This window comes from Schistocerca nitens, chromosome 4 (genome assembly GCF_023898315.1).
Source record: "Schistocerca nitens isolate TAMUIC-IGC-003100 chromosome 4, iqSchNite1.1, whole genome shotgun sequence".
Lineage (NCBI taxonomy): Eukaryota > Metazoa > Arthropoda > Insecta > Orthoptera > Acrididae > Schistocerca > Schistocerca nitens.
Window position 1 is genome coordinate 378,298,166 of NC_064617.1, and position 72,089 is coordinate 378,370,254.

Here is a 72,089-nt window from a genome sequence, read left to right on the forward strand (position 1 = left end):
CAACACAATATATACATCTAAATCTACATCAGTACTCCGCAAGCCACCTGGCGGTGTGTGGCGGAGGGCACTTCTGGTACCATTAACTCATCCTCCCTTTCCTGTTCCCACTCGCGAATGGCACGTGGGAAGAATGATTGTTGGTAAACCTCAGTATTGACTCTAATTTCTCGAATTTTCTCGCCATGGTCATTTCGCGAGATGTCGGTGGGAAAAGGTATTATGTTGACCGACTCTTCCCGGAAAGTACGTTCTCGAAATTGCAATAGCAGATCTCTCTGTGATCCACAACGCCTGCCTCATAGCGTCCTCCACTTGAATTTGTTGAGAATCTCTGTAACACTGCCGCGCTAGCTAAACCACCTCCTGACGAAACGCGTCGCTCTGCATGGGATCTTCTCTTTGTCTTCTATTAATGCTAGCTGGTAAGAGTGCCAGACTAACGAACATTACTAAATAACTGACCGAGCAGGCGCGTTGTAAGGCACTTCTTTGGTGCATAAGTTACATTTCCTTAAGGTTTTTCCTATGAGCTCAAGCTGGCAGCCACATTCCCTAATATTTCTTTTATGTGGTCAGTTAATTTGAGGTCGCTGTCGCCAGCTACTCAAATGTTCAAATGTGTATGAATTCTTAAGGGACCAAACTGCTTAGATCATCGGTCCCTAGACTTACACACTTCTTACACTAACTTATGCTAAGAACAACACACACACACCCATGCCCGAGGGAGGATTCGACCCTCCGGCGGGAGGGCCGCTCTGTCCGTGACATGACCCCTCAAACCGCGTGGCCACTCCGCGCGGCTCGCCATCTACTCCTAGATGTTTTATTGTATTTGTCATCAGCAGTTGAATTTGTCATCAATAGTGTAGTTGTACAGTAATGTATTGCTTTTCCTATGTACGCGCAGTATGTTACATTTATTTACGTTCATGATCAACTGCAAGAACCTGCACCATTCATCAGTCCTCTGCAGGTCATTCTGGAAATCAATATTGTATTCTGGCGTTGCTCCTTTCTTATAGACAATTGCAACATGTGCGAACATCCTTAAAGAATATTCAACGCTTTATAATAGTTCATTTATATTCATTGTAAACAGCAAAGATCCTGCCACACTTCATTAAGGTACTCCGGAAGTTCTATCTTCAGGAACGTCTTGAATCCAGAGGCAAATCTGGTCTGATATTCAGTAAATTCATATTTTTTTCGCTAAATGGCAGCGCGGGAAGGTGTCAAGTACCTACGTGAAATTGAGGAACACGGCATCAACCTGAGCGCCGTTCTCTACAGCGCTATGGGTCTCGTGGAGGAACAGAACGGGTTGAGTTCCGCAAGATCTCTGTTTGCGGTATCCATGTCGATTTTTATACAGGAGATTTTCGTTCTCCAAAATCATCATAACAATAAGACTGTTCGCTGATGATGCTACAGTTTACAAGAAAGGACCGCCGTTGGACGACTGTAAGCAAATACGGAGAGACACGGACGTACTTTCTACTTGGTGCAGAGTATTAGCCCTATAAAATCTGATTACGAGGTTGTAGGTGGGCGTTATGTTAGTAAAAGGGTGAATGGCCTTTCAGACAATGATGCACAGATTTTAACACTAAAAGGCTTTTGTACGCAAACAAATGTCACATATAATTACAAACTACGTATGGAAGTTAATCCAACAGCAATAGAGAATTTTTTAAACCTCGTCAAGGAACAAGAGTGGCAGGATGTTTATAGTGCCGATAACACGTGACAAATATAACGGGTTCCTTACCACATTTCTCATGCTCTTTGAGAGTTGCTTTCCATTAGAACGTTCTAAACAGGGTACTAGTAGTAAAAGGCAGCCCGGGTGGCTGACTAGTGGGATGAGCATACCATGCAGAACAAAGCGAGAGCTATATCAAAATGTTAGAAGTAGTCATAATCAAGCTGCAGTAGCCCATTACAGGCAGTAGTATAAGGTGCTTAAAAATGTTATTATGAAGGGAAAGCCGGCCGCGGTGGCCGAGCGGTTCTAGGCGCTTCAGTCCGGAACCGTGCGATGGCTACGGTCGCAGGTTCGAATCCTGCCTCGGGCATGGATGTGTGTGATGTCCTTAGGTTAGTTAGGTTTAAGTAGTTCTAAGTTCTAGGTGACTAATGACCTCAGATGTTAAGTCCCATAGTGCTCGGAGCCATTTGAGCCATTTGAACACATTCAGGAAAATATCATCCACTCAAATCCGATGATAGCAAGGAAAGATAAGTGCAGAACTATTGGACAACCAGTTTCACAGGTCGTGCATCGAAGCTGCTGACAAGAATGTAAAATAATGGGAAAGAAAATTGAGGCTTTGTTAGATAGCGATCAGTTTCGCTTTAATATAGGTAAAGGCACCAGAGAGGAAGACCTGAAATTGCTCTTGATAGTGGAACCAAGGCTAAAGAATAATCAAGATATACTAATAAATTTGTCTACCTAGAAAAAGCTTTCGACAATGTAAAATTATACAAGATGTTTCGAAATTCTGAGTAATAGGGCAGTAAGCTATAATAAGAAGGACATAAAAAGCAGAGAATCACAGACAAAAAAGGCATTCCTGGCCAAGAGAAGTTTACTGAAATCAAACATAGGCTTCAATTTGAGTAAGAAATTTCTGAAAATGCACGTTTGGAACACAGAATTGTTTCGTAGTGAATCATGGAGAGTGGGAAAACCGATATAAAAGACAATCAAGGGTTTGAGTTGCACTTCTACAGGAGAATATTGAAAATTAGGTGGATTGTTAAGGTAGAGAACGAGGAGGTTCTCACCAGAATCGATGAGGAAATAAATATTTTGGAAACATTGGCAAGGAGAAGGAAAAGGATGATAGGACCTGTGTCAATACGTCAGAGAATATTTTCCATGGTACTGTAGGGAGATATGGAAGATAAAAGCTGTAGAGGTAGACAGACATTGGAATAAATTCTCTGACTTAGTGAGCATATAGGGTGCAAGTGCTACTCCGGGACAAAGAGGTTAGCGAAGAAGAGGAATTCGTGGTGGGCCGCATTATATCAATCAGAAGACGAGGGGGACGCTGAGCTAATTATTTTGCATCAGGCTTTCATCTGATTTTCACAGCCATGTGCCCTTTGGTGAAAAGTATTGGTGTTTGTTCCTTCTTTTCCGGGGATCTTTCTTCAAACGACTGACCTCTTTGGTAGACATTAGCCGTATCTGTAATATGGTTCCATATTGTGCTTTAATGTGTCCACCCACGTGTGCCAAGCCTATAGTTCGTACTTGCAATCTCTTGGCGCTAATTAAATGTTATATACTTGATTCAGTGGGTAAACCATTTTGTTTGATGTCGTATGTCAATGAACCAAATTGTCATTGTGATCTCTAGTTTATCTTTGTAGGTTGATGAGTCCCTTCATTAATATATCCGTGTGAGATATAACACCCCTACTTTTTATGTTTAATTTGGGCGTCCCTAGTAATTCTCATTTAATAACATTTTATCCATTGAGCAACACTGTTTCTCTTAAATTTGCATGATCTTATAGGAGGCATCCCTGTCTGTATGTCACCAGGGATAGGATTCTTAGCATCCTAGGTGTCTGCTAAACAGCTGAACTGACGCCTCACACTTGGCAGAGGGCTCACAGAACGACTTTGAGACTATTTCTCTACAGTTCAACTCACTAATAGCTCGTGGGAAGAGTTAGCACCTAAATCTTCCTCTGTGACCTCCGATTTCTCTTACTGCAACATGTTGGTCGTTTCTCACTACATAGGTGAGATTCAGCAAAATAATTTCGCATTCGAAGGAGAAAGCTAATGACAGAAATTCCTTGAAAAGATCTTGCCGCAACCTTTGTTTTAATGAATGCGAGCTTAATTTGCTTTTGGCATCTCTGACACTCCCCTATGCCTCGAAGATCCAAAACGAGCTGCCACCCTTTGTCTTCCGTCATTCCTGTCTGATGGAATCCCACATCATGGAGCAATATTCCAGAAGAGGGTGCACAAGCTTTGTGCAGACAGTGTTTTTTGTGGGTTTGTTGCATCTTTGAAATCTTCTATAAGCAGAACACTGTCTTTCATTTGCCTTCCCCACAACATTTTCTGCCTGATGATTCCTATTTAAGTTGTTCGTAACAGTAACCGATACGTATATAGTTGACGTGATAACCTTTAAATTTGTATATTTTAAAGAGTAATCAAGTTTAACGAGTAACAGAATATTTTTTTTATTGTTCACGGTCAATTGCCACTTTTTTTACCATGCAGATACATTCTGTAAATCATTTTGTAATTCGTATCGATCTTTTGAGAAGTTTACTAGAAGGTAAAGGACAGTACCATCTAAGAGAGCTGCTCAGATCGTCTCCTAAATCGTTTATAGCGATTAGGAACAGCAGAGGGTCTATAACACTTCCTTAGAGAATCCTAGATATTACTTTTTTCACTCCGTTACTCCCCGTGAATTATTACGACCTTAACCTTTCCGACAGGAAACCACTAAGCCAGTCGCCCAACTGAAATGATACTCTATAGGTAGGCAATTTGATTGGAAGACACTTGTGAGGAACGGACTCAAAAGCCTTCTGGAAATCTAGAAATATGGGATCAACTTGAGATCCGCTGTCGATAGCACTCATTACTTCGTGTGAAAAAAGAGTCAGTTGTATTTCACTAGAACGATATTTTCTGAATTTCTGCCGCATATATGTCAATAGTCTGTTTCCTTCCAAGTATTTCGTAATGTTCGAATACGGTATACGAGGTTAAAAAATGTTAGTGCAGACTGATGTCAGTCATATGGGTCTATAAGCCAGCGGATTGCGTCCACACAGTACACATTTTCGTTGATATGACTTGTGCAGCTTTCAAGTCCTTAGGTGCAGATGTTTCGTCGAGTGAGCGCCGTGAAGGGTTGCCAAAAATGGAACTGTTTCATAAGCATCCTGCGAAAGAGCAAAGCAAAAACAACAATGAATATAAGACATATCATTGGTGAGGTGGTGCTGTCAAGCTGTGGAACAGAAATGAAAGTGCTTAATCGATTTGCCCGTTTGCCCGAGCGTAATTTTCAAGACCCCCCCTGCCGTGACCTGCCCCATCCTTGCATTTTGAGACACAGTCAACCATTTTCACCATTTCAGTCATCTATGACGTCTAATTTTCACATGCCCCACTTACTGACACATCTTTTTGAGGTCAATACGTCTTTAAAAAGATGCCAGATATGGTTCATCAGTCAGTGAAATAGAAGTAAAACGTTAGTCTAATACATTTTGAGTCATAACTCCAATATTAATTACGCAGTAAGAATTGATTTATCTCACTGGCAGAGTACATAACTAAAATTTGTTCACTATTTCTCGTTTCCTGAGCAGAGGGAAACATGCCCTGCGACACTTATAGCAAACAGCAAAGCTCAGTACTCCATTGTCGGCACTATCAATGTCACTTCTGCTGTACAAAGTGGAAGGTAAGAGGACAGCAAGTGACTTACATTTAAATGTTCAATCTGTTGCAAAAAAGTGTAGGAATCGCCAGTGCCTATTAAGTGGAACAACGGTTGTGGTCGAACATCGAGAACGCGTGCTTTCCGACATGCCACGACCATGATTTGTGATTCAAAACGAGCAGTTTTGAAAGCACTTTCATTCATTGTAGCGAAAAGCAACAGTTACATGCAAAGTAAAGTTGTTGAAATGCAAACAGTATGAAACACGATGAAACTGGATAAACACATCATGCGTTTTAGTTGCTTCAACTCCAAAATAAGATCGGACAGGTTTTTTTCCGGTTTATGTCAAATATTAATATCTATTTATTATGGGATGAACACCGAGAAAAAAAGGGAATGAGGGAAACTTAAAAGAAATTACAGATAATACAGAAAAAATTAATTTAGCAGACTGCGAGAAGAAGAAGAAGAAGATGAAGAAGAAGAAGAAGAACAATGTAAATGGTATTAATGGCAGATCCAAAGGCCACGGAGTTGCGAGAGGGGGGGAGAGGGTCGGGAGGAGAATTCCGTACATCTTTCCATCGCTAAACGCCCCTTAATCACAACGTCTGCATTCAAAAGACGCATGTGACGGGCAGTGCTTAGTTATTCCCTGTTTATTACACAGTCTTTTCTCGGCAATATAGGACCTGTAGGTATTTAAGGAGTTGTTAGGCCAGCATATGCTGACATTTATCTTTCTTTTTTTTTATTATGAAGTTTTTCGCTTTCGTTGGAGGGATGGCAGTTATCGCTGAAGTAACTGGTTTTCCGTTGCATAGATTTTTTCCCACGCCAGTTTAACCTGACTGTTAAAACCTCACAAAATTACTGGTTCCTGAAATAATCGATTTTCGGTTTTTGATTCCTATTATTTCTTCTAATACACGTAGAAATCGAACAAAGATTGAAAAATTTTAACAAATTCAACGGCTGGCCCCGGCGGAGGTTCGAGTCCTCCCTCGGGCATGGCTGTGTGTGTTTGTCCTTTGGATAATTTAGGTTAAGTAGTGTGTAAGCTTAGGGACTGATGACCTTAGCAGTTAAGTCCCATAAGATTTCACACACACACAACAACCTCAGGCTCAAGATTCACAGAATCGAAATATTAAATAGGCAAATAAAAGAAAACTTAGTCCGTACATCGTTCGCTGCTTTTCTCGAAAACTGGTAAGTGGTTCAATACTACAAAAAATCACCACTATTCTCCTACTGATTCTAATTATTTGAAACTCTGCTAAAAATCATGTTCTAATCGGGGATGATACGACTATTTAAGCATAACTAATAGTCAGCGCTAAAGGGTGAAAACGGAGACTGGAGGACTGTATTTTTCACCTTAATTTGTCTGGTTTCAAGGTCTCCAGGCAGATAAATGTATATTATGTAGACGCAGGCAGTAGATCAGCTACTTCCTATTTTTATCGTAAACTGTGAATTATTTGTTAAGTTTTTAAATTATTACTGTTACCACAATTTCCTTCCTATTTTATTATTTTATAGGAATGGCAGACAAATCTTTAATCTTTCAAAGCAACTGAAGTACTGTACTTCATCACTAGATCACTTAAAAAAATATTTCCAGACTATGGATGGTGCCAATCAGCAATGCAACGGACGTCCGGCGACGACTGCGAGAAACTACCGTATAGACCATGCTGGGAGCGAGTCTTGCATACTGGACGCCAACGCGTACCTTAAGTCACGGCAAACGGTAAGAGAATTATTGTCTCAGCAATGCTGTATGAGTTCTCATGCCATGTGCTTGCTGCTCGTTTCTGTCAGCATTGCTATTAAAATAGCACTGATAGCTATTTTCATTTTCTATATTACCGTAATATTTCAAACAAATGTAAATTTTACGAATAAAAATTACTCATTTTTTAAAAGAGATTTATTTAAGAACGAATAATTTTGCCACTGCTGATATGGCTAATTGATATTTCGATTTTTTTAAAGAAAAAAGATGTTACCGCGAGCAAAAAAAAAAAAAAAAACGGTTATTCAGAACTAAAATACCGAAGTCAGTTTCAGCCGGTCTGTTTTCCCCATCCCTATTCTGTAGAGGCTTTCAAGTTGATGTAGGTGCATTTCAAGCTCTGTGTAAGTACATCGTGGAAACAGAGTTGCCAAAACTGTCGGTTGCAGTTCTTTGCTATTTCGAGAGACGCAACCAAGCTGATCAACTCCAGCTTTTACTTTGTCCTGCGTTTCGCAATACCTTAGACCAGGGGTTTCCAACAAAATTTTCTCGAGGCCCCTCTCATCGAGCATGATTGGTACCTTGTCATATCAAGTACCTAAAAAAGCCGAATTAAGAGTCTTTTTATGTTTTCTATTTTTGGTACTTAGAAAAAACATTAACACATTCATTATTGAAAAAATATTGAGCGGCCAATTTGTTATCATACGAAATATATTTAATATATTTTTTTATTTTAGTAGCACCTTGCGGACCACCTGTTGGGAACCACTGCCCTAGACAATTTCCAGTAAGACACTAGATTTTATGAATGATTTGTATTTGCAACTTATTCTCGCACTTCTTAATTTATAAAAAGCTTTCATTGTCTCGTTTGATTCGTCCTATTGGAAAAAAAATGGTTCAAATGGCTCTCAGCACTATGGGACTTAACATCTATGGTCATCAGTCCCCTAGAACTTAGAACTACTTAAACCTAACTAACCTAAGGACATCACACAACACCCAGTCACCACGAGGCAGAGAAAATCCCTGACCCCGCCGGGAATCGAAAACGGGAACCCGGGCGCGGGAAGCGAGAACGCTACCGCAGGACCACGAGCTGCGGACGTCCTATTGGAACCATATTAAGACTTGAGATTTTACTGCACCCAAAAACCTGCCACCCCGAGTGGTGGGACGGTTGCAGCCCACCGGAGCCAGCCCCGATACTGCAGCTATGCAGCTAGTTGCCAGGAATCGCACGGTGCGCTACACGGAGGCCTCAGGGTGTTTCTCGGAGCGGCAGCAGCAGCTGGGGGCAGATTGCCGAGCCCGGTACGGAGTGCGGCAGTGTCGGTGCGGCGGCGGCGGTGTCCCGCGCTGCGTGGGAGGGGCCGCCGCGGTTATTTGTCCATTTGTTTGTTTTTTGGGAGTTTCCGTTTGGCCGCTTTGTTCGGCGTCCGCGGGGCGGAGTGCGATGCGGCCGCGTCGTGACCAATGGCGATCCCCGTGAATAATGGCGGCTGCTGCTGCGGCTGCGGCGCGGGCCCGCAAGAAGCGTGTGAACGCAGCGGCTGCATTCCGGAGCGCGGCCAGGAATGCCCGCCGTGGCCCGCCGGCTCGCGTCTCCGCGGTCACGACGCGGAGCTGGCCTTCGGCGGCCGGCCGCCTCATTCAGCCGTCTGTACCACGACTCTGTTGTGACCTGGGCACATCGTATAGGGGAAGCAGCCGAGATAGTACAAATGTGAGGAACAATTTTATAAGCATTGCAAATGTGCAATTTCGGCTTCCCTTGAAAGCGATCAGGGTAACCGCAAATCTACAGGGTGATTATACCGGGTGATCAAAAAGTCAGTATAAATTTGAAAACTGAATAAATCACGGAATAATGTAGATAGAGAGGTACAAACTGACACACATGCTTGGATTGACATGGGGTTTTATTAGAAACAAAAAAATACAAAAGTTCAAAAACTGTCCCACAGATGGCGCTTCATCTGATCAGAATAGCAATAATTAGCATAACAAAGTAAGACAAAGAAAAGATGATGTTCTTTACAGGAAATGCTCAATATGTCCACCATCATTCCTCAACAATAGCCGTAGTCGAGGAATAATGTTGTGAACAGCACTGTAAAGCATGTCCGGAGTTATGGTGAGGCACTGGCGTCGGATGTTGTCTTTCAGCATCCCTAGAGATGTCGGTCGATCACGATACACTTGCGACTTCAGGTAACCCCAAAGCCAATAATCGCACGGACTGAAGTCTGGGGACCTGGGAGGCCAAGCATGACTTAAGTGGCGGCTGAGCACGCGATCATCACCAAACGACGCGTGCAAGAGATCTTTCACGCGTCTAACAATATGGCGTGGAGCGCCATCGTGCATAAAATTCAAATGGTTCAAATGGTTCTGAGCACTATGAAACTTAAGATCTGAGGTCATCAGTCCCCTAGACTTAGAACTACTTAAACCTAACTAACCTAAGGACATCACACACATCCATGCCCGAGGCAGGATTCGAACCTGCGACCGTAGCAGCAGAGCGGTACCGGACTGAAGTGCCTAGAACCGCTCGGCCACAACGGCCGGCTTCCTGCATAAATATCGTACGTTCCAACAGGTATTTATCAGCCAGGCTGGGGATGATGCGATTCTGTAACATATCGGCGTACCTCTCACCCGTCACGGTAGTAGTTATTTGCTGTCCAGTGCCATCTGTCGGACATTTTGTAAACTTAGTTTTTTTTGTTCTAATAAAATCCCATGTCATTCCAAGCATGTGTGTCAATTTTTACCTCTCTATCTACATTATTCAGTGGTTTATTAAGTTTTCAAATTTATACTGACTTTTTGATCACCCGGTATTTAAACTTTCAAAGCGCTGTAGAAATAACACCACTCGTCTGAATGACGTGAAATTGCAACGGAATATTATCGGAGAAGGGGGGAAATGTATGGCATAAGGAAAAAAAAATAGTGTGAAAATTGATCAATAGATAGTGCTGTATGTGTCAAAATACGTAAACGAAAACACCTGTAATGCGCACTACCCACTGAAGTTGGTATAAACACGCCGGGTACACGGCTTTTCCCCCTTTCGCGTCTGCGACAGTCGCCATGACTGTCTAAATGCAGGACCGCGCTCTGCTGTATTACAAGAATGATGACTGGTGTAATGTAACGGACCACTGAAACTACCGATACCACCGGTTGGCGAGGTGTGCGGTGCCATCAATCAACTCGAAGGAGCAAGTGAACTTTAACTACGTAAAAAATAAACTGAAATATTATTATTTTGTTACAAAACTATTAATATGAGGACAATCATGAGGTATATTGCCACAGAACAATATTATAAACTTTTTCATTTTTCATACTATGTTTTTCATATATGTATACGTGCAACGTGTAAAATACCGATATACAACCAAGGTTGGCAGTACTGCACAGTTTGTAAGCTCTGTGAACAGGAGCCGGTTGTTGGCGGGTGTACAGACAATGGGCAGTTGGTGTTGAGACGTCTTGTAATACGCTTGCTTTGAGAAGGTCAAGGATAGAGGGAACGAAATGATGTATTGGAAAAGCTGTTACATTGAAAATGATTGAATATCGTCACGTTCAGCATTTATAAAATAAAAGTTGGAAGTTTAAATATGTGTCAGTTCTTACGCAGCAGAATACACACCCTGGACCTCAAATTGATTTAACAAACAGCGGATGGGGAGATTCATCACTGGACCACGAGCGTGCAACAACGACCAATAAAGGTAAGAAAGTTGTATTACTCTAAATTCAAATTGTGATGATACCTTTCTTTCTCCATGTCTTCAACCCTGTATGTACTCTGTTGTTGGAGTGAACAGCGAGACGGGGACTTGTGGTCGACTAGACACACCAGGGAGACCACACAGGTTTAAAATGATAATTTGTAGCTTAATATACTACTACTGATAATTAATATTTTTCCCCCGGAGAAAGAGGTGTATTACACTGGGCACACGTCGCTGTGCAGATGTTCCGGACACTGAAGTGTTTGAAGAAAGGCGTTGGTCACATGACTGCCGTGGGTCTAGAGAAAATGGTTCGGAAATTCGAAAAGACGGGTTCTTCTGGTGTGAAACCTGGAAGAGGCAGGAAAGGAATTGATTCGGCGTCAGTGGAAGTAGTGGCCACAGAAATGCAGGAGGAAAGTAGTAGCGGTGTGCAAACATGTAGTGCACGGAGAATTGCCAGAACATTGCACATACCCGTGAGCACGGTGCGTAAAATCCTACGAAACATCCTTCTTTGCTACCGAGTCAAAATTACCCATGTGCACGAGTTGCTTCCTGTTGACCTGCCAGCAATACAGGCCTTTGCTTTAGAATTTATTGTTCGCATGGAAGTGTACAATGATTGGCCGTGGAAGATTTGTGGACAGACGAAGCCCACTTCTATCTGACAGCATATGTCAAAACGCAGAATTGTCGAATATGGGCAACGGAAAATCCGCAGGCAAATCAACCACTACAACTTCATCGTGAAAAGGTCACTGTGTGGTGCGGACTAACGGAATCATTTATCATAGGGCCATCTTTCTCGAAGAGACGGGTGCTTCCGGTCATGTTGCCTGTACCGTCACTGGTAATCGCTACGAGTGTCTTTTGCGCAACCACTTCCTTCCAGCTCTCCAACAGCCTGGACATGTGGATGGGTTCATTTTTGTGCAAGATGGCGCACCTCTGCACGTTGCAAATCTAGTTAAGCAGCTGCTAAAGCGCCATTTCAGAAATGGTAGAATTACCAGCCGTCATTTCCCTACAGCCTGGCTGTCCCGATCACCTGGTCTTAGTCCGTGTGACTCCTGGCTGTGGTGCTATCTGAAAGATGCTGTTTTCAGTGTTTCAATTGAAAACTTAGATGCATTGAAAGCACTCATTGCGCAACACATCCTGAAGGTGACCCCGGAAACAATTCGATCATTTGTGGAACATGCTGTTTCTCGATTTCAGTTTGTTGCAGAAAACGATGGATAGCATATTGAACATGTTTTGCGCCAGTCACATGGAAATTAACAATCCGGTTTGGTATTGATTGATGCTTTTTATGTGCTTTTGGCCTCAGGACAGTTAAAATCAGATGTGAGTGATGCTTTTTATGCGGATTTTGGCCTCAGGACAATTAAAAACCAATTTTTTCCATCCCATGTGTTACGACCTTGCCGTGGTGAATGGGCTTACGTAACTAACAGTATCACACCTGTACATCCATGCACACTGAGTGTTGTGTGATTCATTTGTCATTTGTAGTCGACCACTATTAAATTATGTTCCTCGAAAGTGTGGTGTTTCAAAAGTCTAATCAGGAAACGTCGCGTTTCTTTACCGCTTGAGCGACGCCAGGTAAGAAATGTTAATATATATATTTATCTATTTGTAGTATGTTAAGTGGAAACTTGTTATTTAAAAAGATTTTGTTTCTTTTCTTTCATGTCGAGCGTGGCATCAAGATGATCCAGTGGGGACTCCAGACGCGGCGGACGACGAGATCTAACCACTATTGCATCGAAGTCGACGGCCGGCGGCTGGAAGAACCGTTGAAACATCATGCTGACCGTTATTAAAATATGTTTTATGTTTTTTATAAAATGAAAAGGGAGTTCAATGTTGAATGTGGAATGATAAAGTTTGTAATTGGATGTCAATTGGTTATCAACTGTTAAATACACTTCGAATTGGAAGTTAAAACAGTCAGTTGACTCTGTTGTTACGACATACATCGTAAATATTACTTACGTGTGAAATTTGAAATTTTATTAAAATTCAGACTTCTTGAAGAGATTCTGGCAGAATTTTATCAGGAGTGTGGACGATCTTCAATAATTAACTAGTTTAAAGTTTTATTAATGAGAAGTCGACACGTATTGACATTTTGAAAATAATTGATACCGTGAAGTGTATTAAAATTCTGTTTTAAAACTGTATCGGCGATTGTGGTCAAGAAGATCGGTTTTAAAGTGGAATATTTCGTTAAATGATAACAAGATTGATTCTTTAGTGACATTAATTAATTACTTAAGGAAAAATTAGGAGAATTTCAATTTATTCTGGCAAAGATATCAAGGAGTGGCTCTGAGCACTATGGGACTTAACATCTGTGGTCATGAGTCCCCTAGAACTTAGAACTACGTAAACCTAACTAACCTAAGGACATCACACACATCCATGCCCGAGACAGGATTCGAACCTGCGACCGTAGCAGTCGCGCGGTTCCGGACTGCGCGCCTAGATATCAAGGAGTGTCAGAACGCACAACGAACATACAAAACTCTGGGAATAATATTGCTGCGTCTATCCTTATTTTCTAGGTTGAATCTGCTACAGCTTAATGTTTTGAAGTAACTGGGAAAAGAACTTATAATTTGATCTGCGGCGGACCGTCGATATTGGGTACACGGTTAGGCTGTTGTGAAGCCTGTTGGTTTGCAGAATGCCTTTCTTTCCCCTGCTGCAGACATCGTTGCTGAGTTTCTGCGACAGGATCGGCGGTTCAGCGAAAAAGCCATCTATTGCTACATTTTGCAACTATTTATTTTTCTACTGCCATACGTTTTTTCCCTTCTCCGACAATATTCCGTTGCAGTTTGACGTCATTCTGACCAGTGGTGTTATTTGTACAGCGTTTTCAAAGTTTAATTATAATCACCTTGTACATTAGCATTAGTCTAGGGCGTTTGGGCTCATAGATTGCAGCTTATGGGTGAGAGGAGTTCACCGAGGAGTGCTACTAAGAGTAAAGGGCGCCTACTTCACTGCTCCTAAAGATACTTTGTTAGTGATTCTAGGAATATACCCATTGAACTTAAGGGGAACCTTTTACTGAGTCATGAAAAGCAGTCAAATGGAAATGGAAATACGATGGTTTTCTTGGAACTGAGGCCAATTATAAAAAGGTAATAAAAAGCTCCACATTACAGCTGTGGCAAAATGAATGGGCACAGGTACCAGAAAATACGAATTTCTCCCTAACATCAGGGAGATATTAAAAGTGATATTTCTTACCCTGTCGAGTGGACTGATACATTACCTGACTGACCATGACCCGTATGCTACGTATCTATACAAAACTAAGAGACAGATGAATGACAGCTGCGTCCACGGCAGTGTGGGCACACCAGAACACACAACGTGTGACTGCGCGCCCTATGAAGACGCGGCGGCTAATGGACGTCAGGTATTAAGGGTGGTGGATCTCAAAGCGGCACTAAGGGGCGAGTCGACCAAGCGCATCTTGGAGGGTACTGCGGCTGCCGAGGAAAACTTAACGAGGCATTCAGCCATAAGTGAACATGCTGCCATCCAGGCTAAACAACATACTCTGCAGATCGAGAGAAGATAGCTGAGTTCGACGACCATCGAATGAAATAGTTTTTCCAGAATCTACATTACTTTTGTGCAAGTGATCATGATGGAAGCGTGTACATTAGGACGTAACTCTGATAGATGAAATTGCTTGCTGCAGTGGAAACGCTGCTGCTGACGTGCTGCCCGACGCCCAAAGAATCCAGCAGGCAATGGCTAATGAGAGCGGTAGAATTAGGGCGGATCAAATAGCGGAAACAACCATCCACAAGTTAAATGCAACAAAATAAATGAACAAATAGGGAATAAATTCTGTAGAACTTATAGTAGTGTTAATATTTGGGTAAATGGTTAAGGTTTTTGTTGTAGTTTTGTAATAGTAGAGGTAATTGAAGTATTTAAAAAAGTATCAGAAATAAATAGTTGCTAAATAAATTTATTACCATCCAAGGAAATGTCACTTGCATGACCTAGTTTAGCTTTCAGATAATAGGCTGCAGCTATGAAGAAGAACCAAATAAAAATAAATGACCTGGGCAGGTCCAGCGACTTTCAAGCGGTGTCCAACTATGAGGCGCTCACTGTTGTCGGCTTCACCTTCACACTACTGTACATCATCTGTAAGTAGGCTGTTTATGTTTTCTTATTGGCAACGTTACGTAGCGCTCTGTATGAAAATCACTGGCTGTGCTGTGTGCAGTCTGTGGCTAGTTTGCATTGTTGTCTGCCATTGTAGTGTTGGGCAGCGGCAGCTGGATGTTAACAGCGCGTAGCGTTGCGCAGCTGGAGGTGAGCCGCCGCAGTGGTGGATGTGGGGAGAGACATGGCGGAGTTTTGAAATTTGTAAGACTGGATGTCAATTATGACTATCATGGTAAATACATTGTTTGTTCTCTATCAAAATCTTTCATTTGCTAACTATGCATATCAGTAGTTTGAATCTTTTATTTAGCTGGCAGTAGTGGCGCTCGCTGTATTGCAGTAGTTCGAGTAACGAAGATTTTTGTGAGGTAAGTGATTTGTGAAAGGTATAGGTTAATGTTAGTCAGGGCCATTCTTTTGTAGGGATTATTGAAAGTCAGATTGCGTTGCGCTAAAAAATATTGTGTGTCAGTAATTTTTCAAAGGGGACGTTTCCATCTTATCGGTATGCATGCGACAGCATGCCTACTTAATATTTTCCAAAACGGAGCACATAAAACGGGATGCTGTTGGTAATAAAAAGATAGTGCTTTAGATAGTCCTTGGTCTAGGGATCATTTGTGTACCAAAGAGAAGGATCGCCTTACTGTCACTGTCCTACAGTACAGGGCCAAAGTATGAATATTTCACACTTGCTCCTGCTTAGGCAAATGGAACAAATGGGTTGTTTCTTATCGCATTTGATGAGATCTATGGTGGACTTGTTGGGAATTGTTGGGCACCATTAGTTCCTCGGGAAAACGCGAGAAAAGGGCTTTTTACTTTATTTTTGTCGTCACCAGCGGAACAAAACACAGCCGAGGATTACAAAACGGCTATGCACAGCAAATGGTTAACAAGTTTTACAGTGTATTCCTAAGATGTCGATCTCGAATAACCTTGAAAATTTCCTTCATATCCATTTCCAAGATACAGAGCTTCAAAGTTGCCCTACTTCTACACGTAAAATCCGATGTGAGGCGAAATGTAGCAATAAATAACCGCAGCAAATTGCTCAAATTTCAATGGTATATTCACTGGGCATTTATCTAGAAGAGACATCTTCCCGTTTTCAAAAATATTTATACGTTATCGAAAAACAGCCCAAAAACTTGTTTTTTGGGTTCCAAAACACAGCTGCGGATTCCGAGACTTATATGCACAGCAAACAGCTGAAATTTTTACTATATATTTCTAAGGTTTCGATCTCGAATAGCATTGAAAATGTTGGTTGTATTTCTATCCGCTTCCGAGATAGGGACGGCCGAAGTTGTCCTACTTGTACACGTAAAATCCGGTATGAGGCAAAATTTAAACAATAAAAACCACAGAAAATTGTTTAAATTTTTACAGTATATACTCTATCCATTTATCTAGAACTATGCGCGTTTTCAAAAATCTATTAACGAGAACACTCAAAAATTGTTTTTTTTGGGTACCAATACCCAGCCGTGAATTCCAAAACGGCTGTGTACAGCTAATAGCTGAAAATTTTACGATATATTCCTATGATCCCGATTAATAAAAAATTATTTATATCTTTATTCGCTTCCGACATACAGTTGGTCGAAGTTATACTACTTGTACATGTAAAATCAGGTGTGAGGCAAAAACATAATTTATGAAGTGACATACCACGGAGAAATATGCTGTAAAGTATCTCCGTTATCATCTGGGAACCCCATGCTGTAGTACTGAAGCACATGTAATTTTTTTTTGTTGCACGTAAAATCCGGTCTAACGTGTAAAATTACTTTTGCGTTATTTCAGTAGCACATAAGTAAACAGTCTAAATTTTACTGCCCAATACATTTCTTTTCAAGTGGGTTACATGCCCTGTTGCAACAGAAAAAAGAAGGGAATCAGCGGAAAAATGCTCCTGTCGCAGCACAAAACGTTCGAGTGTAATCCTCTTTATTCAAAAAAGCACTAAAAAGTGGGGTGCCAACTGTCTCATTCTACCTTCCTCAGCATCTTAAAAAAATTTCTCAAAAATTTTGGCTTGCGAACGTATTCGCGCTTTTTATGCTGAGAGAGCAGAAGACAGTGGCAGTGGCAAAGAGACGGAGAAGTAATAAAAACTGGAAGATAGTAGATAGTGGTTGTGTAATAGAAAGAGCGAAGGAGACAACGGCAGTGTGAGAGAAAGGGAAGGACACAGTAGCACTGGAACTTGGGGGACAGTGACAGAACAGTGCTACGAAAAGAGTGAAAGAGACAGTGCCATTGTGGGATGAATAATGAAAAAGAAAAAGTGGAAGTGGGTGGGATCCACTGATAATGGGAGACAGTGTTTATGACAACGACAACGAGGAAGAGAGAGATAGTGACAATGAGAAGAGACAGCAGCACTAAGAACGAAAGTACGAGATATTAGCTGTAAGAGAGAGCAAGAGGGAGAGGTGACTGTTCCACACCTGCCGATGGCCGTACTGGTCGCACACATTCCATTGCGTTGGCTTCCACTGACGTGGAACCAACAAAGCTTCAGACTGCCATGGGCACGTGAACGCCATCACTGGCGTATTATACGACAAAATGTAGTATTTTCGGACGAGTCCCTCTTCAAACTGTCGTACAATGGTGGCCGCGTACTTGTTTGACGCTACCATGGTGAACGCAACTGAGCAGACTGCATTGTTGAGCGGTATAGCTGACAAATGCCAAGTGCGACGGTTTAGGGCGCCATGGTTCGTAAGATGCGATCACGCTTCCTACGTATTGGGGGAAATTTGAACAACAGCCGCTACATCAGGTAAGTTTTACAGCCCAAGACACTGCCCCTCCTGAGGCAGCTCCACGTGCCATATTTCAGCAGTACAGTTTCCGTGCCACATGTGGCGAAGAATGTGTTAGAATTCTTCGAAGAACGAAATGTGCCACAGCACTCCTGGGCTGCACGTTAGCCGCACATGTCGCCCATCGAACGTATTTGGGATGCGGTCGATCTGCTACTTATTTATTCTGGCCCTTCTGATGCCTTGTGGACGCTCCTACAAACCCCATAGCAGTGCTGTCCTTAGCAAATTATATAACCCCTCTTTGTTCCATGCCGCTACGTCTGGAGGCTTTGGTTGGAGCACGTTTCAGTTTCAAATCAGACTGATTTCTCACGGTAAGACTGCACGTAACTTTCTGTAATTCTAATCATTTGCGTATTGTGACGTCCCTAATCTGTGGAACAATTTTCATTATAATATCATATCTGCTTCTAGGGGCTGCAATTTCCAGAAACAGTAGTATGTCGTAAGAGGGATTAAAATGACAAAAAATGAAGAATAGCAACACAAAAGGGGTGAGAGGGGGGCGGAGCAGGATAAGTAAAAAGAAGAAATAGAAGAAGACAAAGAAGGAAAAGGGGAATGGTTTGCAGGGCACTAAAGTGGGTCGGTGCAGAGATGTACGATAGGAAACCATAAGCAGATTCTGGTTGTTCTGTGCTGAGCAGTAGTTCCATAAAACCTACGTTTAGATGGTATGGGAACACTTGTTTCTGGATTCCAGCTGTTAGGTGAAACCACTCTCGTTATGCCAAGTCAGTCGAAGTAACGAAAGTGTAAAGAATACATTTTTCGCTAGTGTTCTTTTGAATATCGGATACAAGATATATACAAAAATAATAAGAAAGACTAAGATACTTAGGGAAACCGTTCTTACGTAAGAACAAAAAGGGTTTTGGATGGGAAGATCTTTATTAGACAGCATTTTTCCAGTCTGCCAAATTATTGAAAAACAGAGAACACAGTTATCCCACATACACAGCCATCATCCACTAGGAGAAAGCTGTTGATAAATTTAACAGAGTTAAATTACGGGAAATTTTAGATAAGAGTGGTATACCTCAGCATATAATAAGTGTAACTCAGAGTATGTGTATACATAAAAGAAATCAAAGTACAAAAAGGACGTCAGTTTGCGAGAACCATCTCTCAAGGAGTGAGACAATGATGTTCTTTATCATGGACATGGCAGAATAAAGTATTGCACCATTATAAGCTTAGCAGAAAATCGTAAATACATTCCTGTTTGCAAGTCACCAAATAATATTAGCGGACTCGGAAGATAAATTACAGAGAGCAATTTGGTCCTTGCACAAGGTAGCAAATGCTTATAGTATGACAATAGCTAAAGATAAAACTTAAGATAATGGCACTCCTTGGTAAGAAGCATTTTAGAGGCAAAATAATGACTGATGATAAACCGCTAGAGGAAATAAATTCTTTTAAGTACTTTGAATATGAGATATCATATATTGCGTCCAATGATCAAGGATACAAATTGCAGAAATTTCAACAGTACTATAGGTCGTATTTTCCTTTAAAAAAACACAGAACTAAAATTTTATAATGTAATGGCAGTACCAGCCGTAATGGATAGGTCAGAAAATTTGAATCTAACATTCAGTGAACGGAGGAGGACTGAATCATCAGAGATGAGATCGTAAAACCACTAGCTGCTTACAAGCTTGTTTAACGGATAAAGAGTGGTGAAATATGAAATGACCTGGGCGTCAAAAGCACATTTTAGAAAATAGAGCAATATAGAAAGAAATGGAATGAACACATTCCAAGGATGTCAGTTGAAAGAAAACCTAAATTAATATACAAATCCATACTTCAAGAGAAAAGAACAAATGGAAAAATCAATTGCAGTCTCCTTGAAATGGATATGATGATGATGATGATGATGATGAGATGATGATGGTCTTTTTGTTGGAACTTTGTAATAATCAGCTATGAGATAATGAAAAGCAAATCGCGATATTGGTGCAGGCTATGCGACTTTGGACTGTGGTTTATTCCACGTTTAGAATGTATCACACAGAGAAGAATTGTTGTTACTGAAAGTACGCTATTAATAACGAATAACATTCTGGTAGGATGAGCTAAATGGAAGTATATTAATAACGAATAATATCTTGGTATGGTGAGCTTAATGAAACCTATCTTTTGCTTTGTGGGGAGGAACTAAGTATGTGTAGCTGTTTGTTACTACTATGATTCAACACAAGGGTCGCAGTATACCTCAGTATCAATGATTAATACAAAATAAAGAAATACATCCTGTGCCCTTTAGGCTGATCGGGTAGTATCTGTTATTTAAAAGAAGATTTGCACCACGTAACTGCAATGAGAAACAATATTCCACGCGCATAACTACGGCTGATGGCCTTGGTTAATTTGTAATCAAGTGACGTGGGGTTAACTAAGAACCGAAATGATATTAAGAAGACTTCGAGTACTACACAATTATTTTACAGATACCTCACGCATGGGAGAAACTATACACGGTAAACGCCTTCGATCCCAGTTACAAGTAATACGCTTATGGTGAGTCTGCAAGATACCGGGAAACACAGAACAAAAAAGACGTTACTTTCAAACATAGCGACTGAATCGACTTTGAATGATGTGGCAAGAAATAATGGAACACAGAAGAGGTTAGACATGCATCAGAATTAATACGTTCACAAGCCAAGTTAACGAGCAAGTCATGGTAACTCAGGACTGACTGTAAAAACGATGAGTCCCGAATCGCGAATGAACTGAAATCAAAAAATTAAGAATTATGACTATGGCTGCGAAACGACTCCAATTTGGTCGCCAGGTTCCTAAGCTTCATAAACTGTTAATCCCAGTTAAATCCTAACACCACAGCGAGAACTCACCATTCTGGCTGCCGCCGTGGATTTTGAACGAATGCCAACTGCTCTCCATCAATCTTCGAATACGAATGTTCCCTCCAGTTGCTCTCCGAAACCGAACGTCCTCCATTCGTTTCGTCTCTCTAACTCTGGCGTCTCACTGAAAATAATTCCGCCAAAAACCACGGTCAGCCAACCAGGACTTGTGCTTATTTGTTGACCTATCGGAAGAGAGAAAATTTTCCATATCACTCCCCTTCTCTCGTTTTATGAACCACAGAAATATTCGCGGCCCCGTATTATTGGCCAATGAGAACCCTTGCCTCTGTGTTAAGCCATGAGACATGTGCAAATGCTCTCATTTTCCCCTACCACTCGCATTATTTTCGAAAGCATCTTAACCAAACCACGAAAGTTCTCACGGTTCTTGTAAACACCCTCGGCGCTGCTGAGACTGGTGAGGGCGTAATTTCCCACTTAAACAGCGAACCGTCAACCTTCGAAAGGCGCCGGCATGTCCCATGTAGTCGCAAACAATAGTCAGTTTCTCAGCTGTCTGCTTGTCGGCGAAGCCATCGTGTCTGCAGTTGGCATAATTTCACTGTTAATCAGAAGGCTGTCTGCTACAGTAAATTCCACTAGAGTCTTGGTGTTACGGATCCTTGAAGGGTTTGAAAAGTGACCGCCCAAGTACGATCGGATGAACAAATTAAGTGAACACAACCAATAATTCGACCAATATACACATTCAGAGTCAGTAGCTTCTCACTAGAGTACCGTAAAAGAAACAGTCACTTGAACAGAAGAAAAGCAACTCAGTCCTATGAATACATTACGTGAAGGTTCTGTATTGTCTGAGGGGCACAAAGAGGACACGTGACTGGAGTAAGAATGCGTTTAGGCCAAGTTACACCAGATCAAAAATACTGTTATTTGAATAAAATTTGACTTGCTTATTCCTTGCTATGTTAAGAGGTGAATCGAAATATCTATCAATATTCTAATAAAAGAAACTAATTAGGAAGATGGCTGCAATTACTTCTGCTCTGCTTAAGTTCATACTGAAATTAATGGTGGAAATAATATTATCCAACTTTTAATCACAGTAGGCAAATGTCTCGGTCAAAGTGCAAGTAGTGAGACCCGACAGCATCTTCCTATGTTCGTTTTATTAATCCACCTCTTCGTCGTCCATTGTCAGATTAGGAAAGGAGTAAGGACTGCAGTCCCAGATTATTACTTATCAAACATGAAAACCTAAAGAGTACAATGGCACACTTCTTTCCGAGAGGTTGGTTCTATTGGGAAACATTTAGTAAGTGGCAAAAGCCAATGAGCAGTTTAGAAAAGTAAAAAGGTATGAGAGGGATCTGACGGATTTCTCTCAATATGTGTACATTTGACATTATTGTAAAGTCGTATTGATCTCAATAACGAAATAAACATGTTAAAGTTTCAGCGATGAGGATTAATAAAAAAGAGGGCATTATGATGACTGGGGAGGAGATGGGGCGGTTGTCCTGGTTACCTCACCGATTCAGAGTCAACCAAAGAAAGACGAAAGCATTACGGACCAGCAGCAGTAGGATTGGTGACAAAGTTATCATGAAAGTTGAGGAACATATAATTATCCGAAGTGCGAGAATTCTGCTACCTTGGAAGCAAAATAACGTGTAATGGGCGAAACAAGAAGCACACAGGAAGCAGAAAAGCAAAGGCAAAGAGAATAATTTCTAACCAAAAGAAGTCTACTAGTATCAAACGTAGCCCTTTGTCAGAGAAATAAGTTTCTGAAAATGTAAATCTGTAGGACAGCACTGTATGGAAGTGAATGACGGTCTATGGAAAAAGAGATAGATAGATACAGAGAACTGACCTTTAAGCATGCTAAAAATTGAGTGAAGAAGTAAAATAAGAAATGAAATCTTACACTGAACGACGGAAGAAAGGAATATATGGAAAAGGGGTAGGATGTTGGGACATGGTAAGACATCAGGCAATGACTTCCATAATGCTGGTGGCAACTGTAGAAGGGAAAAATGATAAAAGAAGAGATTAAAACATGTAGAACAAATAAAAAAGGACGTTGTTCGTATCTCTTACTCTGAGATGAGCACTTTGTCAAAAGAAAGGAAATCGAGAAGACCCCACAAAAAAAAAGAAAAAAAAACATGAGAAGTATGTGCTAATGACTGTGACTGTGATAAGGTGCATACAAAATAACTTGTCCGGAGCTTTGCTGACGTCGCAGCGGGGAAGGGGGGCTCAGTTATGGACGACCACTGATTTGTAGGGAGAGCCTATTCGACAGCTGAAGCCTGTGTACAAATGTATATCTCGCATAACTGAATACTATATCTAGTGAGTCTGCGAACGAGCGCATTAACACGTTAAGTCAACACAACCAATAATTCGACAAATATACACGTCCAGAGTCAATAGTTTCTCACTAGAGTACCGCAAAGGAAACAGTCACATAAACAGAAAATCGACTAAAACAAATCAAGTCTGACCATGCGCTGCCAGAAGGAAACCTCATAATACAAAAATGGGTAAAAAATTTAGTGTACCAGACAATGTCTCTTACGATATTGACAAAATAATGTGTCAGTCCTTTGACAACCTGTTCGGCCATATTACCTAGAAATAAAATTTTCTTCTCTTTCTTTCTTGTCTTTTCAAAGAAGTGAAGCTTTGGGAAGTGCTTGTAGCTCTAACAAGTTTGTTTGCATGGATTTAACCGCAGTTTGTTTATTAACAATCGTTCTATAAATTTAATTTTTTTTCTTACTCCAGTCCAGATTGCAGCAAGAAAAAGGCTTTAGAATTTACAAAACGAATACTTGTAGCCAGGGTGCGATTTGTGCTTTTACCAGTGGGGGGGGATGTCTTAGGGGGTTAGTAGAATTATATATGTTACTAGCTTGGACCGTGGCGTTACGCATGGTTAAACAGCTATTTATAAATAGATGTTAATGCCGAAACTCACTATTGATGCGTATGCACTATCAGAAAAGCCATCCCTTGTTATATCTTTAAAAGTACATTATAGGTAAAGCTTATTTAGAAAATCATCTACATACGGGTACAGATATACGAGGGGAATTCAAAAAGAAGAGGCACATTTGTGGAAAGTTGTACTTATTCTGATGATAGAAAACTGAATCATATTAATAGTAAGACTTATTAAAAACTTTCAGTGTTCGACTCCACAAATTTAAATTATATGTTAAGTTTTAGTCCAGTGCGTGGGAAGTAAACATCCCAGGTTGGGATGCATAAACTAAAACCAGAGGAGGGGATGGTCTGATGCAGATGGGGGGAAATCCCCCCCATCCCCCCCCCCCCCCCCCTGCAAATCGCACACTGCTTGTAGCTACATTTTGCCTTTCCTTCTTTACTACCTGTAATGAGCCGCTCGAATTTCTTGCGTTTCCTGCATTCCTCTCACACACAGATTTTAATAAGAATTTTGCTTCTTCCATTGCCTGTTCTAACAAAGCTTTAATGGAACTGCACTAACAACATGTGCCTGATCATGAAGAACTCTCTCTCTATCTATGATGTGCGAATATCGCAGTGTCATGCCACGAAGTGAAGAGATAGCAAGGTGAATGTGTGGAATGTGCCGGTCGGTAGGCGACAGCCAACGAGGTGGCCACCCCTTCAGATCAAACGGGTGGACTCGCCCAGCGCTCAGGACAGGAATGTGTTCCTGGACAGGTGCCATGTTATTTTGCGTGAGCTCTAATTCAGATGAATTTGTGTATAAATACCGCCTCCAGTCTCAAAACTGCATTATTTAATAACGCTCGATGCCATTTCAGATTGTGTCGATCCATCTTCAGATGCTTCTTTTCTTACTGCGTCTACACCTGTCAGAAAATATTGTAATGTGACATAATAACAACACAACAGTTAACTAACGTTGTCTATACTACGTAAACACTATGTGTCTAAAACTCAAAGATGAACAATAAAACTGCTCGCTGTATTTAGAGATACAGCTTATGATACAGTTACATATTAATGTGTATACGTTTCTGTTAATTACACATCTCAAGTGTATGGATATATCAATTTACTAACTTTGCTTTTTATCCAAAATGTCAAAGTTTCTGGAAACACAGTCTTTTCATTCTGTTAGTTACTAGTTGCTTAAATGTAGCTAAATTTCTAGGTCTTCTAATAAATCTTCGCTCATAGCTGTGCTATGGAGGGATACTCAAGTTTTTGACATTGCGTGCATTCCGTGATGTGTGTTCTATCCACAATACCGATCTTTATTAGTATGTGATTTTCTATTCATTTTAAAAATAAACACGTAAACTCTGTAAGAAAACACATGCCTTGATGTGGATACCCGCTATCTAAAATGGCACAGTTCATGATTTACATGAAGTTATTTTGTACTAAAAACTCCTACTGATTCTCAGAAATGCGATGAAAGGAGGAAAAATTATATTTTAGGTAATGTTCACGAATAGCACTCAAAAGTACAGTATTTTTACCTAATGAAAGGACTCTTATTATCCTGTTAATCCAAAAAGTTTCGAAACGGATTAATAGAAACAGAGAAAAGTTAAGAAGGTGATCTGGAAGTTTTAAGTGTTCTATATGGTCTTCCTTCACTTGAGTACAATGCACAGAATGCACATCTTTCAGATGTTGCTCAACTTGTGCATCACACTGACTTCAATGGCGGATCTGTCGTCAAAGCTTTAACCCTTCATGTGAATTTCTGCAATTTTTCATTTTGTGGTGGATTGCTATTGAGAATTTCAGTCAAGTCGCGTCAGGCGTCCGTGCGTCATTTTTTTCGTTTGGGAGCCAAGATGTGCGTGAAAAACGTTTCTCACACTTCTCTCTTACTGAAAACATGCTGGAGACTGTCTCGTATACTTGATTTAGAGATGTTGCTGCAGTACAGTTTGTGACAACAACGTTGCCACACTACGGCCGCACGTCCACTGCTCTCATCAGTGCCTGCTTACAAATGACTGGTCGAATTCACGTCTGTTGTTTACAGTTGTTAGTTCAGGCTGCCACCGTAGTTGATGCGTTGTTGTTTTTTATACGCCAGGAATAAAACCAGTCTCGGCACTTTTTGGACGGACGGTTTATTTCGCTTGGACATCCTGAGAATTCAACGTATCTGTTCTTCAGCGATCGACACTTGTAAATTAATTCGTGTTTCTTTGCTGAAGTGTTGGGAACATCCAGAACAACAACGTTTATCGGAGCGATCAATACATGCACAATGTATTGCGTTTCCTATGGTACCTAGAAATAATAAAAGTGTCCACATGCCCATATATTTACGATATATCTAAATTTCTATATATACAAATATGGACATATCTGTATGTAACTCTCCGGAAAAATTAAACTGTATAGATAGAATTAGTGCTTCCTAGCATTATCTAGAAGTCTCTCTCTTACCTATGGGGTCATTATAATTGAAAAAGAAAAAAAAGGTTCAAATGGCTCTGAGCACTATGGGACTTAACATCTGTGGTCATCAGTCCCCTAGAACTTAGAACTACTTAAACCTAACTAACCTAAGGACTTCACACACATCCATGCCCGAGGCAGGATTCGAACCTGCGACCATAGCGGTAACGCGGTTCCAGACTGAAGCGCCTAGAACCGCACGGCCACACCGGCCGGCTCATTATAATTGAAGTTCCCGTTTCAAACGCTATAGGAAAAAAAACCACTGTCCAAAATGACGTCACATTCGAACGGAATGTTATCAAAGGTAAAAAAAAAAACAGAAAACAAACTAACAAAAATTTTCCTGCTAGATGGTGCTGCAAGCCTCATAACGTAAATTGGTTGGTTGGTTGATTTGGGGGACGTTACCATACAGCGAGGTCAGCGGTCCCATCGGTTTAGGGAAGGATGGGGAAGGAAATAGGCCGTGCCCTTTCAAAGGAACCATCCCGGCATTTGCCTAAAGCGATTTAGTGAAATCACGGAAAACTTAAATCAGGATGTCTGGACACGGGTTTGAACTGTCGTCCTCCCGAATGCGAGTCAAGCGTGCACCACCTCGCTAGGTATAACGTAAATGGTTCGGCTGCAAATGACAGATCAATCGCAATCCGATGACAGTGTTGTAAGCTGCACATTAAACCGTCCATAATGTCAATTTGCGCGACTGCACGAGTCTGGCATTCAAAACTGTGGTACTGTTAGGTAAGTTCGTGCACTATGGCACGGTCTTACCGCATCATATGGTCAAAATCAGTTTTTAATTGTCGTGAGACAAAAAGCCACATAAAAAGCAATATCAGCTTTTAAATGTGGTGAGACTGGTGCACGACTTGTTCAGTATTCTCTACACCGTTTTCTACCATAAGTTGAATCGACCATGATAAACAACAGATCGAAGTGCCTCAGGGGTCACGTTCAGAATGCATTGCACAATGTATGGCTTCAGCTCAGCTATACTTGTAATCTGAGCGTTGAACACAGCGTATTTCACGGAGCCCCACAGCCAGAAGTCACAGGAGAATGTTAGGTGATCTGGACAGCCAGACTGTAGGGAAACGACGGCATTTCCGAAATGCCTCTGCAGCAGCTGCTTCATAGGCTGTGCAATGTGTGGAGGCGATCCATCATGCGTAAAAATGGTCCTACCCACACATACACGGTGATGAAGGGTTCGAACGACGTTTATGCCCAAAAGATTCGAATAAACCTCCTTGAGAAGATATCACCCTGCGATAAACGATTCCATCACCCCGCACCATACATTTAGTTTTGCAGAGCGAAGCAGTACCGGTTGATATGCGAGAGGTTTTTCCGTTGACCCTTTTCTGCCATTCTGTGTTTTCACATGTCCTTCGAGCTAGAAATGGACTTCATCTATTCACAGAATGTTTCATGGCTACTCATTGCCCAGTTCCACGCGAGCAAGAAATTCGGAACAAACGTTTGTCTTACGGGCAGGTCAGCATGAAGCAACTCCTGAACACACGTAGCACGATCTCCATAGTTTAGGCAATTCAGACCACGGCTCGATCCCTCCTGCAATGCTCGTTCTTGCAAAAGAGCTTTACTAGCGCTGAGGGATCCTGCTGCGAAACAGTTATGCCAAGCGTCTCAGGGGCAAACTCAACAGTCGTATAACCCGTTTCTTTTATTTTGCATACTCTACCGCTTACAGCACCATCTAGCGACAAAATTTTCGACTCCTTTTTGCCTCCGTAACGTTTCCTTCTTTTTCGACAATATTCAGTTCAAATTTGACGTCATTACGAGCAATGGTTCTTTTTTTATAGCGTTTTGGAACTGTAACATTAATTAAGTCACCCTGTACGTAGGAAATCAAGTGGTCTCGTTTACAGAGGTCCAGGCATTAAACAGCACTCTCATTTGTAGGAGTCTCTCCCTTATCACCTGCAGCGGTTTACGGGGGTAGAAATGAGGGGATCTGACAATTATATTCATGTAGATAACTCTTACTTTTTGAGAATTTTTGTTTCTTTGGTTTTCTTTTGTAGTTGCTGTTTGGTGCACGTACGCACTTATAATGTGAGAGACACACATAGTGATCAAAGAGAAGTGTATAAAGTCAGAATTTGTTACATTTAAAATTTTGTTTGTTTTGATCTCACATTTATAAAATGATGACCAGTTTCGATTGCTCAAGCAGTCATTGTCAGATCATTAAAATTTAGTTACGGTAGCTCGTCACATGTAGCACTAACACATACTGTGTCATTAAATATTGTAATGACACGGTATATATATGTGCTAGGGTTACGTCAATAAATCACAGGTTGTGTAATTGCTGTTTACAGGATGAGGACACTAGAAGGTCACTAAGAGACCGCACAGAGCGGCGCCAGTGTCACCTGATGACAAACACACGATGAGTACATAACAGATTCACTTCACTATACGCAGAACTGAAGCACTGAAAAAAAAAAAAAAATCATGATCCTATGTGGAGACCAGCTGAGGAAACATGAGTAAGATCGACAGTTCCACTTCCCATCGATACTGAAGTGGTGAAAGACGTAGCCCTTGGTCTACTGAACGAGAATGGGGCAGCGAATAAGTCACTCATTTTTGAGGGATAATTCTGATAATCGGAAATAACTTGGATATCGCTATTCTCGAATATTAGTACAAGGTCGTCAATACTGCGCAGAGTCGCTAAGTAGAAAAAATGTATTAGAACTTGTAACGGCCATTTTAGAATGTAGCGGAAGTAGCGTAGTTAACCTGCGGTATTCCACACTGACCCTTGTTACAATTCCCATTCAATAATGGAACACGTTAACATCAAGGGCATTTTTATCTAATTATGTTTTAGTAAGATAATCAGCGCATATGATAATTCCTTGATGGTACTGACTCTGTGGACCATACACGGGAGGTACTGAACTAGACTAGCGCAGAGGTCGTGCCATCTGTTGATTATCAGACGAATTAACAGAGACAACACTCCTGAGGATTGACGAAGCATAAGGGCCTCATACACGAGCGACGGATCGCTGGCGACATAACCAACGATGTCGCCTGCGGTTGGTTGCTTACTTCGATCCCGTCACACACGAGCTATTTGCCAAGCGATTTCAACAAGTACTACGGACGACACTGTGCAGATAAGCTGTGCTATGCAAAATGAATTGCTGTATAATCAGCCGTCGCAGATAATCTCCATACGTCCACTGATACTTGCGAACAAATAAACAAAAAGTGGGAATTGAAATTTGTTGAAGTTCTGTTGAAACGATGTTCTTGAGTTATTTTTCACAATGCATTAACAAAAAGTGCATTGTGCACATGTTTCCAGTGCGCTGATACAATTCATTTGGAATTCATAAGTCCTCTATGCTTTTCTCATTCTCTAGTCTTGCAGTTTAACTGCAAGTATTTACACAAAAGTTCTGCGGTCTCGACTTGTCTGTAGAAATTTTGTTAATAGCAGCACTGCAGACTTTTATAAATCTTGCTATAAAATGTATGAGGAAGAGTTAGATTATTTGAAATAGCTACGGGATGTGGGTATAGCTGTAGAATAGGTTTGCCCTAAACATTTCAATTAAAATGTCACTTAATAAAAGTCATTCTATTTAATAGAAAAAGCTTTAATAATGAGTATGGCTATTTCATAAATAACTCAAATTCTTCAGATGGAGAACGGAACTAATTCTGGATAACCACACACGGAGACAAAAGAATCGTATCCATGCAGCCATATTGTCACACGTCGGATGCGATTCATCAGATTCCATGAGAATTCCGAGCTATGAACTATCGATCGCTGCGACCCGTCGCTTGTGTATGGAGCGCCTTAAGCTTATGTGCTCGCTATGAACTGCTCTGTTATTGTAAGAATAAAGTATATTGTTGTGCAAAAAACGACTCAATAGAATTTTTTAATTGTTCCCGGTCTAGATGCTGGTCTGAGTGAAAGCAGATGTATGAGAAATTACACACTTAGCTGGTGTTTGTGTTTCCTACTTCAAGATTTGGATAGTGACAACCATATACAGAAAGTTTAAAGCCAATAATATATATATATATATATATATATATATATATATATATATATATATATATATATATATATATATTAATAGAGGGAAACATTCCACGTGGGAAAAATATATCTAAAAACAAAGATGATGTGACTTACCAAACGAAAGCGCTAGCACGTCGATAGACACACAAACAAACACAAACATACACACAAAATTCAAGCTTTCGCAACAAACTGTTGCCTCATCAGGAAAGAGGGAACGAGAGGGAAAGACGAAAGGATGTGGGTTTTAAGGGAGAGGGTAAGGAGTCATTCCAATCCCGGGAGCGGAAAGACTTACCTTAGGGGGAAAAAAGGACAGGTATACACTCGCACACACACACATATCCATCCACACATTACAGACACAAGCAGACATGATGGAGTAATTACGGCTAAAATACAAGTGTAATGTGCTCAAAATGAGAACTGCACATATGCTAAAGATAAATTTGAGTGATCGTTCAAAAGTTATATTAACACAAAATGTCTTTCTTGGAGGTGTGCATTTTTACTGTAATACGTCTAATGTCCCCCCATGAACCATGGACCTTGCCGTTGGTGGGGAGGCTTGCGTGCCTCAGCGATACAGATGGCCGTACCGTAGGTGCAACCACAACGGAGGGGTGTCTGTTGAGAGGCCAGACAAACATGTGGTTCCTGAAGAGGGGCAGCAGCCTTTTCAGTAGTTGCAGGGGCAACAGTCTGGATGTGTGACTGATCTGGCCTTGTAACATTAACCGAAACGGCCTTGCTGTGCTGGTACTGCGAACGGCTGAAAGCAAGGGGAAACTACAGCCGTAATTTTTCCCGAGGACATGCAGCTCTACTGTATGATTAAATGATGATGGCGTCCTCTTGGGTAAAATATTCCGGAGGTAAAATAGTCCCCCATTCGGATCTCCGGGCGGGGACTACTCAAGAGGACGTCGTTATCAGGAGAAAGAAAACTGGCATTCTACGGATCGGAGCGTGGAATGTCAGATCCCTTAATCGGGCAGGTAGGTTAGAAAATTTAAAAAGGGAAATGGATAGGTTAAAGTTAGATATAGTGGGAATTAGTGAAGTTCGGTGGCAGGAGGAACAAGACTTTTGCTCAGGTGATTACAGGGTTATAAATACAAAATCAAATAGGGGTAATGCAGGAGTAGGTTTAATAATGAATAAAAAAATAGGAGTGCGGGTTAGCTACTACAAACAGCATAGTGAACGCATTTTTGTGGCCAAGATAGACACAAAGCCCATGCCTACTACAGTAGTACAAGTTTATATGCCAACTAGCTCTGCAGATGATGAAGAAATAGATGAAATGTATGACGAGATAAAAGAAATTATTCAGGTAGTGAAGGGAGACGAAAATTTAATAGTCTTGGGTGACTGGAATTCGTCAGTAGGAAAAGGGAGAGAAGGAAACATAGTAGGTGAATATGGATTGGGGAGAAGGAATGAAAGAGGAAGCCGCCTTGTAGAATTTTGCACAGAGCATAACTTAATCATAGCTAACACTTGGTTCAAGAATCATGAAAGGAGGCTGTATACATGGAAGAAGCCTGGAGATACTGACAGGTTTCAGATAGATTACATAATGGTAAGACAGAGATTTAGGAACCAGGTTTTAAATTGTAAGACATTTCCTGGGGCAGATGTGGATTCTGACCACAATCTATTGGTTATGAACCGCAGATTGAAACTGAAGAAACTGCAAAAAGGTGGGAAATTAAGAAGATGGGACCTGGATAAACTGAAAGAACCAGAGGTTGTAGAGAGTTTCAGGGAGAGCATAAGGGAACAATTGACAGGAATGGGGGAAAGAAATACAGTAGAAGAAGAATGGGTAGCTCTGAGGGATGAAGTGGTGAAGGCAGCAGAGGGTCAAGTAGGTAAAAAGACGAGGGCTAATGGAAATCCTTGGGTAACAGAAGAAATATTGAATTTAATTGATGAAAGGAGAAAATATAAAAATGCAGTAAATGAAGCAGGCAAAAAGGAATACAAACGTCTCAAAAATGAGATTGACAGGAAGTGCAAAATGGCTAAGCAGGGCTGGCTAGAGGACAAATGTAAGGATGTAGAGGCTTGTCTCACTACGGGTAAGATAGATACTGCCTACAGGAAAATTAAAGAGACCTTTGGAGATAAGAGAACCACTTGTATGAATATCAAGAGCTCAGATGGCAACCCAGTTCTGTGCAAGGAAGGGAAGGCAGAAAGGTGGAAGGAGTCTATAGAGGGTTTATACAAGGGCGATGTACTTGAGGACAATATTATGGAAATGGAAGAGGATGTAGATGAAGACGAAATGGGAGATAAGATACTGCGTGAAGAGTTTGACAGAGCACTGAAAGACCTGAGTCGAAACAAGGCCCCGGGAGTGGACAACATTCCATTAGAACTACTGATGGCCTCGGGAGAGCCAGTCATGACAAAACTCTACCATCTGGTGAGCAAGATGTATGAGACAGGCGAAATACCCTCAGACTTCAAGAAGAATATAATAATTCCAATCCCAAAGAAAGCAGGTGTTGACAGATGTGAAAATTACCGAACTATCAGTTTAATAAGTCACAGCTGCAAAATACTAACGCGAATTCTTTACAGACGAATGGAAAAACTGGTAGAAGCCGACCTCGGGGAAGATCAGTTTGGATTCCGTAGAAATGTTGGAACACGTGAGGCAATACTGACCTTACGACTTATCTTGGAAGAAAGATTAAGAAAAGGCAAACCTACGTTTCTAGCATTTGTAGACTTAGAGAAAGCTTTTGACAATGTTGACTGGAATACTCTCTTTCAAATTCTGAAGGTGGCAGGGGTAAAATACAGGGAGCGAAAGGCTATTTACAATTTGTACAGAAACCAGATGGCAGTTATAAGAGTCGAAGAACATGAAAGGGAAGCAGTGGTTGGGAAAGGAGTGAGACAGGGTTGTAGCCTCTCCCCGATGTTATTCAATCTGTATATTGAGCAAGCAGTGAAGGAAACAAAAGAAAAATTCGGAGTAGGTATTAAAATTCATGGAGAAGCAGTAAAAACTTTGAGGTTCGCCGATGACATTGTAATTCTGTCAGAGACAGCAAAGGACTTGGAAGAGCAGTTGAACGGAATGGACAGTGTCTTGAAAGGAGGATATAAGATGAACATCAACAAAAGCAAAACGAGAATAATGGAATGTAGTCGAATTAAGTCGGGTGATGCTGAGGGAATTAGATTAGGAAATGAGACACTTAAAGTAGTAAAGGAGTTTTGCTATTTAGGGAGTAAAATAACCGATGATGGTCGAAGTAGAGAGGATATAAAATGTAGACTGGCAATGGCAAGGAACGCGTTTCTCAAGAAGAGAAATTTGTTAACATCGAGTATAGATTTAGGTGTCAGGAAGTCGTTTCTGAAAGTATTTGTATGGAGTGTAGCCATGTATGGAAGTGAGACGTGGACGATAACTAGTTTGGACAAGAAGAGAATAGAAGCTTTCGAAATGTGGTGCTACAGAAGAATGCTGAAGATAAGGTGGGTAGATCACGTAACTAATGAGGAGGTATTGAATAGGATTGGGGAGAAAAGAAGTTTGTGGCACAACTTGACTAGAAGAAGGGATCGATTGGTAGGACATGTTTTGAGGCATCAAGGGATCACAAATTTAGCATTGGAGGGCAGCGTGGAGGGTAAAAATCGTAGAGGGAGACCAAGAGATGAATACACTAAGCAGATTCAGAAGGATGTAGGTTGCAGTAGGTACTGGGAGATGAAGAAGCTTGCACAGGATAGAGTAGCATGGAGAGCTGCATCAAACCAGTCTCAGGACTGAAGACCACAACAACAAACGTCTAATGTGGGCTTTAGAGAATGATAAATATCAGAAAAACATCCAACTTATACATCTAGTCAGACCTGTACTAAACATCTGACATTCATTTGTATGGATTTAAGTCACAACGTAAAAACCGAAATCAAATGATTAGTTTATTGTAAACTGAGCATGCTGTTGTTTATTGAGTAGTAAAGTCCCAGTATTTTAGGAAAAATTAGAGCAATCGATTATTAATACTGCGCAAAAAATGCAAATTAACACGATGTAACGGATTTCTGTTACAGACACAACTACAACGACAAAAATACTCTGTATCAACATCTACATCTATACGATGTAAGAAAAATTGAGATGTGATGAGGAGGGTACTTCTGGTACCAGGATTTTCTCCCGTTCCCTATTCCAGTCGCGAACGGCGCATGGGAAAATGACTCTCGGTAAAGTGCTGTAAGAGCTGCGAGTTCTCTAATTTTCTTATCGTGGTCATTTCAGGAGATGTACGAGGGAAGAAGTAATATGTTGCCCCACTCTTCCCGTAAAATACATTATTCGAATTTCAACTATAAACCTCTTCGTGATGCACTATGCCTCTTATGAATGTACGTAGTATGATCAGAAAAAATATTTGTTTCGTAAAAAAAACGAACTTACTTCTCGACATTGTCTCCTTTGAGGATATACACTTGGTCCAGCTAACCTCCAACATTTTCATTCCGCCGGAAAAGTAGATTACGCCAAACTCTGCAAAATCCTGGTTGACTAGAAGTACCAGTATCACTTTGTCATTTGATGAGAGTTTCTTCCCAGCAATGCAAAGTTTCAAGTTCGTGAACAGAAAGAAGTAGCTTGGAGCTAACTCTGGTGGACAGGGTGGATGAGGAACCAATTAAAAGCCCAATCCATGCACTTTCGCCTTTGTTATCGCAGATATGTGGGGTGGTGCATTATCCTGGTGACAGAGATTGTTTTGATTTGTACGGCAGTCCAACCTTTCAAATGTAAATGTTTAATGGCAGCACGATTGTATATTTTCAGTCACTGTCGATACACTGACCAGTTCAGACGACTGTCAGCAATGAACTGTAAGCTTTACATTGTTGAAATTCTTTATACCAGGGCTTCCCAACGTGTGGTCCGCGGACCCCTTAGGGGTCCGCCGGCTCTTTCTAGGGGGTCCGCGGCCACCCTTCACCAAATCGTGTAAAATAATGAATAAAATTATTGAATAAAAATGTGAAATCAAATTCATCACTATTTTTTTTTTCGTGTGAGAAAAATGTGTACTTTTACTTCAGGTCGTATTCCCAAGCAGCCTTTGCGGTTCCTAAGTGAGAACGCATACACAGTTTAGTGCCGGAGAATGCGGCTTCTCTGATCGACTGTTTCGCAACAATACGGGGGTCGTATGCTCGCCGGCTCACGGCGGTAGATGCGCTGAAACCTTTTACGCATGCGCGGAGCGAGCTTTGTCGACCAATCACAGCACTCGCTGGCACGTAAGCGGCCCCAGGCATCATTAAATGTTAAACTTGCTTTGTCAGTGCACTACCTATTTCATAAGTCGATTTTTGACCTTCAAGTTGTTTTCATTCATCTCTAAACCAAACACTATTGATACTTCGTGGGAGGGGGGGGGGAGGGGGGGCATTGGGATCAGGCTAGGGGTCCGCCATGGATTTTCGACTGAAGAAGGGGTCCACCAGCTGAAAAGGTTGGGATGCCCTGCTTTATACGATCCTGGGAATAACCATGAAGACGCAACAAAAATGTTCCACTCTTTCCTGGAAATACACCAGGCCTGTCAAACCACCTTCATAAGTAGAATTTTACAATAAAACATAGCATACACTGACAATGTATTTTCTTTGTTTCTTACTTTATTTTTTTTTTTAAAAAGGACTGAGATTTGCGTCTGGCGTTGAGGTCACAAAGAACAAGAATGACATCTTTAATTTTCAAACAAATGGATCAGGAAAGTGTTGACACGCCGCAGTCATTTTGTAGGAGAATATAGCACAGTTGAGAATGGTCACAAGACTGATAGAAATCTCTCTTCATCCCCCTACATAAGACATGGTCAATCGAGAGCTGATACAACTTCCGAATTATTGCTCTTATGTCCCGCAAAAGCAAAATTCTGCTCTACTTCTTAAATCGTCGTTTGGAGCCTTAATTCAACCTCACATTCCCACAAAATAAGCGGATTTTGTTGAAGGAAAAGGAACTCGTGAACAGATTCTCAGCATACGACTAATAATCGAGAAATCGGGGGAGTTACGTGTTTCTGTTTTTACCTGCTTCCTTGGCAATAGGAAAGACTTTGACCGTGTCCTACATCTACATAGATACTCCGCAAATCACATTTAAGTGGCTGGCAGAAGGTTCATCGAACACACCTTCACAATTCTCTATTACTGAAATCTCATATAGCGCGCGGAAAGAACGAACGCCTATATCTTTCCATACGAGGTTTGATTTCCCTTATTATATCGTGGTGATCGTTTCTCTCTATGTAGGTCGGCGTCAACAAAATATCATCGCGTTCGGAGGAGAAAGATGGTGATTGGAATTTCGTGAGAAGATTCCGTCGCAACGAAAAACGCCTTTGTTTTAATGATGCCCAGTCCAAATCCTGTAGCATTCCAGTGACACTCTCTCCCATATTTCACAAAATGCACTCCACCACAGTATACGGGGGTGAAAAATAATAAAAAAATAATAAAAAAGATGGTGTAGGCTGCCTGCTGCCCGTAAAGGACGAAGTCGAATACGTTAAAAATGACAACCATCCGATAGTACTGTTGACAGTACTAAGTGACATTGTAATCACTCTGTTGACCACAGCTTATTAACTGAATTGTTGGCATACATAGAAAAACGTTGAAATGCTGTAGCCTAATACCTATAAAGGATTTTCTGCCTTGATGACAGCTCTGTGTATTATCAACACGCAGTGAAAGTGAAGTGTTTAGCTGAAATGTGCTCTCTAACGCCTAACAAACATCGGACATACTGTTGCACGTGAGACAACGAGGTACACTTCCAGGGCGACACATAAGTAATAACATATTTCATTTCTTATATTATCAGTCTATTGCCACAATGTTACATAAATAACGATAAATCGAAACAGTCAGCAAGCAGATGCATAATAGGTATTTAATTTCATAGGCGGTTTCAGGCAGTTAGTGCCCTTCTTCAGAAGGCTGTTGCATTATTTGCGAGTGTCAACAACATGATGCATATGGCAAAATGCCGTGGTTATGTGATTCGTAGTGTCAGTACAAAGGTGGTATAAAGAAGCGAAACAACAGGTGCAGACATCATGCTACATGACCTCGTTGATTTGCTGTATGTGTCTTGTTGCTGGCATTCGCAAATAATGCGACAGCCTTCTGAAGGACACTAAGTGCCCGAAATAGGTTAAGAAATTAAATCTCTTTTACGCATCTGGTTTCTGATTCTTTAGATTTATACAACAACAGTTGCCGAGGATGGATAAAATAGTAAATAACAATGTGAAAAGGACAGCATGGTTTTACTATCATCTTATTGGAATATTTAGCAAGTGTTCTTGCGCTCCACTTCTGTCCAATACCTCACTTTGTGTTTAACCATTGGTGACGACACAACACTTCAAGCACTCGGAGCCGCGATCTTCGTTGAATAAGGATCGGAAATTCCACCATGCAGTTAACAGACTTAGAACTACTTAAACCTAACTAACCTAAGGACATCACACAACACCCAGTCATCACGAGGCAGAGAAAATTCCTGACCCCGCCGGGAATCGAACCCTGGAACCCGGGTGCGGAAAGCGAGAACTGCAAACTGTTTCGAAAGCTGTAACTCGGTAGTAACGCAGTACAAACAGCTGTATGAGGACCAAAGAAGTAGACTAGCATCGACAAGAAAAGCATTTCTGCTAAAATAAGTTACCAGTATCATACGTTGGTCTTAATTTGAGAAATAAATTTTTGATAATGTGTATCTGGAGCACAGCATTGTATGGTTGTCAAACACAAACTGTAGGGCAACTGGAAAAGAAGAGAGACAAAGTGTTCCAGATGTGGTGGTGCAGTATGATACTGGAATTTAAGTGGATTGACAAGATATAGAATAAAAGCTATGTCGACAGAATCGCCGACGTAAGGATTATGTAAATGAAAAAAAAAGACAAGATGGATTACGACACATGTTAAGACATTAGGGAATGACTTCCATAAGGCAAGAAGAATGCGCAGAGGATAAAAATCGTAGGGGAAGGCAGGTAACTGAGGATGCCGAGTGTAAGTATTTGCTTGAGGTGAAGGGATTGGTACAAGTTGAAAAAATCGTGGCGGATCGCATCAACCCGTCACAACAAGTCGCAAAAAAGGAAGTTAATATTTAAACGAAAAAAATTCTTTTGTGATTGTGCAAGGAACGTAAAGAAGCCAAGTCAGAGCAATGTCCCATCGATAAGCATGAAAACAATAGCTGCATCCTTCGCCTTTTTTCACTGGTGCTCTTGTTGTTTTCCTGCTCGTTGATGGGACATTGCACTGACTTAGCGTCTTTACACTACTTGTATAATCAAAAATGCCTTTTTTTACGTTTAAAAATAAGCTATAAGGTTTTGAAACCAGTTTCTAAATATATATGTATAGTAACTGCATGCTGGAATTTCTTCGTTACACAATCAGCAGAAAAATTGACTTTCTTATCTTTAATTGAAATTGGATCTTTGTCAAAAGGGGTGAATAATGTTGCAGCCAAAACTTTTGATCACTTACCTAATGACTTAAACTGCGTGACAGATAGCAAAGTTAATTTTGAAAGTGAGTTAAAGAAGATCATTCTGCGAACATTCTTCTCTTTGGTGGCAGAACTTCTAGCTGGAACACTGTAAACCAACTCCATAATTACCAGTGCCATTAAATATTAATATTTTTTCCGTTATGTGAAAGTATTTGTAAATGATCAACTTAAGACGCAGTTAATACTAACTAGTAACCGGACTTGAAAATTGGTTAGTTCCATAATATCGTAATACACCATACAAGTAACTCACGGAATCCACACATATTATAAAAGTAGATGTATGTATGTATGTATGTATGTATGTGTGTGTGTGTGTGTGTGTGTGTGTGTGTGTGTGTGTGTGTGTGTGCGTGTGTGAGTGAGTTTGAGTGTATATTCCACAGCTCCTCCTAAACTGCTGGACCGATTTCAACCAAACTTGGTACACATATCCTTCACTGTCAGGCAACAATCACTGTGGGGGTAAAAACCATCTGCCTATCATAGTTCGGGAGATATGACATCATAAACAATGAGCTACATGAAAAAATTCTGCCTCGCGCATGAACTTTAAATCTATTGTACCTATATTACTAACTTCATTCACAATAAATTTCGTAGGCAGCATTCATGTGTGCCGCTAATATGAGAGGCACCACATGTAGTTCAAGAGATATGGTGTGATGAACACTGAGCTACGTGAAGACTGTCAGATTGTGCATGACGTTTAAATTTATTACTTCTTTCTACTAATTCTATTCGCAACACATTTTGGGCACAGTATCCACATACAACGCTGAATGTACCTGCAAAATTATATCTTTGTATAACATTAAGATTGGTAAATATGATGCATAAACACTGAGATGCGTGAAAAACTGCCGCGTCATGCATGACATTCAAATGTATTACTTCGTTGCTACTTATTCTATTCACAACGTATTCCGCTGACAGCATCCACATATGCCTCTGAATGTACCTACACAAATATATCATTGTGCGGCACATCGTTCAAAAGATACGACGTCATAAACACTGGTATAGGTGAAAAAAATGCCGCCCCATGCATGAAGTTTTAATACAGTTTTTATTGTTTACTACTAGAGACGCTCTTACAGTCGAGTCAACTTATGGAAATCCCTGACAACCGGTAACGCTTCTGAAAGCTTTCATATGCGAAGCACAAACGGTTGTAGGCGAAAACAATAGCCGTCTACAGAGCGAAGGAGATACGTTGCCACGGAGACATTTACAAAACCGCGTTATAGACACGCGAAGCAGCTCCGCCCAGCGTACAGAAACTGCCCAGAATCACATTTTTCAGTATGGATATTGTATTTATACATTTGTAAATTATGCGTATTTCTTTGTACGATTGTTTCATAATTTCAATTTTCACGAATATATGGAAATGAAAATTTTCGATACCTCACTACAACCACAGTTCATTTTCTGGCAAAAATGCTGGGTTTGTCAGCCTGTGCCAAAATAAGTAGCAAATTAACCACATTCACATTCCTAACACTGACGTATTTGGACAAAATGAAAAAATAGACCCAGAAATTAAGCATTTACTAACGAATGTCTATTACCGATTCGTCGTTATTTGTAACTTTAAGAAACGTCAATTGTTTTACATCTCCTTCTACATGGATATTCTGCAAATCACATTTAAGTGCCTGTCAGAGGGTTCATCGAACCACCTTCGCAATAATCCTCTATTATTCCAATCTCGTACTGCGAGCGGAAAAACTGAACACCTTTATCTTTCCATGCGAGCTCTGATTTCTCTTGTTTTAATCTGATGATCGTTTCCCCCATGTAGCCTGGCGTCAATAAAATATTTTCGCATTCGGAGGAGAAAATTGGTGATCGAAATTTCGTGAGAAGATTCTGCCGCAACGAAAAACGCCTTTGTTTTAATGTTGTCCACCCCAAATCCTGTACCATTTCTGTGACACTCTCTCCCGTATTACGCGATAATACGAAACGTGATCCCCTTCTTTAAAGTTTCTCGATGTACTCCGTCAATCCTACCTGGTAAAGATCCCACACCACGCGGCGGTATTCTAAAAGAGGACAGAAAAGCGTAGTGTAGGCAGTCTCTTTAGTACGTCCGTTACATTTTCTAAGTGCCCTGCCAGTACAACGCAATCTTTGGTTTGGCTTCCCCACAGCATTTCTTATGTATTCCTTTTACTTCAAGTTATTCGTAATTGTAATTCCTAGGTATTTAGTTGAATTTACGGCCTTTATATTTGACTGATTTGTCATGTAACTGAAGTTTAACGGATTCCTTTTGCACCAAACTGGTATCTTTTTTAACTCGTTTTGCAATTTGTTTTGATCTTCTGATGACTTTACTTGTCGACAAACGGCAGTGTCATCTGTAAACAATCTAAGACGGCTGCTTACATTGTATTCTAAGTCGTTTATACAGATAAGGAACAGCAAGGGGGCTATAACACTACCTTGGGGAACACCAGAAATCACATCCGTTTTACTCGATGACTTTCCATCAATTACTACGAACTGTGACCTGTCTGGCAGTGAATCTGTATCCGGAACAGTGTTACTCGCATCACTCGATCCAAAACGCCAGTCTCTGACAGAAACTAGAAATGTTTGCCATTGAAACGCCAAAAAGCCGTCACTCGTTCTTTTTCTTCTTGAGAGATTTTGGTTGCACGAAGCAGTTTGATTACCGAGTGTGGTCTGTGGATGTTTCGGCAGCTGGTCGCCACAAGGCAGTTAACAAAACGCGTCACGGCTGTAGGCTCTGGTGTCTGGCCTGTAGTGATGGTCCGTGCGAGGAGCACGCCGTCTTGGCGGCTCACCTTTGAGCTTAGCGTGACTTTATAATTTGGACTCAGCTCAACAGCAAGCTTTGATGTTATTCTGGGAAGATAAATGGCTTCCGTTTAATTTTGACTCTTCTGCGTCAGCGCCGGGTGGTTAGTGCATGTAGTTCGGCTAGGAATCAGCTAATGAGACGATCAACAACAAAATCGGCACTCTATTTTGCAGCTTCAAAGGCTTAAAGTGGCAAAACATTTGCACTGCGCAAAGCCAGAGCTCTGTACTGATGCATGTTGGCAGCAGGTCTTTCTGTCTCACCTCCGGACTGTAACAAGGGTTTGCTCACTCAAAGGGTTGCACTCACATGCGATTATGTGAGAAAAAAATCAGAAAGCGCATTATAATAATTTTAATGGACTCTTGAGAGCTATGTGATTTTCTTAAACAGTTTATTTGATTAGTCATGGCTGCTGAGAATATTTTCGGCTATACTGCTTCTACCTTGTTTCTGTAGTATTCTTCAGCTGCCTGATTTGCAGTAAGCAAAGCTCTTTCCTTGAGATTCTCACCCTTACCAGCAGTTTTCATGACTATTCCGCCATTAGATGTCAATTGTTTATGTATATGTGAGTGTAGAATATCGCTCTGATGGTTTATATGTTAAAAGTATGCGGGCTGTTATTTTATACGCAAACGATCTTGCTGAATTCCATGACTGTTGTTCAGTTAAAGATTGTTGAGTGAGACAGTAGATTTACAATATAAACACAAGGTTAATCATATCTTCATTGTCATCATGATCAAACGCGTAAATACATTGCTAAAGTCCCTGGAAACGGTTTCTGTCCCTCTCTTGAAAACGGTTTAAAAAACTAAGGACATATTTAAGCCATTAAGTAATAAGTTTGTTTGTGTGTATGAAGTCTCCTCTCTCTCAGATTTGTGGCACATAACACGCCTACTATATACTTAACAAGAAGTAGTTGAGCATTGTGGTTGTTACGAACTGTGTGACATCTTCGGTCGATGAATAATCTTTGCCTGTATAGAATCATATTGCTTATAAAGTAAATGTATGAAGCTGCGGCTGTGATGAAGAATACTATCAGTTATTCAGATGCCGCAGTCAATTGCAGAGTCTATGCATGTTGCTTGCATTCAAACATTTCGCGCTTCATCTCCGAATGCGGACAAAAGAGGAATAGGACATCCGTTATAATGTGTTCAATAGCTTGCACATTAGGGTATTTTTATATATGTAAGTCACCCATACAGCACATTAAGTCGTGGTAACTATTGAGAACGGAACAGCTAGTATCGTTACGTAACAAGACTAGTCGCCTGAAAATTGCATATCGCCCCGAAATTGGCATGGCAAAGAATTAATTGTCTCACGCAACGATCTTTCAAATTATGAAGTGATTCCATTTCTGGTGCATTCATAAATTTACGTGAGAGAAATTATTATTGTCTGCCTGAAAAACTGTAGGAGTTATACATTTCATTCAGTTTCTGATATTTTCCTTTGTGCTACACGCCCACTTTTTTCATTAATCGTCCTTCAAGTATATCGTGTTACAACCTTTGCAATGCGCATACACTGTCAGTGAATTTCGCATAAAGATTCATTTTTCATTAGCAGGGTTCTGTGTTGTTTTAGGCAGTAGATAATATGCGCTCCACCTGTGAATAATAATTACTGTTATTAGTATGACATTTCAATGCTGAATAATGTTAGACAATAGAGAAGATGTGGACTACCGATTTTCCGAAGAGTTATTTGCTTCTCGCAGAGGAGTGAGAATTATTACCACCCGTTTTCAGTGGACGGTCTTTGAATTTCCAGTAATACCACGAGTATAACTAGTTGACAGTTGCTGGGAAATATTGTTAGGACATTTATGCCTGAAGCGATTGTTGCTAGCAGTGATAAGCAATCTGCCCTTGCAGCACACTTAACATTGCTGAAACTGAAATATACACGGTGTAAATATTTTAGGTGTTTGTAGAATAGACTAATTCGAATAAAACATCCCATACAGCATGTGTTCAAGTTTTTTGTTTTGTGTTTGGTTACAGAGATATACAGCTGGTTACAGAGCATAGTTTACACGTCACGTGTTGGTACTCATGTGACCATGGGTTTATTTATCGACTGTTATTATGAAGGTTCCACACTTCAATTGGTGAAAACGGAACCCTTAGAGCATCACTTTGTTGTCCGGTCCGTCCGTCAATCTGCATGTCTGTGCAACTGGTCAAGGCCCATTTTCTCAAGAACGGGTTTGGGTATCAAATTGTAATTTATGTCTAAGGCTTTCGGTTCCTTGGCGACATAGAAAAGTGAAGCTTCTAAGTTTCTGCAATCAAGAGATACGACCATTTGTGTCATATATTTTGATACTTGTGAATTCACTCATAAAAATATACGAGGTACTTCTCGTTAACCCAGGGTCATGAAATTTGCCAAGAAGCAAAATTTTGCACTAAAATCGAAGGAAAAAATCCGAAAACTGTTAATTTTTAATTTTATCACACGACAAATTTTTTTGTCATTTGTTATCAGACTCTTTCTGCCTGTCCGTCTGTTAAAAGCCCTTTTTCTCAGGAACGGGTAGACGAATCAAGTTGAAATTTATGGACGTACTGAGGTCTAACGACTTTTGGTGATCTAAAAAGTTAAGCTTCTGAGTCAATGCACTCAAAAGACACGACCATTTATGTACATATTTTGATACTCACAAACTCACTTATTAAAATCTGTAGGGTACTTCCCCTGAGATAGAATGACTAAATCTGACAAGAAGAAAGGTTTCACAGATCACGTAAAGGAAAAGAATAGTGAAAACTGTCAATTTCTAATTATATCACACGGAAAAAAGTATTTCTTTTGTCATTTGTTATCCGACTTCGAACTTGAAATTAAAATGTTCTCAAAAGTCTTGGAATCCGGACCGATATCTAGCCCGAATCAATGCCGATAACAAGCAACAGTCGTCGAGATACTAGGTTCTCGGAATGGATGAACTGTCTGTATCCGTTTTTTTTTTTTTTTCGAAGTTCACTCTTTGAAATTTTGCTTGAGCTTACACAACTGAGTTTTTAGGTTGTTCTTGCGATAGTGATTTGATGACCAGTTCTACTATATCGTTTAAACATGCCGCACGTATTTAGAAATGCCGAAGTTCTAGGGGACTGATGACCTCAACAGTTAAGTCCCATAGTGCTCAGAGCCATTTGAACCATTTTTTTAGAAATGCCGAGTATGCCAGTACATTGTTTGTGGAAGAGGTTCCCTTGGCTATGTCGTCTAGACTAACTTTCCCCGGAAGAAGGACAGGCAGAAATGGCCACGTTTCTTGGCCACCGATGTCACCGAACGTTAACCCTTTAATACATTTGTCTGCATGCCCATCTTTCGTAACAGCTATTAAAATCATTTATTATTGGTTTTTCGTCTTGAGCTTACTGCAATCTAATTAAAGAGAATTACACCAGACACGTTCCGCTTTTATTTCTAAAGCACCTTCCGTGGTTACTTTGCAAATTGGATACATAATTTTGTACATTTTTGGTTGTTTTAGATTAAAAATAGCGTTTTCTTTATGAAGTTGGAAAGTAGCTTACTTACGGTGTTACTTTAAATACTCTCTAAACCACTGCTTCTTCCCTCCTTGTCAGCAGCGGTTGACGTCGAAAGACTTCCTTTCTCATATGCACTTGACAGTTTTCGCAGATATGCAGAATGCCAAAAACTGCAGTCTTCCGACGTCAACCGCCGCTAATAAGGAGGGAAGAAGCGGTGGTTCGGAGAATATGTAAAGAAACATCTAAGTATCTTGCACTCCCCCTTCATAAACAAAACGCTGTTTTTAATCAAAAACAATAAAAAATGTACAAAACTATGTGTGTAATTTCCAGAAAAACCACGGAAGATGCTTTAAAATAAAAGCGAATGGTGTCTGATGTATTTCTCCTTAATTAAACTGCAGTAAGCTCAAGACGGAAAATCAATAATAACTGATATTACTTCTTTAGATTTTTGCTTGTGGGTATGGTTGAAAGGCGCTGTCTACAGGGAAGAAATAAACTCAAGACACAACTTGATAGCTCAGATTACGAATGGTGCTGTCTTTATAAAAGAAGGCCAAGACGACCGCAGAAGAAACTGCACGTGGTGTTGTCAAGAGAATTCGAAAGTGCATTGAAATCTGAAAATCAACTTTGAACTTCATCAGATGTCTCTACTTAACACGTTCTTCTGGTAGCTGTTTGGCTTACATTCTAACAACTGTATCCTTGCAACCAATAACAATTGGACGCATGTTACATGGAATATTTTATCCACATTTTTCCTTCTTGTCACCTCCTAAATATTTAATTTTCCTTCTAAAACACACAGTATTGCAAAAAATTACAAGAGGGTCACTGTGCTTCCCACGTAGTCTGTGTAACTTAAGAATGCGTCAGCAGCTCACTTACTTGCAGAAACCTTCTGTAGGCAGTTTGTAGGTTGCTGTCGTCAAGAAAAAAAAAAGGGTTTGAAATCTCGCCGAATACTTAGTAATAAGAAACGGAGGACCCACAAAAAAATTACTATACTGAAATGAGCAGTACTGACATTGAAAAACAAGACTGGTAGAAGCAAACAAGGAGTCGGAGTTTGACTGAATTTCTATTGACGTCTTACACTGAACACACGACGAAATCGGTCTCTTTCAAAGTTCATATTTATCGAGAGTCTTTCGAACAGTGAGTCTTCAAGAGTTCCTGGAAAAGAGCGCAGGTCGTTCCCGTTTATGAAAAGGGTGAATACCGCTAACGTCCATCTTTTGCTGGATCACAGAGCACATTTAAGTTGTGTAAAATTATTTCCCAACTTACAGACACAAGTGTTCCGATGAAGAATTATTAGTTTCTGAGTTTAAATGGGCCAGGAATTTTACGTTTGTTCTTTGAGTTTAACGTGATCGACAGCCGCGGCGTGGGAGCGTGATCTTGGCTGCTAGCGACACAAGAACTGCCGCCTGATGCAGTTTCCACGTGGGCAAATACTGTGGCTTCGTCTGCAGCCTGCAGCTGATGTGCAAAGAGAGGTACACCAATGTAACGTGGAGATCTAGTATGCCGTAACTTATTACACGCTCATTATAGTGCTGCGCCGTAGAGTATGTTAATAGAAACTAAGTGCAACGATAAGTTGACGTATATTGTAATCGAGACCACTCATTTCAGGAGTCTGAGGATTTTGAAAGGATATAAGGTAACTGTCATTTGTTTTAGTGTTCTGGTAAGTTGTCAATGTCAGTAAAAGCATTTTGAAAATATTTTTGAAGGTATATTTATTTATTAGGGTTGAATTTAATTGTTTCGTGAGCACGATAGATTGAATTTCAAAGATGGCGAGGCCACAAATATGCCATATGAGGATCCCAAGGCAATGTTAACAATCATTATAAGAAGGAACTCAAAACTCAGTTTAAATATTAAAAATTTTGAAAACTGTGTCCCTCTTCAGGTTTATTTTTATTTCTTCATTTGTTTATTTATCGATGTATTATGAGTCGATAAAGGAAGCAATGGGATATATTGAAATTAAGCCAAGTAGTCACTGATGTGAGGAGAAAAAAATGAGGTACTTAAAAGCTTCAGAATTACAAAATATGCCTCATACAACTTTGGGACGAACAGTTACATCTAATTCGCCCGTTAAAAATGCTGTGGCATAGAAATGAAGTGACTTCGCCTGAAGATGACTAGTAGGAAACTTGTGGAAACGTTGCCGCAGAAAAACGCTTCACTTGTCGAAACGTTACCGCAGAAGAACGCTTGACTCTGCTGATAACGTGAGAAGATTTCAACATCGAATTTCGCCGAGAAAGCCTGCATTGCCAAATAGCTTAAGATATTTTCAAGTTATTCTCCTGAAACCTACAACTATCTCATACCATAGGACGCCTGCCTTTACAAAAGATCGCGAAAGACCTTCTTCAGTAAGAAGGAAGAAAAGATGGGAAAAATCTTTGTGACCCAGATAGAACTTCCAGTGTATACGAGACTAACATCCGTCTAGTTTAGTGAAAAGTTCCTCAAATTTTTGATGGAAAAGAAAGAAGCAAGTGTTATCGATCAGTTCAGCAGAGAAGAACGTCTCTCTTTGATTTGGTCACTTTTATGACATTTATAAGGAAGAACATAAACTGCTGGTTGCTTACATCAGCTCTTCTGTGGACCGCCACTGCTTGTTATCCATGTGGGTCGATCCAAACCAAAATACTCACAAAATGGCTTAGGCACTTTTTAGTATTTATCAAGACCACTCAACAGCCACCTCTTCTCGTGATTTAGGACGCTCATTACAGCCAGTCAGGAAACCTATACATTCCGATGCTGGCAAGAGATGACAACGATACATTTGATTTCAGACGTGGTGGATGAAGAAATTCAATTTCTTCAACTAATACACTCCAAGACAAGAAACAGGTCGCGCCATGAAGGAATTACTCCAATGGGGCGGAAATAAGTGGATGTGACGCACATGCACAGACAAACAAATAATTACAATTACAGGAAAAATGGATGATATGTTCAAGAGAACGACCTTCAGAAATTAAGAAAGTCAACAACGCGTTGGTCTCACCGCTCTTCACAACTTCTCGAGACACTTCTTCAGCCTGGAATCTCACTGTATAGAGCAGAACTGTCTTCAGTGATGACTCTCGCTCCGAACTGAGCCCCGACAACCACCGAAGTCGTGTCTGGAGACGGCTTGGACAACGGTGGGGTGCTGACCTGACTGTCGCCCACCATTCCGCACGACAACCGGGAGTGATGGTCTGGGGCGCTGTTTCTTTTCACAGTAGGACCACTTTGGTTGTCATCGGCGGCACCCTTACATCAGAGCGGTACGTCGACGATACTCTGCTCCCCGTTTTGTTGTCCTTCATGGCAAACCATCCTGGGCTTACATTGCAGCAAGATAATGCTCGTCCGCACACGGCAACAGTTTCCATTGCTTTTCTTCGTGCTTGCCAAACCCTGCCTTGGCCAGCAAAGTTACTGGATCTCTTCCCAATTGAGAACGTTTGGAGCATTATGAGCAGAGCCCTCAATCCATCTCGAGGTTTTGATGATCTAACGCACCAGATGGACAAAATTTGGCACTATATCCTTCAGGAGGACATCTAACAACTCTATCAATCAATGACAAGCCGAGTACCTGTATGCATAAGGGCTAGAGACGGACCAGCACGTTTCTTACCTGCTCACTTTCTGAAGCTCTTTCTCTTGAATAAATCGTCTAATTTTTTCGATGATGTAATCACTTATCTGTCTGTTAATGTACATCGTATCCCATTAGGATAATCCCTTCGTGGTGCTTCGTTTTTTTTCCTTCTTGTTCTTCTCTTTCTCTCTCTTTTTTAGGGTTATTTCGACCATACGACTTTCGGCCGTCTTCGGTGGTTGCCGATAGATCACCTTTCATTTCCAGTTTATGATAGCTTGGTGAAGATTGTAGGACTTCACCTTTTCAGCCAAAAATCCCAACAGATTGACAGCGTGGGAGGGCAAGTCTGAGTCGGGAATCTTTGGGAAGGGATTTCCTGTGCAAAAACTTGCCTGATCCTGAAGTGAAACCTTCCGAAAACCATCGTGGGATTGGGCGGCTGTAACTATTTTAATATATTTCTACGACCTTGTTATCCACTGTCCTGATAAAAATTATCGATTTGTGTATGTATGCGTGCTTGAAGCGACAGCACTCCCAGCCGTGCTTTTACACCTGGCAACTGCCCACCGGTACACATGGACCAGAAGTGATGTTTGCCATCGAAGAACTTTGCATACACCGGAAAGTGACCGAAAGGTATACGGAAGAAATCAAGACGAAGAAATCGAATTTCTGCGGCCGCACACCGGGGTTGATATGGATCAGTCAAAGCGCCGTGAAAACATGAAGATGAATATCAAGAGATAATCGTGTTTCTCAGTACCTTTTGCTTCATGCATCATAAAAACTGAAATCTAGGGAGAGAAATTTGATGAGCCTATCAAATGCCAGGTACAGCGAAGAAAATTGCCTTTGGATGCAAAAAAATTCCCGTCCACTCATTAATACTGACATTTCTGAACTCTTTTCAATGCTCACTTCCGTGGATTTCGAGTTACAGGAATTCATTCTTTGAGTTGTAACATTTTTGAAGACGAATTCATAGTAGCTGAAGTGGATCCAGCACCGCGCTACAGCACCAAAGCCTACTAGGCTTGTGCTACAGGAGTGCTTACTTCATCGCCTTTAAAAATTACTTGATAAATTCACTAAAAATCTGTCTATAAACTGATAAAGCTTCAAAGAAGAGAGACGTTCTTTTCCTAAAAAAGTGTACATACGAACTGTTTTACTCTTAAAACAGTCTGACAAATGTAGCGTAAAATTCTGAAGGAGGTAGATGTAGGTATTTCAAATATTTTTGCATTTTGTTCTTGTATGCTACATTAGTGACTTTTGTTTTAAGATATAGAAACATGTGACTTTCATGTTTTGCATTATTTTAAAAAAATGTAGTACGATGCGCTCCTGACACTATATACTACAATAAACGCTTAAGAATGTAATAATTGCAGTGCTAAAGAAGGAAGGAGGAGCAGCAGGCGGTCAGTGTTTAACGTCCTGTCGACAGCGCGGTCATTAGAGATGGAGCACAAGGTGGGATTAGGGAAGGACGAAGAAGGAAATCAGCCGTGCCCTTTCAGAGGAACCATCCCGGTATTTGCCGAAGCGATTTAAGAAAATCACGGAAGACCTAAATCTGGATGGCAGTATGCGGGTTTGAACCTCTGTCTTCCGAATGCGAGTCCAGTGTCCTAACCACTGAGCCACTTCGCTTGGAAGTGCTACAGAAAGTAAGTGATAGGTTTCAATATTAACGAACCATCAGTTTAATAAATCGTGATTCCAAAATACTGAAACGGTTCCAAAGTATAAAGTAAAATGGAAAAAAAACTGGTAGAACAAGATCTCGAAGAAGACCAGTTTGGGTACCAGAAAAATTTGGCAACATGCGAGACAGTACTGATTTTACGGTTTATCATAGAATGTAGGCTAAAGAAAGACAAATCCACATTTATGGCACGTATTTTTAGAAAAAGCAAGAAAGGATTCTTTTAAATCATTAAAGTAGCGGGTGTAAAATATAAGAAATGGAAGGTTGTCTACAACTTGTGCAGAAGCCAGACCGCAGTGATAAGAGTCGAAGGTCATGAAAGGGAAGCAGTGATTGAGAAGGGATGAAATAGGTTTGTAGCCTATCTCAGACGTCATTCAATCTGTACACTGAGCAAACAGTAGGGAAACAAGGAGAAATTTGGAAAGAGCACTAAAGTTTAGGGAGAAGAAAGGAAAACTTTGAGATCTGACGGTGACATTGTAACTCTACCAGTGCCGACAAAGGATTATAAAATGCAGTTGAACAGAACGGACAGTTGCTATGAAATAAGCTGTAAAATGAACATAAACAAAAGTAAAACAAGGGTAATAGAATGTAGTCGAATTAAGTTAGGCGATGCTGACGGAATTAGACTAGGAAATAAGACAGTAGAAATATTAGATCAGTTTTGATATTTGGCAGTAAAATAACAGATGATGCAGGAAGTAGAGAGCGGATAAAATACAGACTAGCTATGGCAAGAAAAGCGTTTCTGGACAAGAGGAATTTGCTAACATCTAATATAACTTCAATTGTTAGAAAGTTTTTTCTGAAGACATTCGTCTGGAATGTAGCCTTATTCGGAACTGATACAGGAACGATAAACAGCTCAGAAAAGAAGAGAATAGAAGCTTTTGAAACGTGGTGCTATAGACGAATACTGAAGGTTAGATGGGTAGATCGAATAACTAATGAAGAGATACTGAATCGAATTGACGAAAGAGAAATTTATGGCGAAACCTGACTGAAAGTAGTGGTAGGTTGACAGGACATGTTTACGCATCAAGTGCTCGCCAATTTGGAAATGAATGGAAGTTTAGGGTGTAAAGACTGTAGCGGGAAACCAAGGGATAAATATGCTGAAGTAAGTAGGTCCAAGTGGGTGCAGACTGCAGTAGTTGTCCGGAGGTGAAATGACTCGCACAGAGTAGACTAGAGCGAGGAGCATAAAACCGGTCTTCGGACTGAAGACAAGAACAACAGTGTCGAAACAAACATGTTTTTTACACAATTCTCGGACAACTATGTTATATCGAAATAGGAATAACAAACTGATATGAAACATTTTGTGCACATCCCTGTATCCGCGTAAAGTTGTAAGTTATCCATTACGTGTTTCTGTATGAAATTAAGCCCAAATTTACCTCCCATTCTAAACAAGTCTACGTATTACCAAAGCCACGTACCCATAAACTGTTATCCCATTTAAACTCGCATGCTAACCTTTGACTAAACAAACCCTAATCTGAATTGAGCTGTAACTGATCTGAGTGCAGTTTGTCTTTATATTAAACACGCAAATGAAGTAAAACAATTATCTGTCCCTAATCAAAATTTCCACTTCGCTCGCGGATTGACAACATTGTTGCAGAGTTCTCGAAAGCACAACAGCAAACAGCAATCAGGCAGGGGATAAGGTAGATTTCTATTTTTAAATAAAATTTCTAAACAATATGCAAAATGATGCATACCACATGATGCAATGTGGTAATGCGTAATGATAAACCTTTCGTGGGATGGGGAGAGTAACTATTTCTATGAAATGGTATTCCAAGGCAAAGTTTTTAGAATGAAGTATACATTCAAAAAGAAAGAGTAAAAACTTCAAGTTATATTCAAACATAATATTGGTCTGAGCAATACTATTGGTAAAAAAGCGAACAATGATTTAAACAGCGTACAACGATAACAGAGAATTTCTATAAAAATCAAACAGATTAATCAGTCGATGTGTTAATGTAGTCTTTATCTCAGCTCTGAGCAAATGAAAAATTTTATATTCTTTCCGTCTTTCAATACATACAGGGTGTTACAAAAAGGTACGGCCAAACTTTCAGGAAACATTCCTCACACACGAAGAAAGAAAATATGTTATGTGGACATGTGTCCGGAAACGTCTACTTTCCATGATAGAGCTCATTTTATTACTTCTCTTCAAATCACATTAATCATGGAATGGAAACACACAGCAACAGAACGTACCAACGTGACTTGAAACACTTTGTTACAGGAAATGTTCAAAATGTCCTCCGTTAGCGAGGATACATGCATCCACCCTCCGTCGCATGGAATCCCTGATGCGCTGATGCAGCCCTGGAGAATGGCGTATTGTATCACAGCCGTCCACAATACGAGCAAGAAGAGTCTCTACATTTGGTACCGGGGTTGCGTAGACAGGTGCTTTCAAATGCCCCCATGAATGAAAGTCAAGAGGGTTGAGGTCAGGAGAGCGTGGAGGCCATGGAATTGGTCCGCCTCTGCCAATCCATCGGTCACCGAATCTGTTGTTGAGAAGCGTACGAACACTTCGACTGAGATGTGCAGGAGCTCCATCGTGCGTGAACCACATGTTGTTTCGTACTTGCAAAGGCACAGGTAGAGTATCCCGTATGAAATCATGATAACGTGCTACATTGAGCGTAGGTGGAAGAACATGAGGCCCAATCAGGACATCACCAACAATGCCTGCCCAGACGTTCACAGAAAATCTGTGTTGATGAGGTGATTGCACAATTGCGTGCGGACTCTCGTCAGCCCACACATGTTGATTGTGAAAATTTACAATTTGATCACGTTGGAATGACGCCTCATCCGTAAAGAGAACATTTGCACTGAAATGAGGATTGACACATTGTTGGATGAACCATTCGCAGAAGTGTTCCCGTGGAGGCCAATCAGCTGCTGATAGTGCCTGCACACGCTGTACATGGTACGGAAACAACTGGTTCTCCCGTAGCACTCTCCATACAGTGACGTGGTCAACGTTACCTTGTACAGCAGCAACTTCTCTAAAGCTGACATTAGGGTTATCGTCAACTGCACGAAGAATTGCCTCGTCCATTGCAGGTGTCCTCGTCGTTCTAGGTCTTCCCCAGTCTCGAGTCATAGGCTGGAATGTTCCGTGCTCCCTAAGACGCCGATCAATTGCTTCGTACGTCTTCCTGTCGGGACACCTTCATTCTGGAAATCTGTCTCGATACAATCGTCCGGCGCCACGGCTATTGCCCCAGGCTAATCCATACATCAAATGGGCATCTGCCAACTCCGCATTTGTAAACATTGCAGTGACTGCAAAACCACGTTCGTGATGAACACTAACCTGTTGATGTTACGTACTGATGTGTTTGATGCTAGTACTGTAGAGCAATGAGTCGCATGTCAACACAAGCACCGAAGTCAACATTACGTTCCTTCAATTGGGCCAACTGGCGGTGAATTGAGGAAGTACAGTACATACTGACGAAACTAAAATGAGCTCTAACATGGAAAATTAAGCGTTTCCGGACACATGTCCACATAACATCTTTTCTTTATTTGTGTGTGAGGAATGTTTCCTGAAAGTTTGGCCGTACCTTTTTGTAACAGCCTGTATATCATATTCATCCTTGCGGTCCTTTACAATAAACCTTTCTTCATCTAAAAGATACAATCAGATGTCAACACGGAACTACTGAATATGTCCACCACTTACCACACTTCAGCTAAGAATGTAACAGACTGCGCAGAGGCAGCAAAGACTGTGTCACAACAAGACCACATATTGTTTAACAGTAACAACTTGCTCTCTCTCTGAGGTGCATGTCGATAGCTTACAAGAATCAAAATGACTTGCCCACCTTACAAAGAGTACTGTACGGCAGATACACAATGCAAGCTGAATGTTGTGAACAGAGTACTTGTGCAAGGGTTGGAGATTTCCAGTCTGGCGTCTGGTATTCTTTCAGATTAATTAAGTGAAGATTAATATTTCAAGAAGATCTGCCGAAGTTTGGTTTAATGCAGCTCCCCATCCTAGTCCGTCTCTTCTCTCTTCATCACTGTATAAGTACTGCAGTCTACATCAATTTGTTCCTGCTTACGAGCCTTGGTCTCGTTCTACAGTATTTACATCCACACTTTAGTACGTTGTTGAAGTTTCCTTACTGTCTCAGGATGTGTCCTACAAAACACTCCCTTCCTTCACGAGAGTTGTGCCATAAATCCCCCCCCCCTCCCCCTCCCCCTCCCCTCCCAGCTGGATTCAGTACCTGTATCTCATTTTAACCTCAGGAGTCCTGTACGGACGAATATTTCAAAAGCTTCTATTCTTTTCTTCTCTAAAATGTTTATCGTTCACATTTCACTTCACTGCACACAAAAACGTTCAGAATATCGATTTTAGCAAATTTCAATATAGTTTCATGAGCGCCACAGCTCTTATATATTTGAAAAATGTCATCTTACCGCCTTGAGCTGCTGGTAAAATACTTTATTTATACAATTAGTTTCAGTCAACTAACCATCATCAAGTACTCACATAAAAGTATTCACAGCCTCATGTCAGGCAAAATATAAAATCGTTGTAGTCATGTGATAAAACCATTAACAATTCACTGTCATCATATCGTAATATAAATTACATTCTCAATCTATAAAAACGCAGGTACACGTTCACATCAAATCTGTAGTCGACGTTAACACTGTGAACAGATTCATACTACATTCTAGCAAATTTCTCTTTTTCAGAAGCGTTTCTTTTTCTGTTGCCTGTATACATTTTACAACCTCTCTGTTTCGACTTTAATACGTTGCATTATTGCCGATGTAACAAAAAATCATCAACTACAATAGATTCTCAATTTCTAACCCAATTCTGTCAACATGCCTCATCTAATTCGACTACATTGCGTTGCTGTTATTTGATTTTTGCTGGTATTCATCTTATAACTCCGTTTCAAAACATTATCCGCTTTATTCGGTTGATCTTGAAACTCCTTTGCCATCTCTGGAAGAATTACGGTGTCATCGTAATAAGCGAAAGTTGTTCTTTCTCCTCCCTGAGCTGTAATTCGCTTTCGAAATTTCTTCTAGGTTTCCGTTATAGCTAGCTTAGTCTGCAGTATGAATAACATCAGGGATAGGCGAGAATCCTGTATGTTATCCCTTCTTCCTTCGGAATTTCAAAGTGAATGTTCCAGTTAATACTGTTAAAAACGTTCTCTGATCCTAGAGGTGTCAATAGAATATAGGGGCTGTGTAGTGTGTAATGCTGATGTAGAAAATACACTATCTGACACAATAAATGTAGCATCTAGAAAGGGAGGAGGAAACGAAATTAAATTTCGCGAGTTGAGAGGTTAATGGTGAAATTAGTGTGTATGTTGAAAGATGTGTGCTGAAACTGTGTAACTGAATTCCTCGCTAACAATCTGGTAACTGCCTGACTTCCACATTCCGATTACAGATTCTGGTCTAGAATCGGCGTAGCTACGCAACTTTTCAACATGAACGTATTTATACTAATTACTTCCTAGAAATGTGATTTTAATTAATCTGAAATGCATCTGACAGTAAATTAATTGCCATAAGAATGTTTCACAAAATACTCAGAACGACTAACTTTTCCGTAATTTAAACGTACCCTATTAAAAGAAAAAAAACCGCGTCTGTTTAATTTAAACGAACTTTAACTAGTTAAAAACGGTCCCTAGTAGTCTGTCAAAATATTCATTCAGGCCCTACAACAAATTCTTACCTTGCAGCCGATAAATTGATTGTGATCTGGCTGCAAAATGATGAGCTGAAATATATCTCTGCGCGGCAGTTTGCCTTCTTATTCTTATTTCTTTTAACATGTTGTTTGGCAAATTGGTTTTTAATTCTCTTTTCAAAATTATTCATTACCATTCACGGAAAAATGCAAAGCTCATTTCTCTTTGAACGGTGGGGATAAGCTCTGTGAAATTGTTATAAATGACAGACGGAAATACTTTGAAATATATTCAGCCCTTTAATGACTCAAAAATAAACCCGAAATAATATGAACAATCAGCAATGTGTTTCTCCGCGTTGTCATAAAACATAATTTCTGCTTCTACAAAATATTTCTATTACAAAATTTGTTTTCATGGATTCCTAACGCAATACTGGCTCAAATGGCTCTGAGCACTATGGGACTCAACTGCTGAGGTCATTAGTCCCCTAGAACTTAGAACTAGTTAAACCTAACTAACCTAAGGACATCACAAACATCCATGCCCGAGGCAGGATTCGAACCTGCGACCGTAGCGGTCTTGCGGTTCCAGACTGCAGCGCCTTTAACCGCACGGCCACTTCGGCCGGCTAAGGCAATACTAATTAACTAATCTAAATGTAGGAAAGCTAATTAGAAGATTGAACACATGATTGATAATCCTCCCTGATTACCAAGACGTAGATATTGTTAGACGCAACGGAATGTTTTCACAGTAATAATTACTGAACTTGCGCTTGCAGCTAACAAACTAGCAACGAATTACGTTTTTCTTAAGTGCTGCCTCTTTATACGGTGGTCTTGCGAATCATCCTTCACCCTCAAGTTACACAGCATGGAACATCTCAAATAGAAATCTGCTATCCAAGTTGCTCATTCTGCCATGATGTAACACCTTCTCTTCTCGACTCTACAACTCCTACTGCTCAAGGCTGCGACTCGACTCGACTCTTACCTACTTTCTTGCTCGCGCCCTACACAGATACGCAACCGCTTCAAGTGACTGTATATCGCTCATGTGTTCAGCATGCAGAGATGTTTAAAGTGGCAACATTCCGAATAAACTTGTAGTTTTCATTGTATTTGCCTTCAACGATACACCGAAAGGTAACACGTCAAACAAACTGTGATTTACTACCATTTTGCTTAATGTACAGCGCGGGGCAAACAAAAGTGGCCAGGATGAGTGGATACGACTGAACGTTAATGTGTGTGTATGACCACACCCCGTGACCTACAGTTACTTCCAACGTGATGGAGAAACTGCCCATACGGCGGCAGAACAGTGGAGGACACTTACACATTACTCATGCCTGGCGGAGTTGTTAGCAGAGGTCGGTCTGTTCATGGCCCTAGCTGACCACCCAGGTCACCTGATCTGTCGGGGAGTGATTGGTGTGATTACTTTGTGTGGGGAGCGCTCAGGCCTAGAGCGTATCGCAACAACATTCATAGTCTTCAAGAACTGCAGCAGAACATTTCGGAAGAAACTGCAGCAGTTCCAGTAGTCCAGTTTCGATCTGCCTCCAGCAACCTTCTGAACAGGGCTCAAAAGTACCAAGAAATGAATGGGGGTCACTTTCAGCATCTGCTGTAGTCAGGCTAGTACTGCATTTCCTTCCCCCTGCTGTGTTTCTTTGTACCCTGAAACTCTGATCTCCAGGCTACTTTATTTGACCCAACCTGTATAAACCTTTCATTGAATTTCCTCATTATGAGAATATTGAAGGGCGATCTATTGCAATTGTTAAAAACCATTCAAAAACCGAGATCGTACAAAAAATTAGGTGTCATCTTCAGGTCTTAATTTTTTTGTAGTAAAACATGTTCATTTTACGCTGACCTCATGCACAAGATGTCAAGTGGATAAAACTCAACACATTATAAACGTTTTTCATCTACATATTGCTCACAGATGCTTGTTACATGACACAAATACGTACACAATAGCACAACTGTTTACGTTTGCTGGACACATACTAAACAGTACAAATACACTTTAGATGGCGTACAAGGTACAATGTACAACGTACGAGGTACAATGCACTCCAGCTGTATGTTGTACGCCATCTGAAGTGGATTTGCACTGTTCGGTATGTGTCCAGCAAACAGTTGTACTATTGTGTACGTATTTGTATGACGTAACAAGCATCTGTGAGGTACATGGCCTTTTGGACGTTCTGTGAGTTTTTAATATTTCGCCTATGGCAAACGTTTATAATGTGTTGAGTTTTATCCACTTGACATCTTGTGCATGAGGTCACCGCATAATGAACATGTTTTTCTACAAACAAGTTTAAGACCTCAAGATGACAGCTAAGACTGTTGAAACAGGTTGTCTTCATTAAAAAAAACTTTTTTGTGCGATCTTGGTTTTGGAGTGGTAGTGACGACGATATCGAATCAAATTAAAGAACTTGGTGGTGTGAGACCACTTATCAGTATCCTCTCTTGCTTACTGGGCTGGGAAGGGTGTCATAAAGCTGTTTTATTATCTCCTATGGTAACTGTTGTTACTGACCCTTGGTATTCTGCATTCTGGGATGGATTTGACGCCCAAGCTGTTCCCACACATGTTTTGTCGGGGACACATCTGAGGATCTTGCTGGGCACGAAGTACCTCGACATCAAGCAGACGGTTCACTGAGACACGTACTATGTTTAGACTGGCATTGTCCTGTTGAGATATGACACCACGGTAGAGTAACACAGGAGGCCGACGGACGTGCGTGACGTATCACTGTGTTGTCAGAATTCCCTCCAATCGCTACCATCCGTTACTTGTAGTCATACCCGATGGGTCGCCACACCACGATGTCAGGAGTAACGCCGCTCTTCCTCTCCAAAACAATGCAAGAATGGGGCCATTCCCCAGGTCGCCGCTACACTCGCCGTCGATGGTCATCTGGGGCAGTACCGAGGCCCACGAGAAAGACAGGCCGTAGCGCCTACGTGTACGTCACAGCACGTGACACTGCAGCTATTACCAGCGCCAGCAGCCGTCTCCGGCGGGGAGCGAGTAACTATTTCAGACGAGTTCAGTAATTCTTGACTGCTCGTTTAAATGCATGTAAGTTCTCGATAGCACACGAGAAACTTCAGAACTTTAGTGGGTACCTTTCCAATTAGATATTGATTTCCCGTGAACCCTGCACAGAGACGAGCGTTCACGAAATGTGGCGTACAAGCCGAGTAGTGTGACGTCACAAGTTCGTTGCAGGGCCCGTGTACCTCGTTGGCCCTGGATAGTGCAAGGCCACGATTCATCGCTGGACCCAATGCGACGCCATTCATCAACAGTCCATGCTTCACTGGTACGGCACCACTACAAAAAAAAAAAAAAGGTTCAAATGGCTCTGAGCACTATGGGACTTAACATCTATGGTCATCAGTCCCCTAGAACTTAGAACTACTTAAACTTAACTAACCTAAGGACAGCACACAACACCCAGTCATCACGAGGCAGAGAAAATCCCTGACCCCGCCGGGAATCGAACCCGGGAACCCGGGCGCGGGAAGCGAGAACGCTACCGCACGACCACGAGCTGCGGACGGCACCACTACAAACTGAGACGTTAGTGCGGCTTCAAACGCATTGTACGATAATTCCCTAGTCCGACTGCCACTAGTCTCCTATCAATAGTGCTGTATGGCACAGAATGTAGCAGGCAGTCCGTCACTTGTTGTCGAATGGCAGACTCAGATGTTAAGCGGTTACAACGTTCTAGGTGCACAATAAGGCGATCCTCCCTTGTGGTGGCAAGCTGTGATCGACCGAAACCTTGACAACGAGTAGCGTGTCCTCAAGTTCTCATGCAGTCCAGCATGGCTGACTGTCACATCCGAATGCTCCACATTATCTGTATGTTGTTCGATTCGACTAGCCAGCCAAAGGGAGATAAACAATGAGGCTGGTAACGCTGTTCACAGAAGTACGTGGCATCTCCCCGTCCTCACAAGGATCAGCCAACATCTGACTCTGACAACACTAAACACGAGCAACACTAATGTACTCTGGTGGCCGTTCTACCTGTTGTATCCACGGACACAACCAACCAACCAACTCGCGCACGCGCGCCCTGACCGTGACATCGCTGGCCACAGTTCCTGTCGCGGCCGTCGGCGTCTCAGGGCGTTATCGCCGACGGAAGAGGTCGCGCCATGGCTGAGCTCGGGTCCGCAGCACCCTCTGCCTTTTGCATATAAGGAGGAGGGCTGGCCCCGAGACGGACAGTCTATTGTCGATTGTGTATTGCTAGCCTTTCGTGGAGTTTATAGCGGAGCCATTGCAGTGTGATATTTGCTATTGTATTCGACTAGGCTCAGTACACGGATTACTCTTGGATATTACTTGGACTTGTATTGCTGGTGCACGTTTCGTCAGAAATAAAGATAAGTTATCTCTTCATTCTAGCTGACGCAATTCTTGTCGTTAATTATTTTTCGGCCAACAGACGTAGCTACATCATGGCCACTATCCACGCTTTATACAATTTGTGGTGGCTGCCCCAAAAGTACCGCCGAGGACCTTGGGTTCGGGCGCCGTCAAAAACTATCACAGAGAGTTGCAACTACGAACATTTACACACCCGCCGATCTTAGTGCGTCTACGAAGTTACATTGACATATGACCATGTCTTCCGGGTGCTTCACTTTCCTTTGTCAGGCGGTGTGTATCGGTTATGTTTCCATAATATATACTTTTTAGTATTCCGTATCTAAATCGAAAGAAACCGAGACTTTACAGGATAACTTTGTTGCCCGTGTGTCTGTCCGACTGTTAAAAATCCTTTTTCTCAGGAACGGGTACTAACATTGAGTTAAAACTGTGCCACTTACTAAGGTTTACGGTTCCTTGGTGGCGTAAAAATCTGAAGTCTCTAAAGTGAATGCTGTCAAAAGATACGGCCATTTATACTGGCAAACTCTCTCACCTGTAGGATACTTCCCGTTGATCTAGAATCATGAAATTTGGCAAGCAGCAAGTTCTCACAGTAAAGGAAAAGGAAAGAAAGTGCAAAAATTGTTAATTTGTAATTATATCACTCGAAAGAAAAATTGTTTCGTCATATGTCATGCTATTGTCTGTCTGTCCGTCTGTTACGACCCCCTTTTCTCACGAACGGGTAGGCGTATCAAGTTTAAATTTATATCACATGCTAAGCTCTATAGTCACTTCGCGGTGTGAAATATCTGCGCTTTTAATTCAGAGTAGTGGAAAGACACGCTCACCATTTTTTTTATATTCGCATGTTTTTGTAGTGACAAACTCACTCATCAAAACCTATAGAATACTTTCTGTTGACCCATAATGACGAAATTTGGCAAGAAGCAAGGTCTAGCAATAGAAATAAGGGAAAAAGTCAAAAAATTGTTGACTTGTTATTACATCACACAAAAATAACTTTTTTGTCCCTTCTGTCCGCTCATCTATTAAAACCCCTATTCCTCAGGTATAGGTGGACGCATCATGTTGAAATTTAAGTCACATACTAAAATCCACGGTCGCTTAGCAGTGTATAAACTTTAACCATCCATGGCAATGTTATGAAAAGATACGGCCATTCATGTGAAATATTTTGATACACACACACTCATCAAACCCTACATGGTTTTTACCGTTGATCTAGAATCACGAAATTTGTCAGAAATCATGGTTTTACAGTACAAATAAAGCAAACAATACAAAATGTGTTAATTTTTTTATTATGTCACACGAAGAAAACTTTTTTGTCGTATTGTCCAACTGTCTATCTGTGCATCTGTTAAGAGACCTTTTTCTCATGTACGGGTAGCTGTGTCGAGTTGAAATTTATCTCATATAATAAAGTATACAGTTCCTTTAATGGTGTAAGTATTTAAACTTCTACGTCAATGCAATCAAAAGATGCGGCCATTTATATGGTTCTAGCATCGATATCTATAACAGAAAAAATCATAGAATTTCTGGATTGTCGGAATGGATGAACTACCTATACAGGGTGTTTCCGTAAGAGATGCAAAAATTTATCAGGACACAGGGGATGCTCCACTGAATAATTTGAGGTACGGAACCTGGGGCCAGAGAAGCCAGCTTAAGGAGATATCAGGAATAAAATCACATTACTGTGCATTTTTTATTTATATTATTTACAGTTAACTGCAAATACCATCACTGACACAGTCAACGTATTTAAACTGACGGCCATCAACATCAATGCAGGCATAACTTCGGCTAAAAAGATTCTGACGCACCCTGACAAATATCTCTGTTGTGTTTCGATGATGATGTTTGGTTTGCGAGGCGCTCATCTGCGCGGTTATCAGCGCCCGTACAAATCCCCAACCTTTGCTCAGCCCAGTCTCACCACTTTCAGAAATGAGGATGAAATGATGAGGACAGCACAAACAGCCAGATTCCGACGAAAAAATTTATATTTGGTCTAAAATAAGTGGTACATCTAATAAGGAAGATTGTAAATTTGTTGGTGATTGTATGGTGTATTATCATTAATAAAAACTACACATTGATCTTGCCAAAAGCCGAGAAGCGATTTTATTCTTTTGTAGCACCACACCTCACTCAGTATCCTGCTCCCCTGGCCCCCCTCAGTGGCCTCTCACAGTAGATATGTTTACGTAACAGTTGTATGTTGTTGCGCAATCGTCTTATCAACGACGCGGCTCGTCCTTAAAAATACTAGGACCGTGCCGCGGAGTTTGCCTGTGCTGTTTAACATGGAGCTGATAACCGTGGGGAGGAGTTTACACAGGCGACTAAGCAGCGTGCGCTTGGATCTTGAGCTATAAATAGCTGCTGATGCAACTTCGCGCATTCATTATATGAATAGCATCATTCGAGAATAGGTCGCCGTTTTGGCCCCGCCGGGAACCGAACCCGGGACCCCGTGCGCGGGAAGCGAGAACGCGACCGCGAGACCACGAGCTGCAGACAGGTGTGTTTCGGATCACATCACAGGCAGCTACAATTCTGGCAACTAATCCACTGGGGTCACATACGCAAGTAGTTTTACACATTCCCATAGGAAACAATCGAGGAGATTCAGGTTACGTGACCTCGCAGGCCGTGAAATAGAACCTCCCCTTCCGATCCAGCGACTAGGAAATGCAGCGTTGAGATGGTTGCGGGCATCCACACTGAAATGACGCGGTGCACCGCCGTGTTGTAACCACATCCTCTCACGAACAGCCAAAGGTACGTTCTCCAACAACTGAAGTAGACCTGTTTGTACGAGTGTCAAGTACAGGTGGCCATTCCAACGGCACCATGACTTCCTAGAAATAAATCTCGTCCTCCTTGTTTCGTTGCAGGAAATAAAGAATATACCGGGTGATCAAAAAGTCAGTATAAATTTGAAAACTTAATAAACCCCGTAATAATGTAGACAGAGAGGTAAAAATTGACACACATGCTCGGACTAACATGGGGTTTTATTAGAACCCCCCCCCAAAAAAAAACAAAGTTCACAAAATGTCCGACAAATGGCGCTGGACAGCAAAACGTCAGTGACTGCGCATGACAATCGTGTATGAAATGAGCTGTAATGAGAGAGAGAATCAGATGCGCCAGCAGTCGCAGCATGTTGACGTTACCTGAAAAGGCGCTTTTAGTGAAGCTGTATTATCAGAATGGGGAATGTGCTAGTTCAGCGTTACAATCCTATCGCCATAGGAAGGGGATTCGAACGGGTAAAGGTCCGTTGACAAATGCAGCTGTGGCGAGAATGATTTCGAAGTTCGAAGCCACGGGTTGTTTAAAAGATAGACCACGTAGTGGCCGACCGAGCACAAGGCGTAATGCTGCTGAGACAGTTCAGGAAAAAATTGAGACTGTAGCGGGTTCGTCTATGCACGGGGAAGTCAGCGCTCGTGCAGTCGCACGTCGCACCGGCATTCCATACACGACTGTTTGGTTGGCACTTAGGCGTACCCTGCGATGCTATCCATACAAAATCCATGAACTGTTACCTGGCGATTTAGTGAAGCGGAGGGCATTTGCGGTGTGGGCGTTTCAAAAGATGGCGGAAGATGACGATTGGTTGAGTAACGTGTTGTAGACCGACGAAGCTCATTTCAAGTTCCAAGGGTCTGTCAGCGCCCACAACTGCAGAATTTGGGCTACCGAAAATCCTAGAACTGTCGTGGAAACTCCATTGCACGACGAGAAAGTCACGGTATGTGTTGGATTTACCACATCTAACGTTATCGGGCCTTTTTTCTTCGAGGAAATGCGTGATTCTGGTCTGTAACTGCTACCGTGACGGGTGAGAGGTACGCTGATATGTTACAGAATCGCATCATCCCCAGTCTGACTGATAAACACCTGCTGGAACGTACGATGTTTATGCAGCATGGCGCTCCACCTCATATTGCTAGACCCGTGAAAGATCTCTTGTGCGCGTCGTTTGGTGATGATCGTGTGCTCAGCCGCCACTTTCGTCATGCTTGGCCTCCCAGGTCCCCAGACCTCAGTCCGTGCGATTATTGGCTTTGGGGTTACCTGAAGTCGCAAGTGTATCGTGATCGACCGACATCTCTAGGGATGCTGAAAGACAACATCCGACGCCAATGCCTCACCATAACTCCGGACATGCTTTACAGTGCTGTTCACAACATTACTCCTCGACTACAGCTATTGTTGAGGAATGATGGTGGACATATTGTGCATTTCCTATAAAGAACATCATCTTTGCTGTGTCTTACTTTGTTATGCTAATTATTGCTATTTTGATCAGATGAAGCGTCGTCTGTCGGACATTTTTTGAACTTTTGTATTTTTTCGGTTCTAATAAAACCCCATGTCATTCCAAGCATGTGTGTCAATTTGTACCACTCTATCTACATTATTCCGTGATTTTTTCAGTTTTCAAATTTATACTGACTTTTTGATCACCCGGTACATGTACGTAAACAGCACAGCACAGCACGTGTAAACATGTGGGCATGTTGGTTGTAAATAAGCTGGAAAAAAGTAATGTTAGACAAAGCATAGACAATTTACTATCATATCTCCTTAACTTGGCTTCTCCGACCCCAGGCTCCCTACCTCATATTGCTCACTGGAGCATTCTCTATGTGCTGTTACATTTTTGCACGCTCTTACGGAACCCTGTATACTTATCTAACGGAACCTTCGATGCGCAAGTAGCCGGCCGAAGTGGCCGTGCGGTTAAAGGCGCTGCAGTCTGGAACCGCAAGGCCGCTACGGTTGCAGGTTCGAATCCTGCCTCGGGCATGGATGTTTGTGATGTCCTTAGGTTAGTTAGGTTTAACTAGTTCTAAGTTCTAGGGGACTAATGACCTCAGCAGTTGAGTCCCATAGTGCTCAGAGCCATTTGAACCATTTGATGCGCAAGTCCTGCTCGCCCTTACCCGGATTTTTTTCGTGTATATCGATATGTTGCTGGCAGCTACAACCGGTACGGCCTCCGCTGCGGGGACTGCGGCCAGCTGCGGCTGGCGGTGAGGAGCGGGTGTTAATTGGAGCGGCGGCCGTGGGGCCGGGTCGGTCGGTTCCGCGCGTCAGCCGCGACAGATTTGCCGGAAGCCATATGCCGCCAGCGCCGGGCCGGGGCCTCGTTATTAATGGGCCGGCAAGGCAGCCGCGCGTCACGCCCCCACCCGCGGCCCACACACTCCGCCCCAATCTTCCCCCGTACAGCCCCAGTCGTTCTGACACCGCTCTTCTTTCCGCTCCCTCCGCACCTCATCCTATGCGCCTAGTTCTCTTTCACTTGTAACCTACTGGTTTTACTTTGTGAAGATTGGGACTATGTAAAAGAGTTCCACCTATGTGGAATACCATTCCGTATCAGAGGTGCCCCAAGGCAATATTACCGGACCATCACTTTTCGCAATATATACACTGCCAGGAAGAGAATAGTACAACCGGAAAGACGACGTCGATTTTGATCAGATGACGGTATAATCCACCTGGGGGTAGTAGATGTATCGAAAATGTTTTTAACGTCGTTCAACAACAGATAGCTTAGCTACAGATAGCCATCTGAGTCTACTCTTTAATAGGAAATTCCCACAGCCAGAAGAGTCAGTGTGATGCAAACGTATGAAGAAAGGAGGCAACCATGCCACAGAGACGTACTTGTGATTCCTGCAGCCACTTGAGGGAGTCTGAAAGAGGTCAACTTGAGGCCTTCCGAGTGGCGGGATGGTCATTTAGAGAACTGCCCCATAAGTTGTACGTGCTGCGTCAGATGTGCAGCAATGCTGGTATCAGTGGTCACGCCGCGCGGAATTAGCCGACCGGTCTAAGGCGCTGCAATCATGGACTGCGCGGCTGGTCCCGGCGGAGGTTCGAGTCCTCCCTCGAGCATGGGTGTGTGTGTTTGTCCTTAGGATAATTTAGGTTAAGTAGTGAGTAAGCTTACGGACTGGTGACCTTAGCAGTTAAGTCCCATAATATTTAACACGCATTTGAACATTTTTTTCAGTTGTCACGCAAGCATTCTCACACTCGTAGACAAGGTTCTGGACGTCCATGAAGTACAGACGCCCGATAGGGTCGTCGTACCGTATGGACAGCAGTGGCAGATCGTACAGCTAGCACAGCACAGATAAGAGGGCTTCTGACCCAGAGTGTCATCGCAAAGACCGTAAAGTGACTTCTGGAGTATAGATGTAGATGTAGATAGAGTACTTTCTTGAGGCTTACCTACCTGTTTGTTTTTATGGGTTGTTTGTACTGGTTGTCTCCACTAGCTGAAAAGCTCCCGAGTTAACGTTCCAGTGGCCTACTCTCCACCCTCCTCCGTCTGCTACACACGAACTGTGTGTGTTGTCCAGGGGCTACGGAATGCACATGGCGTAACGTACAATACCTACTGCGCTCATAGATTCGTTCCCTCGGCTATCGTATACAACAGAGGAGTTTCCTTTTTGTAAATTATTGGGAATTTGAAAACATTTTTGTGAGGGAATGTAACATATCGTCGTTTCTGTCGATAGTCCGCCGCTGGCGTCCCATTTTTTCTCTGGTACGCAAACGGTGTCAAAAGAAAAACTGCTGGAATATACATTACCCAGTCACATTAATGTGACTAGCAGTCAAAAGCCTGAACAACCACCTTATCCAGCGCGGACGGCTTCGAGACTTGCAGGAAGAGAGCCAGTTAGATTCTGGGAGGTACCGACAGGGATGTGCAGCCATTTCGACACCATTGCCGCGGACAACTGCGCTAGGTTTCTCAGATGAGAACCAATGACGCGAACAGGCCGACCGAGGTGGTTACACGGATTCTAGATTGGGTTAAAATACGGGGAACATGGTAGCCAGGTAAGTACGGTAAACTCATACTGGTGCTCTTCGAACTACGCACGTACACTGCTAGCTGTGTGACATTTTGCATTGTCCTGCTGGTAGATCCCATCGTACAGAGGAAAAACAAAGTGCATGTAGCGGTGGAAATCGTCCCCAAGGATAGATGCATATTTGTGTTGATCCACTGTGCCAACCAGAATGACGAGATCCCCCAGGGATGCCACGACAGTATTCCCCAGATTACAACGCTCCCTCCTCTTCCTGTATCCTTCCAACGACTGTTGATGGGTGTTTTCTTTCTGTCCAATGAAGCATAAAACGTGATTCACCTGAAAAGGCCACCTGTCACCACTCAACGGACTTCCACTTGCAGTATTGGCGTGCAAATTCCATCGTTCGTCGCCGGTGGGTGTATGAACCAGGCGCCTGTTGCAGAAGCCCATACGCAGCGACGTTCGCTGAGCGGTTATTGAGGAGACACTGTTGGTAGCCCCTTTCTTCAGCTGGTTGGACAATTACTCTATAGTTGCAACTGTATTCGGCCGTACACATCTCCGCTGCAGTCGTTCATTCCTGTCATCTAAGGCCCGCAGTGACCACAGATGCCTCGACAACCGTTTTGGATAGCGCCGTTTTGCTATGCACGGTATACTTTAACCACAGTGGCACTCGAACATTTTACAAACTTAGCCGTTTCAGAAATGCTTCTACCCTTGCCCCAAAAGATAATGCTAATGCCCTTCTGGGCGTCAGATAAATCGCTCCGTTTCCGCACCGCCCCAGCGCGCTTTATATACCCTCTGCTGCTCGTGCTGCCACCTGCCATCTGTGAGTTGTTATTGCAAGGTAACGTCGAACATAGGCGCTATTCACGTTAATGTGATTGGACCATGTAGAGAAATGGAAGCATGTGCGCTTGGAGCTTGGAGTGGGGCGTTGAGTTAAGAGATTTATTTGAATGATAGAAGGGAATGTTTTAGTGGTGGGTGCACGAGTGTGCCACGAGTGCAAACAAGACGTTCAGTCCAAAATTTAAGCCAATTTGTGCATTTTATAAAATTATACTCCTTTACACTTGCCGCGCCGCGTTGACTGAACAAGGAAGATCACGATAATATTGGTTCAAATGACTCTGAGCACTATGGGACTTAACATCTGAGGTCATCAGTCCCCTAAACTTAGAACTACGTAAATCTAACCAACCTAAAGACATCACACACATCCATGACCGAGGCAGGGTTCGAACCTGTGACCGTAGCAGCCGCGTTGTTCCGGACTGAAGCGCCTAGAACCACTCGGCCACAGCGGCCGGTATGGTAATATTCACGAGAAAGCAAAAAATAGACTTGAGTCGTTTGACTCTGAAAGTGATGCAGTTTCATGTATGAGAATACTATAATAAAAGTTCAAATAAAGCAATTTACACGTCAGTCACTCTTTTTATTTCGTCCCATGACGCGTTTAGAGAATTTACACTCTCATCTCCAGGTTGAACAATGATATTATGTTACATTTTTGTTAGCTGTATATAGCCAGTTGTTTGTTGTGGTTAAATTTGGAATCTGTTCCAATGCTTAGAATCCTGCGGTTAGTCATAAATACACATTTTTAACTTGAATTATCCCATAGAACACGGACCGCTAACATGAACAAATGAAATCTTTGGTTGTGGGCACTGGAAGATTCAAAATGAAACTGCAGCCAACAAATGGTTGCACCCAGCTAGCAAAAATGTAACCTGATATCATTTTTCTACCTGAAGACGAGAATGTAAACTATCGAAACGCGTAGTGCGATGACATAAAAAGAGTGAATGACATAGATAATCTTTTTATTTAAACTTTTACTGTCATAATCAGTCGCAGTTTTTTACAACAGTAAATATGGAGAACATAAGGTGAGAACAGTTTGTGAAAAGTGCAAACCTGAGAAAGTACAAATTTCAAAATAAAGCGATTTTACCAGAACTCTCTTAGCTTAATCAGTATAACACCAGTCGCACCCTCTGTGTCAAACGCCATAATGTGTTCAAACACTTGAGCATCTCTACAAACGACAGGTGCCATAGTGGAAGGAGCATCGGGAGCTGGAGCTTCAAGTAGATGGTGTAGGTGACGGCCGTAAAAGAAAATTCCCTATCACCTACCGACATCATCCCAGCAGAGAATCTTTCGAAATAAGTTCTGATGATGTAGCTGTGACATAGATTGTACTTCGGCATAGTAAAAACGCTACTGAGAAGATAGTCCAGGAAGGCCTTAGCCTCTCCGAAGATCGCAGCCCAGTCTTGACGACCTTCTGCTCGTTTCCTTACACTTCTTACTCCCATCTTTCTAAGTCATTCTCCACATCACTCAGCCATAGCTTCCGAGGTCTCCCTTTGCACCTTCTGCTCCCAGTATTTTCTTCTTAGCCCTTCTTTACAGTTCTAGCCTCTGACAGTCACTTTACATGGCCAGGCCATCTTAAGCCGTTGCATTTCAGTTCCGAAACTAGGTAAGCAATTCCTTGTTTTTCCGTATTCTCCATTGCTCTGTCCCACACACTAATCCAAAAATCTTTCTTAATATTTTCTTCTCACATCTTCTCGGGAACTCCTCTTCTGCCACAGTCATTATCTATGTTTCTGAGCCATACATTATCATCCATCCTTCCTATACTTTTCGATTTACTGTCCCCCCCCCCCCCCCTATCATGAGCCGTGGACATTGCCATTGATAGGGTGGCTTGCGTGCCTCAGCGATACAGATAGTCGTAGGAACGGCCACAACAGAGGGATATTAGCTGAGAGGCCAGACGCCAGCGTGGTTCATAAAGAGGGGAAGCAGCGTTTTCAGTAGTTGTAGGGGCAACAGTCTGGATCATTGCATGATCTAGCGTTGTAACATCAACCAAAACGGCCTTACTGTGCCGGTATTGCGAAAGGCTGAAAGTAAGGCGAAACAACAATCGTAACTTAACCCAGGGTATTTAACTCTACTGTATGCTTAAATGAAGATGGTACCCCCTATCGGGTAAAATATTCCAGAGGTAAAATAATCCCCTATTCAGGAGGTTGTCGTCATAAGGATAAATGAACTGGCATTCTACGGGTCCAAAAGTGGTATGTTAGGTGCCTTAATTGAGCAGGGATATTAGACAGTTTAAAAAGGGAAATGGGTAGGCTAAAGTTAGATATTGTGGGAATTAGTGAAGTTCGGTTGCAGGAGGAACAGAACTTCTAGTAAGGTGAATACAGGGCTATAAATATAAAATTAGATAGAGGTAATACAGGAGTAGGTTTAAAAATTAACAAGAAAATAGGAATGAGGGTAAGCTACTATGAATAGCTTAGTGTAGGTATTATCGTGGCCAAGATATACCCGAAGACCACATCGACCACAACACTACAAGTTTATGTACGAAGTAGCTCCGCAGATGACAGGGATTGAAGAAATGTATGGTGCTAAAGAAGAAATTATGCATATAGTTTAGGGAGAGGAAACTTTAATTGTGATGGGGGACTGTAATTCTGCAGTAGGGAAAGAAAGAGAAGGAGAAATAGTAGATGAATATGGACTGGTGGAAAGGTATTAAAGAGGAGCCAGTCTCGTAGAATTCTCCACAGACGATAATTTAATCATCGCTGATACTTGGTTTAAGAATCATGAATGAAGATTATATACATGGAAGAGATCTGGAGACACTTGAAAGTTTCAGATTAATTTTATAACTGTAAGACAGAGATTTCGGAATCACATTTCAAATTGTGACACTGGAAGATTTCAGATTGCTTGTATACCCGTAAGACAGAGATAACGTAACCATATTTTAAATTGTAAGACATTTCCAGGGTCAGATGTGGACTTTCAGCACAATATATTGCTAATGAACTAAAAATTAAAACGGAGGAAATTACAAAAGGTGATGGGACCCAGCTACGTTGATAGAACCAGAGGTTTTTGAGTGTATCAAAGAGAACATTAGGTAATAGTTGACTACAACACGCTAAAGGAATATAGTAGGAGCCGAAAACGTAGCTTTGAGAGATGAAATAGTGAAGAAAGCAGAGAATCAAGTAGTAAAATGACAAGGTCTGATAGAAAACCTGGAATATCACAGGACATAATGAATTTATATACGAAGACAGTAACTTGTTCTCGAAAGAACAGTTACTGTTGATGACCGTGCAGCTTTTCCCTGAAATAAATGATGACTAACTGACAACCTCAGCTGCTGACAGGTGTTGTTGTTATACCTCGATGTGGACAGCTGAAAATGTGTGCCCCGACCGGGACTCCAACCCGGGATCTCCTACTTACATGGCAGACGCTCTA